Source organism: Patella vulgata, chromosome 7, assembly GCF_932274485.2.
Source record: "Patella vulgata chromosome 7, xgPatVulg1.2, whole genome shotgun sequence".
In the NCBI taxonomy this organism is placed as follows: Eukaryota; Metazoa; Mollusca; class Gastropoda; family Patellidae; genus Patella; species Patella vulgata.
This window is the reverse complement of record NC_065885.2, coordinates 18,943,449-19,015,537: the sequence shown is the minus strand read 5'-3', so window position 1 is coordinate 19,015,537 and position 72,089 is coordinate 18,943,449. Positions and strand designations below refer to the sequence as shown.

The following is a 72,089-nucleotide window of genomic DNA, read 5'->3' as shown; positions in this document are numbered from 1 at the left end:
ACGTACTTGTTCTCAAGTCGTAAAATATGAAGAATTCGGGTGCGTTTGAGATAACGATACAAATACATGTGCCACTACAGTTCCATAGTACATATTCAAGTCACTCGGTTTACATTATAGTCTTAATATTCAGGTCAGTGTTCGATTCCTAAAACCTTTCTGCGAATTTTTCTCATGGGGCCGTCCAGCATATATTTCGGTTTATTTTCATCCAGATAACAAAAGTGAAGCATAAAAACTTAATATAAGTGTCCTCGTTTCAAGTGAACCTTAAGGATAATAAACAAATGTAGATTTTGAGCTATGTCCATTCATTAACCAGACTTAATCACCATTCAACCAACACCACAGACAATTTATTCACCCTCATTACAGTCCTTATTGAATTGGCCCACGTTACGTCAAGCGCCTTAATAAAATTTTGTTCATCAAGAACAATTCTGCCCATTTGCATCCATTAAACATGTAACACATCAAAGCATAAACTGTAAAATTGAATTGAATGGAGTGAAGAGATGATGAATTGTCTCGCTAGTTGATCTTTTCCATCCAACAATATTCTTTCTATAAATAGACAAAAATCAAGTAGATAAGTAACTGGTGAAAGAAGTCGGGTCTTTATAATTACCAATCAGAAGGTCGAAAATCTTCACCGACATTTTTATTTCGGAACTCTTGATGCGAAAACCCGAGGTATATAATTCAAGTATCGAAATCGTTTGTACGAAGTGTGAATAACTGGGTAGTAATTAATTTCTTTAGTAGGATTTCATTATATTACACAAGTAACAAAATATTACGACACTGGATAACTGTTTATTACACAAGTAACAAAATATTACGACACTGGATAACCCGTTTATCCACATAGCTGATAGAATAGATTAGGAAAACAAGTCCATTAAAAAAAGCTAAAATGTCTACAAGAAACAAATGAGAGGGATTACCTTCCGAAACTTTGCAGACCTTTATTTCTTAAAACCTAAAGCTATACGAAAATGAGTATAATATGAGTGCATATAATAAAGTGGATTATATTGAATTTTTAATTTTCTTTATTGCAATTTTTAATCAATGATGTTCGTTTAAATATGCGAACAGTCTAAATTTAACGGTAGCTATTTGCGCCTGGTAGCCCATTCTACAAGTGGGGGGGGGGGGGGGGTGGTTGGCCGAATGGTTAGCGCGAGCGCGTTGAATCATAAGTTCTGTCATTGAGTCAATTGGCCTGGTTTCGATTCCCCGGTTGTACCCGACAAGGAGTGGGTCGCCTGTTAACCTTGTGGGTTTTCTCCGGGTCCTCCGGTTTCCTCCCACTGCTCAAGACCCTATACGCCCGTGCGATTTATTGAAATAAAATTGAACCATATGTTAATTCCGAAATAACCTGTAGGGGTCGAGTGGATGTTAAACCCCATCTCTATCCCTCTGTCTCTGTCTGTCTCAATTCTGCAAGAGTTTTTTTTTTTGTCGTTTGTGATTAGACATTTTTAATTACTTATGCATTGTCTTCTGAGATATATTTTTCTTGGGTCTACAAATGGCGCTTGAGACCATTGTTCCTATAAAATACATGAGTCGTGTAGTGATTTAAATGTTTATTGTGTCTTAAATATTGGGACAGCCCAAGTGTAGCCGTCAACCCTGAACAGAAAGGTAGACAAACAAACGCGATAGAGGCTTCGGATTTTGACTGATTCTTTTCAAATTTCGCGGGAAGCATTTGGGTCATTTCACCTTTTTTTCCATTTTTACCCCCACCCCCCACCGCCTTCGAAAACCTTGTGGCAGCGATATGGGTTGTAGCTTTTACGATTTTTTTTTTAAAATTTGGGTTCATGAGATGATGAACCCTACCTATATTCAGCGTTTTGCGACCATCCGTTCCGGAGTTATTCCCCCTTTGTCAAGGCATAAATTTTAAAGTGCCTAATTCCGCACTTGACAAGTCCATAAACTGGTCTCTCTATTGGTGACTTGATATCGTTTATACCGACCCGCCATTGCATTAATCACTTTATGGAAGAATGTTTCCGAATAACCCGGTGGTGGTATACGTCTAATTTTACTGGTAAAATCAAATAAAAGAAGTAGCAAGAAGCTTATAAAACTCTAACCAGAGGGTGATCAAACGATATAATTGATTAAAGATCGCTGAACGAGAAGATAATTTGTTTGGCATGGTATTGGATTGGAGAGTATTAGAACTAATAAAGGATGAATACAGAGCGACAAATTCTATTCAGGAGAAATCCTTCTTATTGGTTAAACAGGTATCCAATACTATTACCTATAAGGTTAGGCAGCTCACCTACACCCCCTGGGATTCCTTTTACCGCGTGTTTTAGTTCCCGCTCTACAATGCCAATTCGGTTTCTGAAATCCGAAGTTCCAACAATTGCCTAATAGAACTACAAGCAGTGTCGGGCAATATACCCTTTCCAGAACACGTGAGAATTTATATACAACTTAAGTTGTAGATTATGACGGGGGATTTGAGTCAAAAGTCAGTGCTATGTTGTTAGTGCTATTACATGTCCAATGTTGCAAATGTTGAATGTAATGTGTAAATTGGACCAAGTCAAAAGTAAAAAATCCTGTAATACTGACAAATACATCGTGTAAAATGACATCTACTTTTTGTCATTAAACATTTCACAACAAGCCGAAGTCCATCTACCCAGAACTTTCAACACTGAACTCTGACATCTTCTCATTTGACACTCGCCCTATGTATTGTACCCTTCGACATATGTCTTGTGTATCGTAACACAGAACAAGTAATGGAATTAGCCAGTATGCAAATTAGTTCACACGGTACCTATTTTTAATCACGCGAGATCTAAGCTGTATGACTGTCTCTTTTTGGTGCTGTCATATTTTGCATTATAATGCTATCCTGTTTATAAATTATATAATACCCATCCATGGGCCATTGTTCATTCTTCTCCTTTTATTTGTGGAGCTATTATATTTTGTATTATGTATACTTATCATGAAGGGCAGGATGGTTGTTGTGGCAACTTTTTATGTCCTGTCAAGGACTGTCGCACACGTTCACACAAAACCCTGGCGACTTCAGAGTAAAATTATTCGTAGGAAAGTCTATGAATTCTACGAACAATCTCTTGTGTTGTATGTGGAAGCCGAGGTATTTTACTTTTCGTTCTTTACGTAGAAAAAAATCATGAAATCAACACTCGGTTGCAGGTCTGTCTCATGCCGGTGGAAATTCCCAGCTTGAAAATTATGTTTTCTTCACGCGAGATGTCACGTGATTAAAAAATTTGCATACTGGCTAATTTCATGTCGTGAGTTCTGTGTTACGATGTAAATGTGAAATGTTGAACGGTACAATACATAGTGCGCGTGTCATATGAGAAGATGTGAGAGTTCAGTGTTTAAAGATCTGGTAGTTGGAGTTAGGCGTGTTGTGGAAGTTTTGAAATGTCTAATGTGAAAATGTTTAATGACAAAACGTAGATGTCAATTTACACGATGTATTTGTCAGTATTACAATATTTTGTTAAATTTGACGTCCTTCAATTTACACATTACATTCAACATTGTAGATGTAAAAGCACTAACAACATAGCACTGACTTTTGACTCAAATCCCCCGTCATAGTAGATCACTTAAATCTTTTTGTCATTAATTACACCACCTCTGCAGAATATATTGGGTCGTTGTGAATTAAAGTGAAACTGGTTTTATCGTTGATATTCTTTGATATAGGTTTTCAATGTTTAGCTAACGATTACAGCTGTCTCATATTGTTTAAGCTAGTTTCCCGGATACACAGGTCTGGTAATTACTATGACAAATATACGATAGACTCCACTATGATGTAGTTAAATGTAAACAGATTGATAAGCTACCTTGGATATGAATATTCATTTGCTTGCGAAGGAATGGCTCATAAAATTGACCACGATAAATTGACATCGAAAGTGGCCGGGTCTACATAAAAACTAGCAATTATCGTGACAGTTGCTTGAATAATCGACGATAATTCGACAGAAACTTGACTGAAGTGGAACTAAATTACAAAGCGGGATTTTAAGAAAGAAAATGAATGTTGTTTAATGTCTAGTGAACATGGTATTTTTTTACCATAGTAAATAGTGGTGCAAATGTCTAAACCATGAAAAGATGGTTCCACAGCTTTTTAAAAGGATAAAGAAGCAGCGAGGCAATGCCAATGATGAACACTTGAAAAGCATTCGCTTTTTCTACTATTTGAAAAAGTGAAAGTAGCATATTCAGGTGGCCAAGCAGGGATTTCAGAAGAATATTAAAATAGCGTGCGCCTCGCTTAAGTAAATTGATGACCTACCAACTTAAAATTTGAATGGAAGTGATGATGAAGCCATGTCAAATAGGCTTCAAATAAGTGTACATGTCATGAACACTTAAGTTGGAAGTGAAAATAAAGTGTCATTTCTACGTAACTTGGTTAACACTCCAACAACATGTTATCTACACTTCCTGGTCACTTTAACTTACATAAAGTGCTAATAAAGTGTCTGTGTTATAACACTTTTCTTCTCACATCCACGTCAACAGAGTGTATTAAAAATTCATTGTTTTAACACCTCTCAGTTAAGCTTCTTGTACACTTCAATCACTTATATTGTGTTAGTGTTATGGAATGGGATGTTGTTACCACAGGTGTTAAACGTGATGGTCATGTAATGCGGAATGAAAGATTTAAAAAATAATTCACGATGGAAACGTAATTAGTTGCTTTCCAAAACACATGCAATGGTGGATGACACCTCAGTTACATTGTATTGCAAATGTCAATATTCAAACCATGAAGAGTTTCACGTTTTAGATTTAAAGAAGTCGATTTATATCCATATCTATATATTATATCTGACACAAATCCCACACTAAACGAAACATGAAAGCAAAATAACTGTTGACTGTTGGGTTGGTTGTTTTCTTTGTATTATTTAGGGCCCTTCTTTAGAGAATTGGGTTTAAACAAAGTTAGTTTCTGAACAGATCTGGATTGTGATCAATTGCATTTAATCAATGAATTACCAATAATCTTAACCTCAGGGTGGTAAAAATTAAATGGTGTTATGACTGAGAGGTGTGAAAATGTAAGTAAACAAAGGATTATAGACTTTATTATTATTACTGTTTAATGGTTAACTATGTTAATGATTAAACTATATGAGATAAGTTCATTTGTCATCGGTTAAGTAGAATCTTGAATATTATTCACTTATCTTGCATTCAAACTTCACTCATGAATCAATCATATATATGATTAGAAACTCACTATCAATGTATAAGAATATTTATCACTCCAATTACAACATATCTTTAAAAATTGCAAACGCCCACGTTCGAGTACGATTTATTTCTAAGGCAAAAATACAGAAGAGTTGAAAACTGTGAGAATTGAACTGTTGACGGGAGTAAAACGTGCTATTGAATATGCCGAGGCTATGGAACATTTTGTGGGATTATGATTTGTTTTTAATAATTGTTTTTCTATTACATGTAATTATGGTAAATGTATTAAACTATATATATATAAAGTTGTTTTTGTCCAGTTTTGGACCCATTTTCGTCTACTTTAATATTCCAAAGAATTGATCGACACACCCTTTAATATAACAAGTACAGGTGTACTATAGACCAGGAGCCGGTTGCTCAAAACTAAATTATTTTAACAATCAGTTAAACTCTGTTGTTGGAAAGTCAATTTCATTATCCTTTAGCAAAAAGTCATAGATTACCAGAGTAAATGAAATGAAATGGGGTTTAACGTCCTGCTGTTCTGCCTAAACTGGGCTAATGAAGACGGCCATACGCCATACAGTGTGCTATGAGGGAAATTTTGCCCGGGTAGCGGCGAAACGGCCTACTCTTATATCGAATTCCAACTGCCAAGGGATCTTTTACGTGCACGCCAATGTTTACATGGGACCTCGGTCTTTCGTCCCATCCGAACGACAAGGGGAAACCACGCCGGAAAATCTGGATGAACTTTCTCGGCCAATACAGGGATCGAACACCCGACCTCCAGGCTAGCGAGTCAGTGCCTTACCCACCGTGATCCCCGATTACCAGAGTAGGTTTCTACAAAACATTCTAGAGGGTTGGGCAATGGAGGGATATTCCATTTTTCTATAGAAAGAATTCTGTAAACCGAGTCGTAGGCTTTTTTCGAAGAGCTTCACCCATAAGTACAACAAGAACAAGATAAGTGGCGGTTGGTGCTAATTTTCATGTAGTATCATGGTTCATAATTCAAATATAATGCAACAGTGAGAAAGAAAAGAAATCCGCTCAAAGCAATCGCATGCTTCGTAGATATTTTGGTTATGTCTAGTATTATGATCGGGGTGTCATGTCTTATGCTAAACCTTTACAAATTTCTGTTCAACTTTCTATCAAAAATAGCCAATGGCAATGTAGACATATTTAAATCTCTGCGTCTACCTATTGATATCAAGTGAATACCCAGTCCGTTCTCCGTTTTCTGTTAATGTTTTAATTCATTGCCACCCGCAACATGTATTGAACTTATATTGATCACATTTCGTTCTGTAGTAATATGAACAATGATACATATTTAACCCATCAGTCAAGTAGTATGTCATTCGTCATTCATGTGACACCTTGCTATCCGATTCCCTTTTCTGAGTTATGAATATTAGATGAATATTACTCCGAATAAAATCATTTCGGGACTAAAAACAAAAGATTGTTGAATATAAATAATTAGTTTACAAATTTCATTAAGTATAGCTGGGTGAAAGTGCTTAACGCTCTCCATCTATAATTGTCCCGTACACTTTGGTAGGTCAGGGGTTAATAATTTCACAGCGTGCATTTAATATATTCCTCGAAATTGGACACATGGTATATAAAGATGTCGTAGAATACTCATCGCGTTTCTTGGATTTAACAATCTCAAATATATGCTCTTGGCCAGGTCTTTGACAACCACGGTGTGCTGATGTTTTATGATCTAAGCGTAATGTTCTGATTTATCTAAGTCAACCATTAATTCTCTACGGGAGAAACAGTGCTGCTTATTTTCTAAGATTAATTCTAAATGTTGAGAAAGTTCAGCCAGGCATGGACATACTAATGGATATTTGTCAAGGGAATGTTTGATGAGGGATGAGTATTAAATCTAAACCAACATCTTATGTGAATACTTCCTGACAGTTTTGTTTCTTTTCGGTCAAGTTATCTCCAATTATTACTCTTTATGTCTTTCGTAGAGCTACTCACCCGCCTTTTTTTGTATAATTTAGAGACAATGCTTTTTTCATAAGGTGACGGTCAATGTATTTCTATACATCTCGGTGTAGAAGAACCTTCTGGAATTTTCATCCCCTCTTCCTGTTATTTGGGAGAACATGCGATACTGACAAGCCAACTTCATCTTGTAGTTCGAATGGTAAAGGGGTTCCCTGTTGGGATTGATAATGCATCGAAAATACGTTTGGTGGTTGGAGGAGAAGTGGTAGACACCATTGTTAGAGAAACAATATAATTCTTAGCATTGCACGCGTATGACTTAAGTAGTCTGTTGGGTTCACAGCGTGGAGGATCAGGTGGTCCCGAAGCACTGGGGGCTAGATGATCCAGAAAATGATGAGGGTCTCCTGCTGGGCGCGAGAAATCTTTTGAACATCAGCAGCACTTTAGAGTGGATGTAAGTTGGAATAAGTAGTTTATGTAATTATCTATTTTTTGGCAAGTTGAACTCACCACGGCGAATGTTCACGGTCAAATGACAAGTTCCCAAGTTTCCGGGTAGGTTTTATTAGCCTATAACTATCCATCGACCGTTGAAATTTTTACTCATCTATCAACTATTAAAGTCGTAAAACATCTATTGTTAACTATTCTGAATAACAGTAATATTTAGCCTTTTGGTTGTTAGAGCAGTGTTAGAAAATTACGTTCGTTTTGTCTTTTAATTTGCTATATTATTAACTATACCATTAGAAGCGGCATTTTTTTGGTTTATACAGTTAATATCTCCGAAACACTCGGGTTAGGCTAGAATATGGTACTATTGTCATTATTTTCCTTTTACTTTTATGGGGTTCTTATCCAGACTGTCAATTGGCCGGTGATCGGTCGGTAGACTGGTTTAGCGCGATTAATTTTAAACCGAGGGTACGTAAACTATTTTGCGCTAAAAACATGGCCTGATGTATTGTCCCCTTGTTGTTTACCTTTCAGTCTATTATCGTATTTATGTTTAAATGGTTGTAATTTGTTAAATACAACCTAGCTGTTCATTTAGTGACGACAAAATGTGAAAAATAAAGTTAAGGCTTGTTGTATATATAAATATTGTAGTATAATTGTCAATATATTTTGAGATATGTTATGTATTTATGTTGGGGCACCCTAACATTTTTTTATATTTACAAGTTTAGTCTCAAAATGGTCCAAACTAAAAGTATGCATGCATGCACATTGTGTTTAAGTGGCCCCTCTAACTATATCCTTAACAATCTCTAGAGTAGTTGTGAAGATGCATGAGTCAATAAGTCAATAAACTGGCTTAAATCAGAATGACCTTAAGAATTATAGGCCAGTCAGTAATCTTCCGTATATATAAAAAATCATCTTATGGGTTATTGTTGCACAACTGCAGAGTCACATGAGAAACAATGGTTTGCTTGAGAGTCATCAGTCAGCATACCTTAAATTCCACAGTATGGAGACGGTCCTGATTAAATTTTGAATGAGCGAAATTCATGTCTGCGATATCACCTCGGTGGAAGCGGACGTAAAATACAACTAACTCATCATCATCAATTCATTAGAGCTTACCCGGTTTGTCAGAGCAGCCAGTAAAAGCTGAATACACTTTATTGAGAACGAGAAACATTGATGCTAAGCGGTTTTAATAATAAAGTTGTAGAAGCGACCTAATCTGTAGCTATGTTTACGATCACGAAGAAACCATAACAAAGAAGTCCGGTATTACTACACCAATGCTAGTGATGTTAGATCAAAATGCCGCCTTTGACACGATAAATCTTGATATCTTACTACATAGATTCGAAAATACGTATGGAATATACCGTTCTGCTTTGAATTGGCTAAATTCATACATAAGCAATCTAACCCAAACTGTATGTTTAGCATAAGTGTTAACTCATCCACAGCAATTAATCACCGGGATCCCACAGGGATTAGTATTGGGTCCATTTTCGTACCCTTCATACCCCCCCCCCCCCGTTTTCTGTAATTGAAAAATAAGATAATATAAAAATATAAATATGTGTGCGGACGACACACAGCTGTATAATTGTTTCGGAAAAGGTGACTGTGCTACTGTTCTGCATAATCTTAAGGATTGTTGAAATCTGTTAGAAAATGAATGTTAACAAAACAACTGAAAACTTAATGATGCCAAGGCATTGGTGGGAAATGCACGACGAAGACATTCAATGTCTATTAAAATTGAATCTGAGACCGTAGCTGAATAAAAACCAGCTCTGAATATTGGTGTTATATTGGTCAATTCTCTGACTCTATCTGCACATATTAATAGCATAACACATTCGAGCTATCAGCAACTACGCAAGATTGGTCAGATCCGAACTTATCTGACTGAGGATGCCTAATAGTGTCAAAGCTGGACTATGCTAATGCCTTGTTTTATTGTATTTCTGGTTCTCTCCTAAACAAACTCAAAACTGTGCTGGAAAACCAGTGACAAGAAATAAGAAATATGACCACGTGACTTAACTTCTAAGGCGCCTGCATTGGTTGCCAGTTAAACTTTGGGTCATATTTAAATTAATATGATGGCATACAAGGCACTCAATTATCAAGCTCCTGATTATATGAAATCGATAACTTCGATCAACTCCGCTCAATCTGGTTGCAGGAAACATTATGGAATGTGCTACCAGAAACCAAGCCCTAGAAATGTTCGAAACCAAACTAAAAACTCATTTATACAAGCAAGCATATCAGTAATTACATATATATCATGATTTGATATATGTCTGACAATGTGATAGCATGACTGTAAAGGGCTTAGGGCATCTTAGAACGATTAGGCACTATATAAATATCCTATTATTAGTATCATAAAAGGAATAATTCGTTAATGCTTGTCGACTTTCTTTATTGAAACAGGAACTGGTCCCCATTACCTTGTTGTTCGTGGGAGGGTGGGCTTTCATCAAAGACAGCCTAAATTCAAGACGGCTACGATTACCTCATAGTCATTTCCTGGTCCAAAGTACCGTGTCACTTGTTAATTTAATAAGTTGTCAGGTGGCTAGTTCTTTTTCATAGCAAAACTGCAACGATGAATAATATAGGTTAAATACATATATGATACCACCCCTTTGATGCTGGTGTATAATTAATTCAAATAATAGTACGGGTAACGTGTCAATCATACATCTACACATGTAGATGAAATATTTGGACTTGCGTGACGATTTCATTAAAATGTAATTGCGGAATAGTGTATCTATATTTTAAGTTGTTAAATGGCCTCGAGCAAGACATTGCATAATATATTGATACAAGACTTGGTCTGACGCCCCCGTGCTGTGTCAGTATATTACTTACCGTCTCGCTCTTGAAAATTAAACCACACTTGATGAACTTCTCCGTTAGGTTAAATATGTCAAGAACTGTCATCATTGTGTCACCTATTTCTGTCCTGTAAATCAACTAGACACGTATGTTATAACGATGGCGATATAATTAAAAGAAAATGTCTAGCAATAAAAGATATATTATATCTGTGATAATAGATCAGACTACAAGAAATCCCCAAGGGCGTACAGCTTATAAATGACCGTGTAGTCTGTTTGTATTCTACATATGTATTATAAAACTATGTTCTTGAGTCTTTATTGTCAGTGTGGCGACGAAGTCTGTATTCAGATGTACAATTATGTAGTTTCGTTATCTAACAGTTTTTCACTGTATGGTAAAAGAAGTAACTCTTCGTTAGTTTCGTTTGCCTATACATGTAATAGCTGTTTATTCACTGAATGATATTCAATGGAAAAGTACAGCGCATTCCCAGCCAGTAAAATATATTGATATCGGGCTACGTATACCGACAGCAAATGTGGGCTCAAGAACCACACACCTCCATGTTTTGCTTGAGGGAGTTTATGTATTTTTAAATACTTAAAACTAAACAAGTCTATGTTATTGACAGTTTATCAAATAGTATATAATATTCAAATCAAAAAACATTTGTTATCGAGTGCTCTTCAGAAGGTTTGACGTAATATGAATATTTTATCATTTTTTTTATATAAAATATATCTACAAATTCCACTCTAGAATTACTAACAACATTATCTACAAACTCCACTCAGCAATTATTAACAAGTAACAACATATCTACATACACTATCGGGAATAACTAACAACATATCTACAAACATCATTCGGGAATAACTAAAACTAATCTAAAAGTACCAATCGGGAATTACTAACAACATATAAACCCCGTCCGGGAATTAGAGCTAATAACATATCTACAAACGCCATAAGAGACAACCAAAAATAAGATTTTTTTTTTTCTTGGGCCTATGTAAAGGATTCTTTCATTCACTCTCATGATATAAACAAACGATAGCCCCAAAAGATAGAATAAATGACAAGAATCATTAGATTTAGGTGTAATGGTAAACTATAATTTTTAGCATCGTAAAATAATGATTACTTTTCTGACATATTCATAAATTTTATATACTGAAATACTACTTAACTTAATCAAAGTCCGACTTTTCCCCTCGTAAACTAAACATTACATTCTAAATTATTAATGATCTAGCAATAAAAGATATACTTTGATATTCGGAACTCGGTCACTATGTTGTATTAAAAATTGGAAGAAATTTAGCATCGGTTCTTTTAGATTTTATTATACTTGGTTTTCGGGTTTTATCTTCTCGATGTAATACTATATCAGAATATAGTTTCTTTTAAGTCTTATTTATGAAGCACTGAAAAGAAAAAGGGCTATTTAATGACTATTATTTACCCATCTACACCAACCCCTTCATTACATAGTCTGGTGTCTTTCATTTAACATCAATATACACAGTCTACAATCATTATAAGAACAATTTAGCCAATCACGTCATCACAACGATATGTAAATCTCCATGGAATAGAGCGTTACTTCTCCTCAACACTAAAATTAGTTAACGAGGAGACTATCAAAGTCTGGTAAATTATATTAGTCCTATATCTAAATGGGCCGCTGTAGACGTCTAGAATGTCACGGTTTAGAATCCCAGCATGAACTGCAAAGAACCACGGGATATTTTTCAAACGCTCTGACATTTGTCTACCATTTAAACAACGAGAATTGTCACGAAATGACACAAAATAATAAAAGATTTCCTGAAGTACGGGTTTTATAACAGGAACTTTATGAGACAGTGTAACAATCATCTATGTATAAGATGTACAGTTAGGAAATGAACAACTGAACGATTCCTATGTTCTCCACCTCGGGGGACAGGTGGTTTTCCATATTAAAACCGCAAAATTGCAGAATAAAAGGCCAATACCGACTTTCAAATCATACATATTAAATGTCAGACGAAAAAGCATATTGGTCCATTATTTTGTTAAAATCGATCAAGCCTGATGTAACGTATGACCATCAAAATTCCTGTTGATTTTATTATATTTCTTCAATTTAAATATGGAAATTGATTATTATCCTGTTTTCATCAAAATTTATATGATTTTCTGTTTCCCCTCGGTGAACGAATGAAATGGACGGGGGTTGAGCGTTCTAGTTTACGGCACCACACGGGCCAATGAAGGTGGGTGTGAACGACCCACGAATAATGAAGTTCTATCCATAAATTCCCATCTCGAGACATTTTTTATTCAATTTAAATATGGGAAAAGGTTATTCGCATTATGGCGCATTGCGGCATTAAAATACACCTGATGCTAAACGATGCTAAAGCCAAATTAGGATGTCACGCGCCACTCAAATGAACTTTTTTCAAACAATACATGTTGGTTATGAAAGGCAGACGCCGTTTTGGTAATATTGCTCAAATTCACACAATATAAAAAGCATAGCTGGTTTTTATAAGCTGTACACCAAACTCTTTAATAACTACGATCTTGCTGTAGCCATATCTGAATAAGCTACGAGGACGCTTTTACTCGTAAACATGCCCCATTATTTATCCTTAAAGCCATATCAAACTAACTGCACATTACCGCATCTGAAATACATCAACATCTGACATATTATTATGTTATCGCCGTTCAGTTAAATATGCATTATTCAAGAGCTAAATCCGCCTATTACATGTCGTTTTTCTGGCTAGAAATGTTATATAATTTATTATTTAGACATTTGTTCACATGGCAAGCCCATAATCAATTCGCTAAACCATCGGATAATCAATTCGCTAAACAATCCCAACGATCGTCATTATCTACACGTCTATATGATGAGGAACTTGACAAGGAAGTGACTGGCCATTGATGGACATTAATAATACAGATATCCTTGTTATTTCATTCTCGGTGTCTGTAGATAATGGCATGGGTCGCCTTTTTAATGCGACTACGGAATATACATCTATTTGAGTTAACAAACCCGTTTTACTCACCATTGGTGAACTGAACAAGAAATTACACGGTGTGTAGACTGTGTTGAAGAGGGTGCTATCACAATAAATGGATCTCTAATCATCCAGATAATATCACTGAATCTCATCTACATACATACTGAACTTGTGATTACAGACAAGATCTATAAGACGATGGATGTCTCGAAGTCTTGTGTTGAATGACAGGCTGGTTGTTGCATTGACCAATGGTCAACAAAATAACCAAATTACACGGTGTTTATTTCTACTAGAAGTTACTGCCATCACAATAACAAGCTATTTATTCAACAAGATAACCTTATTGAATGGTATCTTGATTAACACTAACCGACGACCTACAGCATTACAGACTTCACTATCATGGGACAACTAAATACCCGGCATTTATACAACCTTGTTATTCACCTCTTTTAATCAGCCCATGCGAGGCCATACAGACACAGGTCATAGTGGGGGTATGGTCTTCGTAATCATGTGGCGTTATAAGAAGATGTGTCAGTCACTGTTTATGAGATCAGTTATTCGCGTCATAGCAATGTTAAGGGTGGAGGGAGAAAGCCCGTGTGGTTATGCAGACGAACCCACTCCTTATCATGTATAAACTTGAGATTGAAACCATGCCGCTTGACCCAATGACAGATCGTATGATTTAATCCTATTCGACCACCAAGCTCCCTTTTATTTAGCAATTACTCTATAAATGAAATTTTATATGATTGGAATAATTTTTGAGCGATAGCAGAATCTGTCTACCTGAACTCTGTCCCATGTGCACTGAGTGGCGGAAATATTCTGGCGTCTAGCCAAATTGTTAGCATGGTCTTATCCATTAACCTGAGAATTGATGTTGTTTTTTTCATGTATAACAAGCATTGCCACAATGTTACATTTTGCATCAAACACGCAATAAAATAATCTGTATGTTCAGTAACAACCTGAAATAGAAAATGATTTGTGGTTGTATAAAACAATATAACCATAGGTGATGAGTCGTAGTGTGTCCAAATAAAGCCATCCAATGATTCATATTCCAAAATATATTTAAGGGGCTAAACATCTATTCTTTTGGAACCTAAAATGGGTCGAAATGCACATATTAATCTATAATGAATGTATTTATAAACTGATTTACATTAAAAAATTTAAAATGTTTATTGTAATTTCTAATCAGTTATATTTGCCGAAATACGCGAGCAGTCCAAACTGAATAACGTTTGCGCCTGGCAAATTTCAATGCAATAGCGATTGCAGGTGGTTAGTCTACGTCGAGAATTGGGTTCGACATTTCAGTTTCGCACCAACTTTTTGGATATGTTTTCCATCAAGACACTACAGAGAAAACGACGTAACCCACTGATGTTTAAATGTTCATCATCTTAAATACTGGATATACGGAACCAATATTTTGTCATCACTGCTTAATACTTTATACATTCTCATAGTAACTTCGTCATCGCCGCTTCTCACCTGGTACATACTCTGTAATTACACCCAGGGCTCACACAGGCTTTCATTTTTTCCCACCAAAATGGATGATAACTTTCATACAAAAAAAAATGTTCATATTTTTTTCCACCAATTGGAATATTTTATCTGCCAAAAATTTGTGAAAAAAAAGACATGTAACAATTTTATTTCTCAGGTAGGCCTTATACTATAAAACAATTACCGGTATATTATACAACAACTTAAAAACACAGTCTTTACATAATACATTTGCTCAGTTTTGAGATGATTTACTAAGATCAGATTTTATTTTTGGTGACTTTAGCTTATTTTCACACCGCATTGCACGATCTATTTTCAGTATTTTAATTTACACGTCAAATCTCATCCAAGGACTGCCAATTTTCTATAAATTTATGTTTATTTGTGTGCACAAATCTTACACCAATAAAATCTTATCATTGGATTGGTATTCACATGATATATAGTAAGGACCTTAACCATCCAGACTATCACTTTATACAGTACTAATTAACTAATATATCCACGTTTATCAATTATACATATTCAGTTCAATGACTTCATGATCCCATTACATGATAGTAAGTACCTTCGCCATCTAGCTTATCTCTTGATACCATACTCAATAATTACCATATCCCCGTTTATCAATTATACATACGCAATTTTCATTAACTTCACCAGCATTACTACACCAGCACCTGATACGATCACGGTATGAACCATTTTTTAAATTCACAAGTTGCTTTCATCGAACTTTTGGATTCATGCTGGCTCCTAAATCGAATTTTTTTTCAACATAAAACCACCACGCGCTATTTCCAAATTTTTAGGGTTTTCAAATTCCTTAATGTCAAAATCAATTTGTAATGAAAACCTATCACATTTGAACGTATGCTGTGCATAATACTTTGATATTGTTGTTATGTGATGTCGGCATGATCGTAAAATTCTCTTTTGGGAGTGGTATGCTTATTTTATGGTTAATGGAGTTCTACTTTTTATAATGCCTAACAAATAATGTCAACCACTCGCATTAACCATGTTGCATTGGCCTTTAATTCAAGTCTCAGTATTAATGTATTAAGATAAGCGGATAGTGTTAGGCAGAATGGGTGAAAATGGCTCCTAGGACTCATAGATCAGCGTTATTAACAGGTTCCTGAAACTAATTCCTATCTTTGATGCGATAATGACAATACTGGGATTTTAAATTATCTTGTATATGCATATGGTTCAGTAAAACTTGCGTGCCGAAACTTAATTATTAGAACCAGAGGATGGATATTTCTCCAATCTCAAGCAATCAATTGTTAGTTATGTTTGTCGGGTTTCTATAATGGAATGACTTGTTATTAAACTGCATTGATTTTTTTTCATATTATTTCCTTATCACTGGAGAGGTGACATGATGTTGACAAAAACGGATACTTGTTGTTAGCGGAATCAGAAATAATGCGGAAATTCAGTGTTACCTATACTTCTTGACAGTCAAAATAGGATACTTTTTGACAAATATGATTAAGAATATATTGCAAATTGTTGCTGAAGTGTAACTTATAGTATTTAAATTTGTCGTTTCGTACTATTGCGATTCACTGCAGAAGTTCCGGAAGGTGTCATTCGACCTCCAAATGTCAACAATTTAGAAAGTTAGCAAAAACCTTATTTGGTGAATATTTAGAGAAGAATAGTTTGTAAGGAGACAATTTAAAATGTATTGTGGCATTATGTAGCATCGATATCGTTTGTGATCGGGATGCAGATCTCTGGAGTTTTTCTTCTTTTTTTTAGAAAGATGGGATGAACTGTTAAAAAAGATGGTACATGTGATTTCGTCGCCAAGAGTTTTTAATTCTATGTATAAATTTTATTTTCATATTTGTAAGTACAGACTGGATTTTTGCATTGAAAATTATATTGTGTTGGAATCAAAAAGTTAAAATTATAAAACTTAGCCTATATTATTAAATTATTATTTAAAACCCGATTTGTTAAGTTTTTCATTTTAAAATTATTATATAATAATTATATTAAATTAAATTCAATTTGCATGTGTAATATCTGTATCATGTAAACTTTTCATTGACATACCCGTACAGTTTTATTGTTATTTGACATAATTGGAGAGGATAATCGATGCAGATTAATGTGGAATTGTGCTTTAATCTTGTGTAATTTGACAGATACGAAAAAAACTAGGATTTCGTCTGAATGTAAAGCAGCATTACAAATTAGATGGCATTCACAATAAAAATAACTTTAAAATGGTTCTTATTGTCAAATTATATGAAAACAAACTCATAAAAAACATTCTTATTCAAATAAAATATGTAATTATGTGTGGATTTAAAATCCCTCCAAAACGATGGAATGGTTATCTACAATAGTAGCTGTCCTTTCTAAAACTATATAACATACCCAAAGTCATGGTCACATACATACCAATCAAAAACATTCCCTATCTAGTCAGTCAGTAAATTTACATTTTTGGCAAAGTGATGAGTGTTGTGCCAGGCAGAATATGCTCACTCTTTCTAGAACCCCATATATCACTATTACACAAACTTTGTTGGCGAGTTTACAAATCTACATCGTACCAAACCATATTGTAGACAGGTATAACATCTGTGAACGGGTGTGATTCATGTATGTAAAACTAATATGTCAACATTTACTTAACTGAAGAACTAGAACATCTGAAACCACTTTCCAATGGAAACTTTGCAACTTATGCTGAATGATTTACACATGATAAATTGAAGCAAGTACCGGTATATTTACGTGTATATCGATGTTAAATTATAGAATTTGTGTATTTGATGGATTTAGAAAATGAACTGAAAAATGCACCGTTATATTTTTTATTTTTCAAAATTGAAGGAATACTTGTCTAATGTCAGGAACTGAAATTTGATTTAGGATTTGTTTACTATGATATAATAACAGGTTGGTATAACATATTGTAACTGATATGGATTATTCCATTTGAGGTACATACCAGTACATTAGGGGAATTGCTTGTTCAGTACAAATAATACATTATGGTATAACTATATATAAGCCTGAGCAGACATACATATAACCCTGTATTATTCAATTTATAATATTACACCCCCCCCCCCCTGCCCCGCCACACCACCCAAAAACAAAAATAGGCTAGTGTTATTATAATATATTAAATAATTTGAAGGCTATTTGTAGCACAGTATGTTAAATGCAGTCACATGCGTAACTTCTTGTACCTCGTACCATAGGAGCGATATAGGAAATTCTGTTCACTGTGGCAATAGTGGTACACCACACATCTGCGTGGTAAGTAGCAGTCTCTATCATTCAAAAAAATATTCTACGATTATTAGCCTGGATGCGTTGTCAACATTTGAGAATAATAGGTCATTGGCTAGATTATCCGGTCTTTTACATTATCATAAACAACGGAATTTAGGTACACGCATTCACACAAAATTATTCCCTTCTATTGGACTATTTTTTTTTACCATAAGGAAAACATTTCTTACAACTACATACTCACAACAAAATAAGAGTGCAAAACATTTTTTCAAAGATGACAAGCAGACATGGTTATTTTATACTATAGTTTTGTGTGACGTATGCATAATTTTGAGACCGACTGCAGTGACTGCACTTATTTTTCTCTCTGGGGGAAATTGTGTTCTTAGACCAACATACTCACAACAGAATAAGAGTAAAACACAACATTTTTTCAAACATGATAAGTTGACAAGGTTATTTTATACTAAAGTTTTGCGTGAGTAGCGTGACATATGCAGTGAGCACTTATTTTGATACCGACTACTCTTATTTCGCGACCGACTGCACTGATTTTGCGACCGACTATTTTTTTTCCTGGGCTCCCCCCCCCCCCCAACACATTTACGCCCCTGCCCTTAAATGATATTCGAATGGGTCTTCTGCTCATTTTGATATTTGATTATACACGTAATCCCACATGCCAAACCTTTTTTATTCCCTAGACGTTAGAATTATCTTTAATTTATTTGGCGCATAACTACCCCAAATGAAGACGAGAACAAATTCCGGAATGTTTTGGAAATGAAATGAAATAGGGTTTAACGTCCTACTGTTCTGCTCGAACTGGGCTAATGAAGACGGGCATACGCCATAGTGTGATATGAGGAAAATTTTGCCCGGACAGCGGCACTGCAGCCTATTCTTATATCGAATTCCAACTATCATTAGTATCAAGGGATCTTTTACGTGCACGCCAATGTGTACATGCAACCTCGGTTTTCCGTCCCATCCGAACGACTAGACAGCTGTACTTGGCAGGCTCTCCGTCCTGCATCACTGACAAAGGAATGTTTTGGATTCCAGCTACCCGCACCCCTGCGAAAGGCAGTAGAAAATATAAGGTCAGGTAAGTGAATTCATGTTGTCCATATATCGTTTTCTTTGATATTTTGTTCCCGGTATTACCCCCTTCTGATTGTATAATTTAAATTTATTTTCATGTTCTCTTTGACGTTACTTACTGATGTATGTTTCCTTTAAGAAGCTAAGTCTCTAACTCAATATCATCCAAAGTCTTCGACATTGAAAACACGAATTATTTGTCAATTTAAGCCAACACTGATGTTGCGTTCTTAACGGGAAAAGATGGGATTCTGATATCCAATATTTAAGACAAAATAAAAAATCTAACCATTGGTACACGAATCGTGTACCATAATGCGTTTCAGTGCCATTTTTAACAAGGGACTCGAAAAACGAGGCTAGACATATTCTACAAGTCATGTCAAACGGTGACCTCATATTCTTATCTGAAGAACATGCGCAATAAATACTATCGGTGTAGACTGGAATAACCAGACGCTAGAGATTGCCATTCGATTGAGACTTCTGGCGTATTTCGCCGAATATAACTGATTAGAAATTACAGAAAAATCAGAATCGATTGGATATAAATTAGTTTATATATATTCAAATTACATTATTATATGCGTTGCGGCTCACTTGTGTCAATTCCAAGGTCCCAAATATTAGCGACTTAGCTCCTTTAACATTTGTAGCTGGTGTTCACACCTCGAGATTGTTTAATTTAATTTTGTTTAATTCGAAGTGGTGGAAAATAATCTCGAATGACCAATATCATCTGTTTCGTTCCATTGCATGATAACAATAACTTGTGGATTTAAATTTTCATGCAGACATGCGATGCAATAACCTTTAGTCCAGTAGAAGCCTGAAGGAGAAAATTATTCATGCGAATTACAAATGAAGTAATTAACTAATACTTCTAAGAAAATCGTTCGATGATTTCGTACTCCAACACTCACCTAAATAGCTACAGGAATGTAACTTTATAATTGAAATTCTCAAACTCAATTCATGCGATGCAGTCACCAGCGATACAGAAAAAAGTCTCAAAAGACAACCATTCAAGCAGAATTCCACCCGTGGATCATTGTTATTTTATAGAAACCCTATCGATCATATGTTGTTCTACGTAACTAAGCATCTAGCTTTTTAACAACTATAATATTATTGTAAGCCTGTAGAAATTATATCGATTACCTTAAACATATTCAATTACAACAATTAAAGAATCTTGATTAGATATTTCGTTCACGTTTATTTGAATGAAACGCACTAAGTAAAGCGGACTAAATGATGCGGCATGGGGTTAGAGGTTTAGTGTCCTTATTCAAATTCAGACGGAATGGGCGTGGTTTCAAAACGGTTTTCAACGCTATACTGGCATGCAATTGCCAGATCTGTTTTAATATAGTACAGACGTGAAAGAACTTATTCAACTCACAGGCGCTATATGATGTATGATAATGATTGTGGCATTCGTGTTCCGATTCAGATCTTCAATATACTGCATAACCATATTGTTCAATCAGTGTCAATTCTAAATCGTGGTTAATGCTACAAGTCAACTATACCATGTTCCAAACAGTCCATGGTGTAAATTTGTGCACTCGTGGGATGTTTTTCTTATGTAAAATCAGCGCGCCCCTGGGTTGAAATGCGTCGTATTCTTAATATCATTGCGAAAAACAGTATGGTTCAAACCATGTTACAGGTCATCTTTTGCGCGTTTATACGCATTTGTGATAAATGGTGGATAAATAATTGTCATACGCGCCATTAACATGTGCACTGCTATGGATATGAGGGCACTATAAATACCCACTGTTATTATTAATACTCCTAGTTCTTAAATGACTAACTGTGCAAATTGGAGCTCGAGATATCAGAATGTGTTTAAATAGAACCAGGATGAATAATAACAGCCTAGGTCTACGAAGAGTACTATACGACTACGCAACAAGCTGCGTATTAGCGACAGAAACTCAAATAATCTTAATCAATTTAATGTTAACATTTGTTAGTTATACCCTTTTAAAAATCAAACCCTATTATAACTTTGGTAACATAAAAGAGAATATTTTACAGTGCCAATTAAGAAGTAACAGTAGTACGCTATAAAGCCAGCTCAAAAAACCAATACTAGTATTGTCTTTGTTCTAATTGCCCGGCTGAAAAATGAGGTTCATTTCATTATTTTTATCTGTTCATATCACAATCAGATTAGACTTCAATTGTTCGAAACTATTACCAAACTACAAATGATCAAACTATTACTTTAGAATTAAATTACAGGGATATGAAAACTTATCATTGGAATCAAATATCAAATTATCTAAAGTATTTCACCATTTCGTCAAAAAATGTCAAAGATTTCAATTTCAAAAACTGTGCAAAATACACTGCTGAACCACACCATATAAATATTATAAATATCAATAAATACCATATTCCTCTTTATTAATGTTGTATCTATTGAAAGAGGTGAAATAGCTCATCTGATCGAACAGTTGATGAAACATCAAGAAGCCACTCTAAGACGAATCGGTATAATTCATCCCGACATGTTCCGAGTAGCTATTCAACAATTTATCATTAGATTGGACAGTGAAGATGGTCGACTGCATGGTTACATACATACAATGATCTCAAGTATAAAATTCATGGAATTTGTCTTTCACTGATAAGTATTATATTCCTTAAAAACCGCATATATTTTATTTCAAATCGATATGGTTATTACCATGTTTACCATGTACGTAATGATATGTATATGAAAATGCAATGTATTTATCCCCGGGGCCGTTTACCTTCAGGTGTGCGCCATTGCACTATGTCGGGTGTGGATAAGCCGTTCATTATTTCTACAAACAAAACCAAATTAATCTAACAGATTATTCCAGTATGTCTTACTGTGTATGTTTCAGTAAGCATTTTGATAGACGAAAAGTGATCTCTGAACAGATCAGCCATTTGTTAATATTAATTGTTCCTCCAACTGTGGTAGAGAAAGTTTAGCCCAATCAAACTATTGGGAAAACAGAGCCGGACACAGAGACAAGAATTAACATTAAAGTCACATAAACAAATCTTTGGTGGCGCGTTTCCATCTTGCTTTCATGAATTACCCCCCATGGCAAACAATTCTAATATCCGCGATGTTAATTTAAACTATTGAAACAATAGATATACAATGAAATATGTAGCTTGGATATTTACTTTGTTCTGAAAATATCATCGTATCCAAATGTTATTTTTATCACACTTTTTAATGAAGCCGAAAACCTTGGGCAGGTGCTAGTCGAGATGTCAGCCTTTACGCAAGGGGTGCCATCTGTATATGGATACAATGGAAAATATGCTTATTTGTTCGGAAGGTGCGCACAATCGAGATCCATTCGTAAACACATTGGCGTGCACTTGAAAATTTTACTACCTTTCATTGCACATGTTACAATAAAGCAGTAAAATAACACCCAATTCCATATGCTGCACAGGACGGTGTGTTTAACAGTAAGGTGCCAAACGTAATTAAGTATAATGCAAGGTGATTAATTTGACCATATTTTCAATAAATTATCACTTTAATTGTTTAGGGTTTTGCTAATTAAATCATATATTATGTAGCGTGTTTAACTGATCAGATATTCAAGCGTTAAAGTATTAAAGGGAAATAAGTCTGTATTTCTTCTTCTACGACATGACTATTCAACTCACAAAAGTCTATTTTGATATTTCATCATTTGAGCTAGTTAAATGTACGTAATAACTTGAGCAAATTAAAGACAATGCTATGCACGTAGTAACAGCCAAAACTAGGGCAGCGGGTGGGGGGCACATTTGTATTGCTTATTTGGTACTTTTCGGAGCGGGGTGGTGTTCCGATCAAAACACATTTTTAGATAGGGAATAAATACCTAGTGAGGCGAGTCTTTTTCGTTCATACAAATCGAGATTTTCACTCCATGGAAACCAATAAAGAATGTGTACGATTCGTAAATTGGAATTTCAAACACCATATCACAGCCATGAAGTGGTAGATTTGTATTAAATTTAGCATGAAGTCTAGTTTTAATTTGCCCGATCGCAACAAATCGAAGCTGCGATGTCTATGTAAGAGACTGGTCAACTTAATTTTACAGACAGATTGATCATTAGGGTCTGTTAATAGTGTCCCCCTGCGTATATATATATATAGACGTGGGCGTAAAATAGTCATTGATAATTGAAATTCAAATACGGGTAAGCTCTTGCACCGCGACGGGATAGTAAGACCCCAAGAATCCGTTGGGGCCGGTTCCGGGGCTCTCCCTCTGGAAATTTTTGAAAAATGAACCCCAAATATGCGATTTGGTGGCATATCTGATTATATATCTCATAAATCGATTAATTTAGGCCAAAACCCTGACCTGCAAGTAATTTACAACCATCAAGCTGTGAAATTATCATATCGTCATATTATTAATTAACGTATTATCATTGTATCGTCAAGGGTCAACAGTCAGGAGAATTTAACTGGTTAAAAAATGGGACTAGTTGAGAAAATTTTGACCATTTGATTAACCATGTTGATTTTTTTTTGGAGTTACGAACCATCGGCAGACGTTTCTGGCGTATCCCCACAAACAGGGTGCAGGTGACTTAATAATTAGTAAATTTGCTGGCCACAGTGTCGGGTGAATCCGATGAAATTTTCGGATGAAATTCGGAATCCCCGTTGCAGGATTCCGAATTCCGGCACACCCGGCCCAGAAAGTCTATTATACCAGCCCATTCCAGACTCCAGTGATGGCGTGGCAGCCCGTTAAAGCCACCGGCCACATACAACATGATCATCATCGCTCCATGGCCGGTCCAATACCCCCCACCCCCATATAATGTTCAGCAGAAAAAGGTTTTTTTAGATGAATTGGACAAAATTATTTTTTTCATTTTTTGTCCGACCGGCCCTTTGGGCCAATCCGCCACTGACTCCACGCCTCCCTACTCTTAAGTAATTTGAATTTTAAACCCACTAACAACTGTTTTGACATGGGTTCCGTTAACACATGCGCATAATACATTTTATTGTGTCGAGTTTATATTACGCGCTTAAATACGGTTTGTGATTTATTTGTCGGTAGAAGACATTAGTCCCTATGCCATACCACAACATTATATATCTAACCCCCATAAAAGATATCTCCTACTTTTACATCAAAGTCCAACATATGTAAACCGAACTCACGGCACACCTTCGACTCCCAAGGCAACCCCCAAACCTAAGCCTTTCGAACATTATTCGGCATGATTCATTTCAGGACAGAAAAACGGTTTGTGACGAACCATGCACAGAGACAGTTTTGCAATGCCAGTGTTTGGTCATATATGCTAGCTATTATACTTTCTGGAGAATATTCAATCTTCCTGAACTGTCTTGAGGAAACACTGAACCACCACAGAAAGACACGAACTGTAGTTAAAGAAGATAATTTAATGTGATTCTGTCGAGTTCAAAAATAGGGACTTAATATGGGTAAAACGAAGACCAAGCATATAATGCCTGGTGCATGTCAATATGAAATCATACAGTTGGGCTCATTAGTCTGGTAAAGTGCCTGATCCAAATTGTGAAGATTCTGCACTGGTTAATACCTCTGACGGATTTTACGCCTAAGAATTCCAAGACATGCTCAATTGGATTCAGGTCAGGGCTTCTGGTTGGCCTCGTGCCGCAAAAAATCAACGTCAGGCGCACGGTGTGGTCTGGCGTTGCCGGCCATAGAGATTGGCATTGTGAGGCGGGTATGATTGTCAACGTGGGGCACTACAACCCTGTCCAGGATATCACCTTGGTACCGTTGGCCATTAAGATTTCGCCTAACTGCAACCAGTGGGTGCTTGCACATGAAAATGAAAGACAATCCTATATCATGATAGCGCCGATGCCGAATGAAACATGCTCATGGAAGCTCCTCTGTGCATATGACATATTCCTACTTCGCTAGACCCGTGTTTTGCCATCTGTCACGGACAGTAGAACGCAACTCTCATCCGACAAGTGAATTTTTCGCCATGACCCAATGATGACGTGATCGGCACCATGCTCTGTCATGAATCCGTGTGTTCTATCAGAACGTTGACGATTTTCGCAATAATCTACAAATAGGCGAGGGATAGTGATCAAACTGCCGTGCAATCTGTCTCATTGAAATGTCAGGCAATAACTTCCCATCATGAGTTGTTTGTGAACACAGCGATTTTAAAACTTTTCTCAATGCAATGGCGGGTTTGGTTTCCAATCATGCTTTCCACGACACAAGGGGGTCATACTTTTCTTGAGCCGTAGGTCAGTGGCAGTTTTCAAAGTTATGTACTTTCGCCTATATTTATTTGGGTAATAAATGTCTTTTGAGCGCATAGATATTCAGGTGTTACTACACTTTATTCTCTGTGTGTGCATCTTCTCTTGTGCTGGGTTCCCACAGTCGTGCGATACGTTATAATAGGATTGTCCCTATTGAGTCCACGTTCGGGTACGTTTCGATACGATCAAAACGATTGCTACGACTGACTTTAATATATGATAGGATCACCACGATTTCAATCGTAGCGCGAATCGTTATAGTGGGAGCCTAGCATTACACATTACGCACGACTTCTCCCATTGTTTTGTAATACATATTTGGTTGATTCAGAAAAGTAGATCATTAATCATTTTATTTCGTAATTCTCATCTCGCAACTGGATACATTTCCACTGATTGTTCATTTGCCAACTTTGATATCAAGTGCAAGCTTTGTATGCCAATAATTTTTTCCGGGAGATATTTTATTTCAATTTCTTCACATGTTATCTTTTTTTATGATTTCACCGATCTATTAACTTTGTGCTTCACACGTGATGATTCATCTATGTAGGGGTGACCTTGTATCGTTTCTAATAATATTCTCTTCAAAAAAAGAAACGCATAGCCTATTTTTCATCATTTTTTTTTATTTGAACGGGATTGTCGTTTCCATCAATCTCACTTGTATTTAATGTCATTATGTAAGGATAAAAGAAATTCATTATTGGTTTTAAATGTAGGGTCACTAATTGTTACTGTTCATACTTTTTTCCGAAATTTGTCTTTACTTGATTGCACCGGGACACATGAGTTTAACAACTTTGCAAACCTTTCCTGTGAAACCAAAATCTATGACCTTAAAAATCCGGGTGTTCTCTGTTTCATAATCAGTTGCAATTGTAGACACTCAACGAGCCAACGCAACAATTCTATCGGTCGCTTACGCGAGAGCTTGTTCATTTTATTCTGATTTTTTAAGTAGATCGAGACATTTCTCATCTAAGCTTCAACTACAGGGATACTTGCGAACTAAACTTATTAAAACCTTTAAAAAGTTTTATGGCCGTCATATTGACTTGATTGGTAAATATAACATGTCTCTCTCGGCTATTATTCTAGATATATTTAATTGACGCGTATACTATCTCCCTGATAATGTCTGTCTACTACATCGTTAACACTGTTCATCACGTGCATTTTGCATACCGATAGTTCATTGGCCAATCACGCTATTTTACCGAGATTTCGCCTAATAGTTTGGATGCAGCTATGGCGGGTGTGGCGCCAGGCAGGGTAAGCTTACTCTTCAAGACACCTGTTACCACTGTTTGTCGTGTATTTTGTACACGGTGAGCAGTCCATTTGCTGATTACACTATTTTGCCTATACCGTTTGTTTTGGGAACACAACCTGTGTAGGCTGTCATTGATAGTCCATTGGCCAATCACGCTATTTTACCAAGATTTCGCCTAATAGTTTGGATGCAGCTATGGCGGGTGTGGCGCCAGGCAGGGTAAGCTTACTCTTCCGGACACCTGTTACCACTGTTTGTCGTGTATTTTGTACACGGTGAACAGTCCATATGCTGATTACACTATTTTGCCTTATTACACTATTTTGCCTATACCGTTTTTTAGGACTTCGAATTTTGTCTTATGGTTTGGATTGTTCGTACTTGGTTTTATTTTATTTTTATTACAAGTAGGTGAATCTGAGATATAGCCAGGCAGCTGAATGTTTCCCAGAGTACCATCTGTCGCCTTTGGGATAGGTACCGACAAGGTTCAACACGTGACCGCCACGCTCAGGCCGAACAAGAGTGACCACACCTCCCCAGGATCTTCACATCCGGTTACGTCATTTGCGGGAACTGTTCACAACAGCGACATCTACTGCAGCAGCAATTCCTGGACGGCGTAGGATCCTAGATCAGTCAGTCCGTAACCGCCTACTTGAAGCCGGATCACGAGTCAGGTGTCCCATTAAAGCTGTTTTGAAATATGCCGACACTGTCAAATCCGACTTCGATGGGTTCAGACACATAGGGTATGGCTACAGCAACGCTGGAGAACAGTTTGGTTCAGTGACAAGCGAGGGTATACAGACGACGAAATGTCACTGTGCGTTTCTTTTTTTTTTCTTTTTTTTGTGAAGAGTATCCATTAGTATTTTAATAGCAAGATTGCAAAACACCGAATCTAAACTTTTCTAGCGCCACCCACCTGCCTTGTCTTTAATATATATGACGTACTCTCGCTTCTGTATATTAAATCAGTATAGTTGGGCATACCCAAAAATTTTTTACACCGCCCTCTGACTGTCTGTCTGCATCTCTCTCTCTTACAGATTTCCTAATCCCAACGATTATATTTCAAAACATAATACACCTTTCAATTTCAGAAACCGTCTTTATATATCGACGACTTCCAAGTACATGTATACAAGTACACTTCTCGGTATAAAGAAAAATAAATGTTCATTATCGGTCATTAACATTGCATTGAATGGAAAATACATATATCAATAGGCCAAATTTACCGCTTCCAATGCATCCAAGCGTAATATTTAATTTATGTCGGCACAAAAAGCAACGAGATTTTATTAAGAGGCCACTCCCGTTAAGCGGTCAGTTGTGAAAATTCCCTTGGGTGGCTGCTTAATGCAGATTCTACTGTAAATAGCATACCCTCCCACGGCATGATGCAACCATCAGAACAATTCGATTCAGTATTCCATATTAACCTAATCTCCTTCACGCCGATTCCCAATAGTAATGGTGAATGGTATTATCATCAGTTGTCCGTGCTTATAATGACGTTTACAGACAAATCATAAACCTTCTATAGCTATGAATACTAAGTATTCATACACATTTTGTAGTGCGAAACGGGACTAAGTATGTCATCTATTAATAGTGCAAATCAGCCGTCCGAAAACTGGCCCCGTAGATTTTACTAGCCGGTTCCGATCGTCTGGAGTAACGCTTCGGCCGCTCACAAGGGGAGTATATTTATTAATTTGGATGGACCAGAACCGATGACTAGCCGCATGCACCTTGAACTGCATGTCAACGATCCCTCGAAAATTGGGATTCGAACAGGAGTATCTTCCAATTGCACAAGTAATTACCATAGAAAATCAGACATATGTTAGTTTCAAAATGACATTGATTAATTATTAAAGAGACGTGAAACCTGATTTGATTCAGATCCCCTAGTGGATACTATGAAATCTTTTTAGTATTTATACCTGGGAAAATGTTAGATCTGAAACAACCCACTTGATGTATTAACATGCTATGTCATGACACAGTTAGCCTGAAGGGCACATTATTACTTCAGCAATATGGATTAACAGATTTATCTCTACTGTGAATGAATTTTAATTAGGACACCCCCAATTCAACTGTATTGTCAACCCGAACGTTATTCTATACAAACTGGTGAAAATGTCAAGATGTACAAATGTATAAAAGACGTAACATTTTAATGTTTCTGTTATTGGTCTAATTAAGCACACAATGGATACACTAAATCTACATTGACCGTAAAATTATTTTACTTTCATTATTCCAGTGGAGTGTACAATCAATAGAAACCTTCAAATGGCCATACATTATAATTACATAATTATTCGGACAATATATATATATATATATTTGGTTAAAATTTGTTTGGTTATGTATAATAATTTAGTATTTGACATTTCATCTAGCTTGTTGTTGCTTAAATCTGCCTTTTTGTTTCTTTAAGGAGATATAATATTATCATAACAGAATGGTTTTACCGTACCAAGTTGTATATAAATAGCCACGTTAACCTTTTGTATCTCAAGAAAAACAGATTCGCGCACATAGGTACTCCACGGACTTATATAAATCGCACTCTTTCATTTGATCCGAACATAGTAAGTACTAAACGCTTTCGATTTGGTGCCATTTGATATCTTGATTATTACACGTAAATGTTTTATTTTTGGGATTTTGTCATATATAATGAGACGTTAAACTTTGGCTGTATTTAATAGAGGGGCGAGGATAGTTTGAAACTAACAGAGGATACCTTTACAATTGTGTAATACCCCAGGTCTATCAAGTACGATATTATACATATGTGGCCTTTCGTTGTCTATACATATAGACTGATATACGGGTTAAATTTAAACTATATCATTAGGATTTTGTGATACGCCTAGTACAAGTTACTAGTTGGTTTTCGTTTCATACATATAGTTTGATATACTAGTACAACGACCAGGCCTCGCATAATTGTTGATCATATTTATGATTAATTTAATAACGAAAATTAGCAATACTGTCAGAAAGAATCAATGCCTGGGGACTCAGGAATCAGACAGGGCGTGCTACATAACATTTGAACTGTAAATTCACGATATTTATCAATACTAGTATGGATAGACCTACATCACTGCGTATGTTGAGGTATTTAATACCAACCCTTTCTAGTGAGATAGTATGGTGGTGATATATAGAATAAGCATGTAGCCACTGAACTGCTACGGTACAGACGGTTTCGTGTGCTGTATGTCTGTATGAATTGTGTCAAAATGGATTATATTACAGGTTGATTGATTGCATTGTAATATTCCATTTAGTTGATCCTACTTCCGTCAATATCACGATGTCAGATTATGTTACCAGTTGAATGAGCTGAGTGCAACATTTTATTTAGTTAATTCTATTAACGTCAAAATGTCTGCGTCAGCGTTAGAACTAAATGCCCGTGGTTTTATCAAGCACCGCCAACCAAACGCTGTTTGTTTTTCTACCAATTCAGAGCCGAAAACAACGAGACATTTCGTAACTCATACAGCACAATGTTCGAAATTTACAAATGCAACATGGATGGAATTTACACAATCGACTTCGTTACATGGATTGCGGTACATCTGGGATTATGAGACATTCACGCTAAGAAGGTAATAGATTTTCTTCTAAATCAGTGTTCGCTATTGTGTTCAAACTGAAAATGCTTCGGAGTTTTGTTTGCTTATTTGTCTTATAGGATAAGGGGGTGGGCCGTCGTTGTGGATACTATTTGAACCAAGCAAAGAACAAAGCTTCAATTTGAGATCACTCTCTCCAAGGCCTATACATCTATAGGGGTAAACAGTAAAATTCAGTAACTACCTTGTTTTTCCTCTAAATTTCATCGTATAATTTTTATGGCCAAATAATATTAAGAAGACCAGTTTACTTAAGTTAGCAACATCCGTCATAAGTTACAGCACGCGCATACGATTTTTGTTCGCAGGAAGGCGATCACCGCGTGCTTGTAGCTTACGACTGATGGAGGAGTTTGAATTATTCGACTTACATCTTTCTGGTCCTCATTTAAGACGTCTTGGGTGTTCACATAGATAACAAACTTTCGTTGCACTTTTTCATCAAATTGTGATTGACTTATTTTCATGTTTTTCTGATTTATGTTTTGTTCTAATGATTATTGTCCCCTTGAAATGAATAGAGTTCTTCTTTGCAATAAGATAAAATACCAAATATTAATTCCAGATAGGATCACAATTAAAGTCTCTACGGCGCTAACGAGATTTTATAACAAAGGAGAATACCCTTAGAAGTTATTATTGAAAATCCTTGACAATCAATAAGGGTCTTCCTTTCAATATAATAGAAAGATTGGATCATAACTAAAATAAATTCCATAACGTTATGTTAATAATTGCAGACTATTACAAACTGGCATGATTCGGGTATGACTATTTAAACACATTGAAAAACAGTAGGAAGAATCATCATTTCAATGCAAAAGACAATCCATGTCCATTTCAAAAAAATACATGTATTATTGTATATAGCCTCAATTACACTATCAAGAAATATGAACGACTACCATTTTTTCCCAGTAAGATAACATCATCAATGTTGATTTAAATTGATAAATAATTGGCGTTTTCAATGTCGAAGACTTTGGATGATATTGGGTTAGGGACTTAGCTACTTTAAGTACATGTCGAAATTTGACATAAAGTAAATAGATGCTTGGTATGAAATAAACCACTTCCGCTTAACCTTTTTGAAAGAACATCTAGCAATATATGCCTTCATTAATGCAAATGTCAATTCAACACTTTATTTTGGATGGATGACATCCAATTACCATGCTTAGTGTTATTAGAAAGCCCGTCAAATTGAATAAACATTACTAAAACATTCTTGTGATTGTTCTCTGTGGAAATAGTCTAAAAGCAAATGTGACAACAATCAATTACCTTGCAGTCAAAATGATAACCGACAAAAACGCAACGTTATTTTGATAATTATAGTCAACTGTAAACAAAGACACGCTCATAAATGGTATGCTTTTTCACAGTTCATAACTTATTGACTGTAAACCATTTTATCAATGAATCCAAAGGAGGTTGTTATAACTACCGTCATGGAGACAACGTATCAATAGCGATAATAAATTTAGTATGCATGTGCAATTAAGGCCAAAATAAATTAAGGTAAAATTGCCGTCGACATTAATTTATCAAGTAAAATTCACATTGGATCTAGTTTTATTTTTTTTGATGGAAGCTAATAGACTAAAATTATATTGGAAAGAACAAAGACCTTCACCTCGTCTTCAAATAGACATTTCCGTCATTATATATTACTATACTGTAATTCGATACCTGAAATGTGACGCATTGCAGGAAAGGTTAATAATCAACTGTTCCACCAATGTATAATATATTAAACAGCAAAAAAATCGTCGCTTTTTCAAATACAACCAAAAATTGATGTAAACTTACTTGAATGTCAAAAAGGTACGTCAACATAAAAATCGATATCCATGCACATTTTAAACTTTACGATTGAACGGGTTTGGGGAGCAGTTTCTTACAATGTAAGATTTTCGCGGCAAATTGGGACATCGTTTTACATGTCTGAAAAATTAAACCGTCATGTACGTTTTATTCGTGCTTTAACAGGCCATTTGACGCCCCAGAATCATTGCAAATCGTTTCAATTGCAGTGTTCGTGCTATTGAATGTTTAAGGGAACATTACGACCCTAATAACAGCACGCAGTGATCGCCCAAGAGTACTTGGCAACGTCAAGATAGGCACATCCATCGCCAGCAGTTACAAAATCGCCTTGAAGCAGCCACACAAACCACACGACAGACCATTTGCATTCATCAGTGCTCACACAGTCCGCCGCCGACTAGTTCGTCATCGCAGAGATCGACTGCAGTGAGCTTTCCAGCGTCACCACTGTAATTTATTCGTTTGAATTATTTTAAAATTAATTTCAGAGCTCAAAGTAAACGTATTTTTTCTCTTAATTCATTGCGAAGATGGTTTTTTTTTGGCTGCTGTTCAGTATATGTTTCCAAATACCCCCAAACGTATTTATTTTGAGCACACCCTGGCTGAAAACAATCAACGTGTCTACAAATAAGGCCAAAGAAGAAATCACAACAGGTTGGATTATGTATATAATAGGTTGTGTAATCGATGTGAGAACAGGCGAAACAGGTATTGCTGCTTGTTAACTAGTATTTGCACCATTATTAATCTATCATTCCTATACAAGCTTCAAAGTATGCTAAAATTTGGTAATCCGACAATCATATCTACGACGCCTTTACACACAGTGCTGGGTTTCAATTACTCAAGGGAGCCTACTTTTTTTTACCTCTTCTTCTAACACAATATTTCATGACAATAACAGGGGGTAGCGGTCTGTGAGATTTGAGTTATACATGATACATTCTGGAAAGCTCGGAAACTTGCTGCCATCCGTCTGGTTCATTTTTGGTACACGGGAAATTACCCAGGGTATGATTCTGTTGTCTTTATGCGACAAAAATTTCGTGCTACTTACTACTTACTGTGACCAATAATGTATTTATTAGAAATATTGTACCGTCAAACTACCCGCATGTGATCTTCCCGACAATGGCCGACATATATTAATCATGCACATACCGTGATAACTGTCACACCTAAATGATACACTGGTATTTGTGACTCATACATACTATATGATTGTTATTCCCTGCTAAACTTTGATATTACTAAATTAGTTTGTACCAGTTCCTATAATTAGCCATATGGTTATATATATAGTTACTAAGTTTAAGTAGTTCTTTGGGGTTTAACAGATATTAAATACCAATGCTATCCTTGTGGTCGAATTCTCTACTCTTACCTTGGAAAGTGTGTACTTGATTTAGATATCAAAAACATCAAATTTTTGTGTCATATACAGACTTAGATTTGGGGTTTTATCAACCTTCCAACATAGGCAACCCAACACATTCGGGAGAAATTATGTGAACCGCCACTAAGGTTTGCGTAAGTTTAATTAAGTCTAACCTGATTGGTTTATAGCCTCAGTGAATGCCACTCTTTGCTTGATGAAGGTGGCGTTTTAACTATAACTCAAAAGTGAATTTTACGTATTCATGTGAAACACATTATTTTATAGGTTAATGTTAGATTATTATCATGTAGGTTAATAAGAATCGTTAATGTCAGAATACAGAATAGTATTATGTAGGTCAATAAGAATTTTAATGTCAAAACATCTCGACCGTTTTCAATAGGAGATGGAATGATAGATAATATTACACATTAAATGTAAAAATAGAATAAAATGAATCAAATACGATATCCTATCCGTTGGTACTGTATTACAAACGTTACAAGTTTGCTGAATTCTAATTCTTCTGGGATTTGGCGAAATTGACAAGTTTAACTTTTCCGAAAAGAAAAGGCTTTAATATACTAAGCAGCAAAATGAACGTCAGGTTGGTATGTTACTCTGAATAGACGCATTGCATAAAACTTGCCAAATGCTTTTATTGTATATTTGTGACCACATCTCCAACTTTACCTGAGCAAAAAGGCTCCTTCCCAAACACAGAATTGAACCCAGGAAATGTTCTCAAAAACGCAACCTGACTTCTGAGATGGTAATGTGTTCTCCATGATTTTCATGTGACTCATGCTGCACGTGCTGTTCACCGGGACCAGCCCTATAAAATGCACCCCCATACCTGGTTGAACCATTCACACTACAACGTCAGAAGCATGCCACCACTCAGGACAGCTCAGAGGAACCAGGCGCTTGGAAGATTCGAAGCTGGCCACACTGTTCAAGCCGTTGCCAGTACTTCCAGGTCAATGTTCGGACCATCTACAGGCTTCAGCAACGCTTTCGGGCCACCAACACGCCGCATGATCGCCACCGAACTGGTAGACCAAGGGTTAACACAAGGCGACAGGACCGCCATGTTGTGCGATAGCACGTGCAGAATCTCTTCACACAGGCATCTGAGACAGCACGCCAGTGGGAACACACGGAAGACCCATCAGTACCGATACCGTGCGCCGACGTCTCACCAGAGAGAACATCCATTGCCGTAGACCGCCATCGACATGAACGTCTACAGTTTGTCCAACAGCACCAGAACTGGCGACACAGACAATGGGCTCGCAGATGAGAGTCGATATTGCGTATCAACTGCAGATGGCAGGACCAGAATATAGCGTCAACGTGGCCAGCGTTATTCTGACCAATGTGTCATGGAACGAGACTCATGGGTAGGTCCAAGCATAATGGTTTGGGGTGTAATCGGCATGAACCAGAGAGTGGGTCCTGTGGTGTGCCAAAATCTTGGTCCAGGGAGAGGAGGTGTCATCACAACAGTGCGCTACATCGATCAACGTTTTCCAGCATGACAACGCTCGTGCCCACACCGCCAGAGTTACTCGGGACTTTCTACAGCAGAACGGTGTCAACGTTATGCACTGGTCAGCCCTTAGTCCGGACTTAAACCCGATTGAACATCGTTGGGATGAAATTCAGAGGAGACTTTAAGTTATTAAAATAACGTCGTACCGAGACCAAACACAGCCGATGGATTGCGTCCGGCTTTTCTGAGAGTGTGGTTCCAGGTGCCAATGGCGTTCATCAATCGTCTGGTCCACTTCATGTACAGACGCTGCGCTGCTGTTATTGACACTCGCGGTGGACACGCCAGATACTGGTGTATAGACTGTGTACAGACTCTAAACCTTCTCGTAATGTCTTGGAATTGTGATGAATTAATCACTAATGTTTCAACATACTGTTCACAAAAAATTGCTTTGATCCATTTAGTAAGTCGTTTTCTAGAATGATTTAATTAAAGTACCGCTCTGATTTTGAAATCGTACTGACGTTTTTTTTTGCTGTTTAGTATATTTTTTAATTTAATATTTATAACCCCCGTTTATAATCTATTCCTCGTGGATTGTGTATTTAAGGAAAAGTATTCCCATTTTCGCACTGTCAAACAATTGTGTACATAAGCCTTTTAGATATCACGGTGACCTATCTAGTTTCAATTTATAACGGTAGAATATATATAAGCTTAATTACACTATGAATGTATGTGTTTATGAATAAATAATCAACTATTTTCTAATCTGATAATGGCTGTTATCAGTTCTAATTATGTATTGTACTGCACTCTGAAGATTGTGTATTTTATAATCCAGTCAATAATGCAGTTTTCGAACCAACGAATAGCAAATATGATATCGCCTTTCAATTATCTTTTGAAAATACAATATGTCACAGTCGAACGGACAGTTGATAAATTGGAATGATACAGGAAATCATTAAGTCTCCAATGCGACTCGTACATTGTTATCTTCATTGCAAAATTTAACCAAGCTATATTTTGATTGTTCGGTTTTTCACGACCATATAATCTAGGTTATTTATATTACCCTTGTTTTTTACCTAATATTAAATTTCTTCTGTTAATTACAGGGGTGTTAAACTAGGTACATAACTTCCTGTTATTTATCTTATCACCAGTTCTCAAATAACAGTTTTTATCAACAGTTTTCAAAGAAAGCTCACTGCTTAAAGGCTCAATACCACTCTTTTTGTAACTGAATAATATGTCCCAATCTTTATTCTGGTCAACAAATTGTACTATTTTAGAATATTTCAATTAATTGATGATACAAATTTCATCTTAACACACCTTATTTAAAAATTTTGAAAAATTCAACATAATGGTTTGAAACGTCTAACGTAAACCTTTTCAAATGAAACTTCGATTTAAAAATATTTTCGAACCCCCCTGGACAAGTAAAATAGGATGTAATGGATAATTTTCACAACAGGTAGGACACTTAAACATCTAGTACTTAGATAGGGATATTATTTATTTTCTGGAGCTTTCAAGCCAGCAAGAGTGTTATTGTCCCTTTAAAGCTAACCACAAGAACGTCTTTTTTATTTTTTTTTATTTTCAGGATTATATGGTTGTTACTGGTGTTGGGTGGTATTGGTTTGATGTCCTTCCAGATAGTAGACAGACTCTTATATTTTATGAGTTTTCCTGTTACAGTCAATCTCCATGTTAACTATAACAAATCTCTTCTCTTCCCGGCTGTCACATTCTGTAATCAAAACGCCTTTAGGTAAGATTCAAAATGCAAAGTACATGTATTGGTATATTTTACCACCCAGGCCTGCTTTCAATACATCTAAACATTGTTTTGTGACATATATTATGTCGGTATCTACAATCATTGCAGATATAGTTTCGGGGCATTTATGTTCTGATATGATATTATACGTGTGGTCGGTATCACCAGCGAGGCAGTGTACGCTATTTCGTGTAAGACACCTGACGCCATTAGCTGATTATGTTGATATATTCGATCTTAGAATTTCAGTTCAAAAGTTTATTTAGGAATCATGTATGCGGTAGCATATTGATAAAACTGTTTGGATGATACCACTCTAATTTTAAAGAGATCCGTCCTGTTCCGAGTTTAGTTGAAAATTAAGAGTATCAGTCCGTATACATTTGTGGTGCTCTTTGGGTTTGTAAAGTAGATATATCTATATATTCTACAGTATAGATATATTTACGTTGGTAGACTTACCCAATATTTTAAGTAAACAAACGTAGCGTTTTGAACTCCATGACCTTATTTTTTACCAATATATACGAGATCTAAACATTTGTGTCTTCGGGTAGATGTGTTCATATTACTTTTTGTAAAATCATCTTATTGTTTCAGATCAAGTGCCTCAGCAGAACACGGTAGATACCAACTGATTAATAACATGTACACCAACATACACAATTTCTCACTGGATGACCTAGATAGATTCAACAGTAGCAATATTCTTCTGGATGATCTGTTCTTAGCATCTGCTCACAAGATCGAAGATATGATAGTTAGGTATGGAATATGCATAATAAATTTATTTATCATAACATTTTCTCCAGTTTTCGCCCATCCGCTAAAGACCCACGTGCGCATAATACTCCCGAAATGACCTGTGTTGTGTTGAGTGGACTCTCGCTACTTGTGGTTCTTTCAATAGAAAGCATATTGTCATTGTGAACTCTCTGTCTCTACTCGATTACAGGTGCAATATTATTTCTTTATTAAAGAATTCCAAGTCCTTTACATCTTGAGTGACGTGTTCTAATTGGAGTATTAAATTGGTTTTGTTTTTTTTTCGGGTTTTTTTCTGTTTAAAAATATATACTGCTATACTGCTATACTGCGAGATGTAAATTAACGAAATAACGAACATTATTTGTGTAATGCATGACTAACTTCATCGCGTATCATTAACGTTTAAATAGGAATTTCCGATCAATTAGCGTGTTGAATTTGTTGAGGAAATATAAATGTCACTGCATTGTTATTACAATTTGCAGTTTTATAAATGTATGTACGTCCTCAAAGTAAAGGGAATAGATCGAATACATTTTATTATATACATTTCGGTGGTCAATTATCGTAACTTTTTCATTTTAAGGTTTTTAATCTCAAATGAAATGAAATGAAATGTACTTTTATGGCACGTCAGCTCCAGTCGGGTTTTCAATCTCAAATGAATAACAATATGCAAAAGAGATTCTACCAATTTTCGTCTGCAACTTTTTCCCTTTAGAAATCCATTAAATAATAAGTTTTGTATTTCAATAATTGGCTTGCGCACAGCTGTCCTGAGAAATGTGGCTGTCGTGAGTACCAATTAAAATGCACATGGTTAGACGCGAAAACGTGCAAGTGTGAGCTCGGACCAATGACACTTGCACAGATAGAGTACACATTTTTGGTCGGATTTCCAGCAATTGTCATCCGAGATTGTAACAAAACATAATGGTGTCGTGAACTAGGCAGTGCATTTTAACCCTTTACAAAACACCAGATACCATTTAAAATCTAAGCGCTATTACAATGTTTAGTTTTGTGGACTTTGACTTGGGTGCTCTTTAGTATCGTTGATGTATATTTTATTTTAGTTTTATTCTAAGGCCTGTCATTGAGTCAGCTCGGGGGGTTTCGATTCCCCGGTTGTACTTGACAAGGAGTAGAGTCGCCTGTCCAACCTCGTGGGGTTTCTCCGGGTCCTTCGGTTTCCTCGCACTGCTAAATACCCCTACACGCAAGCGAATTAATTTGTGTCGAGTGGACGTTAACACCCATCGCTCTCTCTCTCTCTCTCTCTCTCTCTCTCTCTATTATTATTATTATTATTATTATTGTTACTACTACCGCAATAAAACAACTGATATCGATATGTTAGTTGTATGTATACTGTTTAAAACATTAATAATATAATTTATAAAAACTACGCAATATACTATGATGTGGCTAATAATGTTATTTATTATGAGTTCATATAGTTTGCAAAAAGGTTCATTTTTACTTGAAATTGTGTATAATGTTACTCATTCCATAATACCAAATATTAACTCCTATTTAAACAGTGCATATGCCTTGACGTCCGTATTTAAACTTCTTAGCTAACCATAAAACTAAATGTAATGTAACTAAAACTTATTTTCCCAGGTGTAAATGGAGAGGGAGTGATTGCGATGAGACAGATTTTACAAGGAGTATATCCGAACGAGGGGTCTGTTTTACTTTTAATAGTGAAAATAATCAACATTTTAATCAACTTAGTGTGGACTCGGTTGGTAAGACAAATAGATTTACAGAGTGACAGGCATGGTCAAATGAAGAAAAAGAAAATGCGAATCTGATTAGTAAAATACAAAAACTCATAAATATTCAGTTGTTTGCACTTACATATGTTACATGTTCAATATTCACATCAAGATTTGATTAAATGTGTATTTAGTTTATCGTGCCATCTACATAAACTGCATTTTTTATAACGGATATAAATTGTTTTTTCTTTCCTCTCTTTTTTTATGAGGTTCTGACAATGGCTTATCATTAACGCTAAATATAGAAGACTATGAGTATATGCCTGGTCCTAATGATGGTGCTGGAATCAAACTATTGGTACATGACCAGAAACAGTTTCCTAAAGTACATGAGCTTGGAATAGCATTATCTGTTGGGTTACACTCATTTGTTGGTTTACAATTTGTTTCGGTATGCATTGTTGAGATATGTTTAATTGCCCAAATTATTTCATGTTTTCCAAGTTGGCAGATTTCCATCTCCTTGCTTTCTCACTGCCTTGTACCCCGTGTTAAATGTATCAGTCACCATACCATTCTGATACTTTACACTTGTCTGTCGTCTAAATATTCAGCGAAGGCTCTATTTTCCATTCGGAATAACAAATGCTACTACTATATTTCAGATATTGTTTTGAAAGGATAGACACATAATTGAAACTTGTTCAGGGGCTTATGACTAATTTATGCATTGATTCCCATACTTACTTTTGTTCTATTCCAGTGCTTATCCAGTTTCATAGTTTCATTATACATTTGACATATCATCCAGTTTTACAGTCTGATAATATATTTCGCATTTCTTGATTTCCAGTGTATTGACGTAATTGATTTAGGTTTACCTACGTCCAGATTTATAGTCTAATAATAGGTTTTATATCTTACATGATTTTCAGTTTATTGAATTAATATATTTACGGTTTCCCCTGATCAGCGATCACTCTTGTTCATCATACCACCAACCAACCACCCACCCCCACCCACCCACCCCGCATACACGCTTCCGCATACACGCTTTCTCTTTACATTATTATTTATCTATAGCAAAGGTTAATTGTTTTCCCATTAATAGTGTTAATACATTGATATTTATAAATAGTAGGACCCCCCAACACACACACACACACACACACTTTTTTTAGCCTGTAATAGTTTCCGCTGTGTCGGTTTAGATGTAAATGGCCCCTTAATCAAAGGTGTTTTAGTTTTAATTCTGTTTGATTGTTATTTTTGTTGCATATTCTGTATGTATTTGTCTATTACTCACATATCTGTATCATGTGCTTGGTAAATACGAGAGTATCCTCGTCGAAACGTCGCTTAGTATTAAAGTCAGTAATTGTGTATCCATGAAACTTTACCCTGTGTTAATTTAAACCAGTTTACTTTTTTTTTTATAAACAATGAACATTTCTTTTTATTTCAGGTAAGCAATTTGCCCAAGCCTCATGGTCGTTGTAAAACACCTAAATTAAAATATTTTGACTATTATTCTCCAGATAATTGTCAAGTAGACTGTTACACCTCCATAGTTATAAACCACTGTGGCTGTAAACTTCACTTCATGCCCCATACAATTGGTAAATACATACATATATTTTTGTTCGCCGCAGGGGACAGTTAAAATGAGTGTCCGTTACACTTTTGGGGGCGGGGGGCACAGTTACTCTCCCTCTAATTGAGGTAGGATGATCAATCTTGGTGTATGTGTTTATTGGGTGAATCACTTGATGAAGTTCGAAGATAAGCATTTTCTGCTTGGGTTATGTTTTGTGATGCCATAACTTTGGTTCAAGTTAAGTGAGAGTGATAAATATTGTGTATAGTTTTATTATATCAATAGCTTGACCAGGTTCGATAATAAGCAGAGCGATAACAAATTGATGCAGACTTCGGCGCTCGAAAAGTTTTGTCCACTCAAAATAAGAGCAGAGCTAGAACAAATTGCAACAGATGGTTTCTTGGTAGCGTTGTGTTCGTGGAGTGAAAAGCTTGTCGTGTGTCCAGATTCAGAACTTGTCGCCGACTCTAGATGTTGCAAAGTATCATGGTTTCCGTGTGTACTACCAGGTGCATTTGAGAATGGGGAGGGGTGGTGAATCAAGCCCAGAAGAGTGGAGATGGAGACTTGCGAAAGCAAATTAGAACCCAAAATAATTGACTCCGTGCCACCTCCAGAGGCAATCCCGAAAAGCATCAATTGTGGCTGTAACGTAGAATTGTGACTCTTTCCCCGAAACGAAAATCAGAGAGCTTTGGATATGTTGTACAGGATGATCCCAACGGTACCAAGAAACCGTCTGTTGGAATGTGTTCCAGGTTACCCTAAATTTAACGTAGATTGACTGGACTACTTTGATTCTAATTGAGTGAGAGTGGTGAAACTTCGTGTGTGGTTGACTAAATTCGATGATGGGTATTTTCTGCTTAGGTTAAGTCAAAACTTTGGTACACAATAACTCTTCCTTCTACTTGGGGTAGAATGTTTAAACTTGGCGTAGGTTTTATTAGGTGAATTCCTTGACAGTGTTTGATCATGTGCATTTTCCACTAAGGCTAAGCAGCGATAAGCAATTGTCACACGACAACTTTTGTTCTATATGGGTGAGAATCATAAACTCAGAGTATAGATTCATTAAACCGGCACCTTGTGAATTTTCTGCTTAGGATAAATAGCGATATACGATTTAATTGGTCAAGACTTTGGAACGTACCACATCTGCTTTTAATTGCGGTAGAATGTTTATACTTGGTGTTCATTAAGTGAATGTCTTGACTGAGTTCAATGAATAACATTATCCGCTAAAGCTAAGCAATTTCATTCGTCGATGCTTTGGGATAAGACAACTTCGATTCTAACTGATGGAGCGTGATGGAATTTTGTGTATAGTTCCACTAACAGGTGCTTCAAATCCTTACTGTGCAATTAGTATGTGTCATCGGGTACGTGTCCTAATTAATTGTTTATTATTAGACCTACGAGTAACAGCCGACTATCGTTTGCTACTATAATCTAAATATATATTCTCATGTTTTAGGTTCCCCGAACGTGTGTTCGTTAAAGCAATATTACTCATGTTATCTTCCACAAAAAGGTAAGATGTAATCTCAAGTGTTCACTTTAATACTTCTGATTAATGTTGATTCTTAAAACCCAATACGTACTATTTAAATTTAGATACTTGTGATATAACAGTGGTCTGATTCAAATTACCGATTTCCTTGGTGAGAGTGGACCTGTGATTCGCAAGTCATTACCCATATAATATAAAATAGAATTTTCATTTACCAGATGTGAATATCGTTTCGTTGTATTTCGGGTGTTAAGAATTCAAAAGTAAGGAAAATAAACGAATTTATTACCTGATTTTAAATTCATTGAACCACACCTGGATAAAATAGGATAGCGGTCTAATCGAACACAATAGGGATTCAGCAGCCAAGGTGAACATGTAACCGTGCGGTCACTACATCTAGGTGGGGTTTTATCATCTAGTACTCACAACCTTCGCTCCTCAATAGAAGCCATGATAGTCGAGCAGGGAGTCGCCCCCTCGATTAGAATACAAGGGGATCGGATCCAGTATAAAGAGTCGTAAAAAGGCCAGGTCGTCACGTGTCAGGGGTAGCAGCTGCGGTCCACGCCCAGGTCCGCAGATTGACATACAAGCAAAAGAATCGTCGTTCTCCGGGCAAAACTCTCCTACCTTGCATTAAAATAATATATAAAAGTTCAAATACTCACTTAACGATAAAATAATACGAGCGTATAATAAATGTTTAAATATTATATATTTGTCTCCAAATGGCCTACGTGTTGGGTTGATGGAATGTTAAACCCCATTCAACACCAGTTCTGGCTATTTATTTCACGAATTTGTTCATTGACTAAGATTGTAATTTTTGATTTGCAAGAGCCATATCATTGGTGTAAACATCTGTAATTTCATTGTTTTTCCAGATCATTTTATTGATGAAATGCATCAAACTTGCTCCTGTCCAGTTTCTTGTGATTTTAAAATTTACGACCCTGCACTATCGTATTCCTCTTTATCAACCATGGTTCAATCGCGTCTTCTTGACGGGGTTAACATGTCCGCCATGACCCGGAATTATAACCAAGCAAGGGAAATAACTCATCGCCTGCAAAAAGAATATGCAATTCCGTTCAATAAGAAGTTATGGAACGTAAAAATAAAATATGAAATATTAGAAACAGTTGTATTGCAAGATTTGTTAAAGCAGCTGAAGGATCAAAGAAACGCCGCAATAAGTGTTTTTACAGAAATCAGCAAAGTCGGAAATAAAACGAAACATTTATATCATTTTCGTAAATATATGGTGTCCAAAAATTTTGTAAGAGCCGGTTCAGCAATGGAAGAGAGGTCGTTTTTCTCGGTGACAAATGATATGCAACAATTTGTGTTTCATGCGAAAAACTTGGTTAACATTATAGCGTTTGAAAATGCAACAACAAAGGCATCAAGACACTCATTGTTTGTATTCATATCAACGATTTTGCGAGCAAAAATGTTTATGTGCGATAACGCCATAAGTAATTACACGGAGCTCTCTGAGGCTTTTCGAAGGGGAAAGCCCATATTTAATTACGTATATCAGGACAAAGGATGGCGTGAACGGAAGGCCATTATACCAAAGGTGCTTCTCAAAAATGCTTTCAAGTTTTCAAGACTAATACGCAATCGCACGGCACGGATACCTGGTGAACTAAAACAGATCAAAACGTATTTGCAAAAAATGCTAGATATGACATCAGAGGCCTATTATAATTCGACTTTTAATGCTACCAAATTCCATATTGCCACTGTTCAGTATCTTTATTGGTGTCGCCATTTCCTTCAGAGTAAGAGTCACCTTTTAAAAGAAGGCTCTCATTGGCCAATTACTGAAATGACTAAACAACAAAATAAATTAGAATTAATCATGAATCAAATACGCTTTTTGAAAAATAATATTTTGAACGCCTTATCGAGTCTAGAAAATAATCTTGAAAATGTTGAGAATCTGTTTTTAAAGCGGATTAAAGACGGGTTGGATATGTGTGACCATTATTTAAAAGATGGTTCTGTTAGGAAATTAGACATTGCGAAATTGTTCGCCTCGGACACCATAAAAGAGGGTTCCAACTCTTTAACTGTTTTATTTAATGAAGTACGAACTCGGGGTCAGATAATATTCGACTATTGGGGTGATTTGTTAATGAGTTCGGATGCTCTGTGGAAATTAGTGTTATCTGATGTTGATATGGCATCCTATTATAAACATATGAAGATGACAAAGTATTTACAGGATTATGACAATGTATCGGAAAGTCTAACCAAAGAATACGAATCTTATCGAGATTCCCTGGATCTGAGAACAATAGTCCAGCACGTTGATGATGATTTCCTACGAGAATTGAAATCACTGATCGCTGTGTTGGAAGATTTCAATGAATCTGAAAATGTGGATCATAATTTCGTCAGGTAAAGTTTGAGAATATCAATGAAAATGAATTTTTTTTTCAATACCGTTTGTGTCTTCTTTGTTTTTAGGATCAAATTTTTAAAAGGTTGTGGAGAGTGATATGAATAGTGGGGTTTGTTTGTTCAGCGATTCTGCATATTATTGCTCATGTCTGCTTAATTGTCCAAGTAACATTTTAGTTTTATCTTCATAATAATTGTTTATCTTGCAGATGCTTTTGAGGTCAATATGCATTGCTTATCTTATAGCAAGATTTGGGAATTACTTAAGAGTATGCATTGCTTATCTTATAGCAAGATTTGGGAATTACTTAAGAGTATGTGCCCTATGTCACTTGTTTATAGACAATTATAAATAGTGTACCCACAACATTTTTAATAAATTACATGCACTGGCTACCAAACGTCCACAATATAAAAGAAATACTGGTTAATCTTTATTGCAGGTCTAATTTTCTACTGGTAAATCTATATTTCAAGGAGTTAAACTACGAACAGATCACACAACAAAAAGCTTATGATGTCTTCGCCTTATTCTGTAAGTTATCTTGATCAAGTATTATGTTAAAGCCGCAAAAAACTATAGTCGTCTTAAAAAGTATACTGGAGTGAAATCAATCAATCCTAACGTAAGATATAATCATCTAAAGTTCACATTTTACTATTTTTAATGAATACGAAAACATGCATATACTAGAACTACATGTATATACATTACTCTCTTATCGAAAATCGATCATTTTAAACCACTACATCGATGGCCTTAGCGGACAGAATTGAATATGGCTTTGGCCATATTATTGAAGTAATAAGCAATGCTGGCATTTTGTATCTTTTAAATATGATATTTTTAAAATATAAATGTTTATATTTTCAGGTGATATTGGAGGATCTATGGGATTATTTATTGGAGCAAGTGTCATGACTATATTTGAAATAATAGATCTTCTAGTTAATAGTTGCGCTGTAAAATTGTTCACAAGACCAACAGTAACGGAAACTGCTGTATAACAACTCTACCGGGTTGATAAAGCATGTTCGGTGTTAAAAAATGTGGGTTTATGTGATGTGTGATTCTGATTAGTAATAGAACATATTCTACACGATGTAACCAAAATGCATTTTTTTGAAACCAGAAAAGGGGAATATTCTAAAGGAAATTAGAATAGTATAGTGTGTTTATAGTGATTTGATGAGCAAAGCATGTTGTATATTTTCCTTTGAGATGTTCAGAGAATAATAAAAACTAAGTCTTTTTAAGCTGTTGTTATCCCTTTGATAAGGAAACTAAATGCACTTAATATTAGACACTGCCATAATTTGGAACTGACATAATTACAGTAAGGTATTTTGTGCCAGGGTTCGGTACACTCCTTTCACCCTACTAAATAATGTGTACGACTTTTACAAATTGGCCATTAAAACATTAATATTTCATTTATGGCTTGGTAGATAGCCTGGAATCCAATTTTAGTGTTCAGATGTAAGAGTATACTAAAATTTACAATTATGTTTTTCACCATCCGGTTAAATTATACACAAAGGGTTAATGCCGTCTTAGTCTGCTTATCTAATCTTCAACTAATATTTGGAATCGAATATTCTATAAGATAGACAAAAATCGTCTGATCTTTCGATTCTCAAAAATTGTTGGTCCTTGTTTACTTCTGGATCAAACGTAATACTTGGATATTAATCAAATTCATGATATCAATGGACCATTCCGGGTAGGGGTGTGTGTGGGGGGGGGGGGGGCTTATATTTTGTAATCAATATTAGCTCCAGTTCCGGCCTCCTGTTCATTATATTCATTGATATACGAACTAACTTACATAGAGAGAGAGAAATGGCGTTTAACGTCCACTCGACACAAACTAGATCATTTCGTGACTAACATATGGTTCAGTTTTATTTCAATAGTTCGCTTGCACGTAGGGGTCTTTGTGATAGAATACATAACTCTTATTTATTAAAAAGATATTTTAATACTGGATAACATGTTTACAGGTACATATGAACATCATTTGGTTGGGTATGGTAACGTCTAGCTATTGCTGCTTCTCCTCGGCCTCACAGGACCCCTCTCTCCGGGGTCAAGGGCAGGCCCTCTAGGTCTCTCTCTGCGCCTCTTCTGTACTTCTCCCTGCCTGCTTGTAAACCAGGCTTTTTATATCGGCTAGGGCACGCCATAGTTAATACCATTAGTAATCAGAACAATGAGAACTAATTATTAAGATTCACACATCTTATCTCTAGACAATATGTGTTAATGCGTGTTACCTAAATCTTATATCATATTGTACTTGTCTAAAGACAAACCGAGCAAATAAGTTTGACAACCCATTATATCTTACATAATACTATGAAATAACCCTCACACCTGATGCAGATTACATTTTACAATTAATCTGTCACATGTCCAAAATGAGTTACAAATGAAAAATATAAATTAAAATATGAATTCAAAATACAATAATAAAATTTAGATCCCAAATGATATTGTATTACATCTTTAGCAGTGCGAGGAAACAAGGCGACTCTGCCAATATAACCCGGTTTAATTATGACAAAGTATACATTAGTAGCCGGTAGTATATCTGTCTTGCAATTACTATGCCACGTAATTTAGTTAAATAAAGAAACATTAAGTATATTTGAGGATTTATTTGTTTTTATTTGATGAAAACCATAGAATGTTTTAAAATGCGGTTCGGTAGTTCAGTAATACCCCCGCCGCCCGCCCAGCCCACGCAGCCCACGACACGAAACCTCCAAGGTAGAAAATCTTCACAATGTGCAGTTCATAATTATATGTATTGTGCATATGCTAATTTACTCTTTATACTGCTGGAGAAAATTAATTGGAAATACAAATTAGAAGTGCCATAGCGGTCCAAATTTTTACTCAGTAACAAATCTATAGCATTCCAAACAACCTCCACTCTGTTCACTCTGATATTACACATGTGACATCTTTTAATAACAAAAAAATGAAATAAAATTCATTGTTAGTAGTTCCATCTTCCGGTAGATACCATTCTACTAGGATTAATGTCTATAAAATGAGATGATGAGGATGAAAATGATGACGGTGATGATGATCTATGACATTTTTTAGTATGTTACATTTTTCACAGTATTTCAACATTTCAATTTTCACTACGTTAAGTAATTTATTTGGCAGTTTTCAGACACTGTTGAATAATTAAATCCAGAAGTTCGAACACAGTTAAAACACTGGCACCAACAAATAATCCCATAGAGCCACCAAAATCACCTGAAACATATACACATTAAATAATACAGATTTCCTGTTATAACGTTCTTCAAGGTATCAAACCCGTTCGCTTTGGTCAATTGCGTTGGACATTAGAGAGATGCAGATGCACTCCGAGATCGAGAACGAGGTGATTCCCTTTTTGCATACAACGTCATCAGTTCTCGAGGGTTTCCCCTATGGCAGCAGCGAACTCGCTCGTGAAAATGTCTTGGACCCTCTGAAGTCGTAAGTGAATTCCGTGGTGATTTAATTCTATTTAAGACAATCTTTTTCATAATTATCCCGAAATACATCTCTTTCAAAAATACCAGCCTTAGGAACGCATCTGAACCTCTTTATTACTGTCGTTTTACTCGACAAAGGTTTAGCTACTATATCATTTCAATGGAAGACAATGTGGTCAGTGAAAAGAAAACTTATGCTACACTATCTTTTCTCACTTCCCAGCTGCGACGTGACATGCGCTTGGTAGGAAACCAGTTTCCAGAACGAGTTTGGGCTGTCATCTCAATATAGGTGGATAATATAGTGATATGTGGAGGGTGAGAAGACTAACAAAAGAAAGCACTGCGACAAATTATCGTTCATCATATTCATACGCAAATCATTGTAAAAAAAACAACAATAACAACACAAAGGGATGGCGTCCTGTGTAATATAGAACGTAACAGAATTTTTGAATAAAGATTTATATAAAAATAGTGTGGCTTCGCGGGGATGAAATCCAAGTCAAATTGTGTCGTACATTTGCGACTCCATTTAGCTAAGACATTTTTCGTTATATTTTTATATGTAAGTAACTGAGTTGTTGAATATTTGGCCGAGTTGATATTTTTTTTATAGTTTACATTTTATATGTGTTTGAAAGCCATTGTTATCAACAACAGACTAGCACTTACAGAAAAGGGCGAAATTGTCATATGCTATTTGTTGCGTAATTTCTTCATAACTTTTCTCTCTGTAAAATATATCTAACTGCAGAAAATTCTCCCTGAAATAACAATCAAATTCTAATGATGAATCACCCAAATTCCAAACTAAATACCATAACGCAACCCCCGCTGGCTCAAAATTCGTGAATACACATGTCTCTGTTAAGCACCAATTTAATCAAGCAGAAAGACTTAAGTCAGCTTCCAGCAGAGCTAACAATTAAGGGAGGGGTGGGGAATTTACATCTTCTTACAATACAAAATGTAACTCGGGCAAAGGGTAAAGGTTTATTTCTAGTTAGATTGGGTCTGTTGAAATTCAATGAAGAGTAGGCGGAAGCGCCGCTGTCCGGGCTAAATTTTGCCCATAGCCTGTCCTTCAAGTTGGTGTAGACGTTAAACCCCAGTTCATTTCAGTTCGGTCATCCACAGAACAGAACAATAGAGAATGGTAACATCAACTGAATCCTACTTACTTGATAAAATTGGAATCTATTTTGGCTTCATCCATAAACATTTGTAATTCATACATCAAATCCTCTAAACTTTTTAAAAACAGACTTTCAATATTGCCCACAGGTGCGAGTAAGTCGTGCAATATTCTATACCGGGTATAATTTTGTTCTATTTCAAATTTTACATCAGTAAAATTTCTTAGGAAAAGACTCATATTTTTATAATTAAAATAGTCTAACATGTCATCATCATTGATAGCCACGTTCCAAACAGCAGCCGTGGCATCTGCCAGCGATGACCAACCATCATAAACACTTTGCCCACGTGACCTTAAATCTTGGAAGAACATTTTTAAGTTTGATATGCCGTTAAAAATTTTACTAGACGTCATTTCCTTAGCCACCGACATTTTTGTAATGTTTCCATATATAATAAAATCAGACGCACTTTCCAAACCATGCTCTAACTGTTTAATTAGCGATGCCTTTAATTCTTCAAGTGACTTTTTTAAACTGGATAAATGTTGTTTCATTGAATTAACAACTGCCTTGTACTGTCTACTGAGCACAGAAAGGTTGCTGATTCGTTCAGTAATTATTCGCTTTGGATAATCAATTGTTTCAAAATAAAACGTACTTTTACTGTGAAAATATCTCCGGCCCGAATGCAAGAAAAGGACACAGGCTTCATGGAGTTGCGTCTCATTTAATGTTTTATTATGATAAGCCTCTTCTAATATGGCGGATAGATTTTGTAATTTGGATTTAAACAGGAGTACATCATTACCGACTCTTTTTGAATACGTTTCAGCGTAGGCTGAATGGTTTAAAGAATATTCTAGAAGTGGTTTCGGAATTACAAATATGTTATCATTTCGTGACTCGGTTTCAAATTGGTAACGAAAAATCGGGTTCCCCGTGGCATAGGAATTATAAAGATCAGTGTAGTTTGCAAAAGCTCGATCAGCAAGGTCAATTCGTCCATTAAGCTGATTCATTGTCATTATATACAGAGTCTGTCGCGTGCTAAAATTCTGAAACTCTGGATCCATTAGTTGACTAATTTTGGTTTCTATTTGGTAAGAGAACTCCTGGAAACCCAGTGCGAGAAAATTAAACGTTCGCTCCTCCATAGCATCTCGTGCTCGCGCAAAGTTCTTTACCACCATATATTGTTGATATCTGTACAGAAAGTCTTTTATATATAACACATCTCCAGTCTCATTGGATACTGTAGTTAACAATTCCTCCTGCTCTTGTATCGTAGCCTGGATTTCGTCTACCATCACGTGCTTCAACGTTTGTAACTGTAAGCTTACGTCTTGCTCTAGTTTCTGGAATCGCTTAAACTTTAGCTGGTCCATTCTGCTCGTCGTTTCCCGTGCATCATCATAGCGTTCCTGGAGGTTGGAACCACTTGTTGCTGCTAGTAGACGATCCGTTGCATATGTAGAGGTAGCAGCAAAGGATAGAGATGGGTCAAAAATAAGAAAATGACATGGAACTGGACATTCGCATTCTGTATGTATCTTGTTTTTGACTTGACCTTAAAGTAAAAAAGATTATACGGTAATATATTTATGTTCTCGCCATACATCAATGGAAGGTGCGGAAGCAAACAGACCCCAATTTCTGAGAAAGTAAATGACATTAATAGCACAACAAATTTGATTGGTGCTGGTATAAACGTAATGATCAATGTAGATAAACACTGCTATTTCAACGGGCAAAATAGCACCAAATTATCAGGAACACATATTGGATTAAATGTAGCACTTAGCCATGTGACGTAACTCAGAATTGTCAAATTCAATATGTTGTCAGCTTTGACTATTCCGTATTTTTTCCCCTATATATCAAGATTTTTTTATAGTTACCAATTTGTTGTAGGAAACATCCATAATACTGTTGTAATGTACAGATCGGTGGTTCACCTGAAATTGAAAAGGGCGAAATTGATACGATTTATCCATCCGACCGTCCACTCGCGTGATTATTCCGTTATAACCACCCTTTGTAACGATTGATCTGTTACTGTTTAATTTGAGCTCGATACACTAAAGGCTCCCGACAGGAAGTAAAACTGGCGACTGCTATAAATTGTTGACATGTTTTTTTAGTCTAGTAGACAGTTAATAACCCAATCACTATCAGGGTAGTGGACAGAAGTTTAAGACCAAGAAACTTATTCAATAGGAAGCAATCAAACCTCATAGTTATTTTTTGTAGTTTATGCAGAATGTAGAAGCATGCCACCAAGGTGCTAACTATCCAAACACAGTAAAAATATTATTTTCAGAGAAAGGTAATACAATCAGAACCACATCTTACGCTGACTTCGTCTTTTCTTATACATAAGCTAAGTCGTCCGGTCAGTCAACAAGGGTTGTCGCATATTTTGCCTTGGGTGAGTGATGAAAATATGTACAACATACTAAGAAGTGGTTATCAGAAATTATTAGAATAGTTCTGTCACATGCTAACGTTTAGTATACCAAACATGTGATATCATATAATTAGCTGTTCTATTTATCAAAAATCTTTGAAAATCTAGGGCAATACTCCGCCAATATTTATTAGAAACCATTGGAAATCAATATGCTTTGTTGTTCCATGACGTTAAACTTTCGAATAAATTTAAAGTCAGTTGGATGATAAATTTTGTCGTACGAGCATCCACAAGTTGTTTCAAAGTGATCAAGTTCCAGAACTCCAGCAGCAATTATCGGAAATAATTGTTAATCAATGGACTTTTTAGTTTTATGACACCCCGAACACTGTTTGTAAGTCAACCAGATGATAACTTTAGCCTTCCCAGTGTCCACATTTTTTTTTAAAGTGATCAAGGGCCAAAACTCTGACAGTAATTATATGAAATCGTTATATTACTATAGGCTTCTTAATATCATGTCCATACATATCGGATATTAACTTTACCCTGTAGAGCGTTCACATGATATGTCAAAGTGGTCAATGGTCATAACTCTGGTAGTAATCATATAATTAATTTAGACCGTAGAGTGTCCACACACGATACTGGGCGACTGATGGACGGGCGGACGGACGGGTTGACGAGCGGGCGGGCGGTGTGACGACAATATACGACCACATTGATATAGCACATTTAATAATTAATAATCAAGGTAGGTAATAAATAGTCTTATTTACCTTCAATACTAGGCATAAAGTGATGACGACATCCACAAGCTTCATTCATAAATTGCGTCATACACGTCAGTCTACAGGCATCGGGCGAATACCGCCGATAATATGGCGATTTGTTCTCAGCACAGTCACCATGGGGCTTCGGTAAATTGGCTATCTAAAATAACAGAATGTTACATAAGACATAAGAAATTAGAGACAGGTTAATATTGTTTTATTATTCTGTGAGTGGAGCCATACTTAGGTATATCTCCATTGCAAAGATCTATTTATTATCGTTTTATGTGGTTTAGTTAGTCCAATAGATTTCTGAGTCGTGTTGTAAAACTGGAAAAGGTCTTCTTGGATAGCGAAGGTCGCCGCCAGGTCTTGGTGAAACGGGAGCAGGTCTTTTTGAAAAGACATCAACTCAACCTCTTCCCAATGAGTGGCCGTGACGGTCCAGGTCATGCAGGGCCAACCCATTCCATCTAAGATCCAACAAAACCTTGACAAGACCGACTCGACATAATCACGGCATCAACACGGATAAACTCGCTTCAGTCTAAATTGACTGATCATATTTTTCCCCAATACAATTTTTCCAATAGTTTTTTTAAAAGCTAAAGTAAACAGAAATAACCACAACTGAGTATTTTCAACAAATGTGTAGTCAAGATATTTGGCACCAAGAGACGTCAACATAAAATGGATTGTGATATTTATACTATGTAAAACACCGTGTTGATATTAATTGTTCATGTTCCTCACAAAACAGGTTAAACAATCACAACTCTACATCGTGGTTTCACACATTTTTTAGATAACCGCCTGAGTCTTTGGAGATTTGGTTTGTTAGACATACATGAATAGACTTATTATACTAAAACGAACGTCTATTTTTATCTATCGATTCTCGACAGGGAAAGGGAGAAAATGTGTAAACAGACCGACTTTCGTGTTAACTAACGAAAATGAAGGCGCCGTCCTCATTAGCCTGGTTTGTGCAGACAAAAAGACGCTAAACCACATTACATATAAAAATAAAGGGTCAGCGATGTCTGTTGGAGTCAAGTGTCTTTTTTAATCTAACCTGTTCAATCCTTTTATACACTTCTGTTACTATTCGAAATATCACAATATACCATCCAATTTCAGAAAGCTATATTGATCTAAATCAAAGGGCACTGGGTCCTTTAATATTCATGCTCCTGAGCGATGCTCAAACTTTCTACATCAATCATAAATTTTGCCATCTACACAAAAGGCTGAATCACCGACTTTTTTTACGATCCATTGCGCGCTTTTATGGAGGTTGATAATAAATAATTACGTTTGATTTTATTACATGTTCCACTGGGATAAAATCATTTAATTTACTGCATCACAAACTACCGACCGAGTACAATGTCAGATTTAATGAAGTGGGTTTTTTTATGTGCAGATGAGAGATTAATTTAAACCCCCATTGCTAATCTAACTATACGAAACCGAATTTGTTGTAATTGAAATATGAGCTAAAATAACTCAAGCATCAGAGTTTGTTGTGTTTTGGGGTGTTTTGTTGGGCACAATATAAGAGAAATACCTTAAATTTTGAGTTTATTTGTTTGGTTTACAGGGGGTGGGGTATGCGGTGTTTAATTGCAAATAGATCTACAGGTTTTAACAACCGCAATCGTCTGTGAATAAAAATTGGATCTTGTTCGATTAAGCAGTTTCTTAATTAAGTTCGATAGCTGAATGCAACCTTGTCTGAAACTTCATCCATACTTGATTAACCAAGATATTTGAAATGCTAAAGTGTTGAAGATGTATGTCGAATTTGATGAAACATTGTTCATCGCGAACATTTCGAATAATACATACTTACCGATACAAGCTGCAGGCCTATAAAAGCGTGTGCTCCTGTTGGTATTGCCAACCCCAATTCATGTACTTTAGGGAACTCTTTTTGGTCATGGAATAATAATTTAATACCAGCTGCGGTGTGGGGTCCTGGCATGTATTCATACTGTTCTACATTCAAGGTTAGTTTTAAACCATAATCGGAACCTAAAAGACGTTAATATCAAATTAAACATAGCCAAAAGCTCTAAACATTCTATCCCATGCCAGACAACTAAGCTTCGACAGGCTTTTTAATATGACAAAAGAAACTATTCAGCAGTCTAAGTATGTTCGATGTGTATTGTATTGTGTTGTTGTTGTTATTTTTGAATGGTGGTCGTTGGGTGGCAAACTACAGGACAGCGTAACCTCTGGTACGCCACTGAGAAAGGGACCTACATTAATGAAAATAAGGCAGTTGTCATAACCATCTTATGTGCATATAGTGTTATATGACTTCTAAAGTGCGACACACAGAAACGGGTTACAGATATACTGACTTTACGTTATTATATAACGTCACTGGGAATTTTCTCCTTTCATGGTGACTATTTTGGAGAGTTGGAAATTAACATTATTTTAAGTAATCTTAAAATTGTTGTTCCACACCCGTACAAAAGTAAAATAACCGGATCATCTAAAAAAAAACCTGTCTCATTGCTTTTCAAAGCTAAAATTAAAGGGGCAGAAACTAACGAAGGAAGTGTGTAACTCACCTGTAGAAGTGACAGCAAGTGCATTGTGAGATTGGTGATTAAAGCTATAACACACACCGTGATCTGTAAATATCTCCGTAAAATTGTCGGGTCCACATTGCTCATTCTGCCATTCACATCTTTAAAAATGTGGAAATTAAATGAAATGGGGTTTAACGTCCTACTGTTCTGCTCCGAACTGGGCTAATGCAGACGGGCATACGTCATACAGTCTGCTATGAGGGACATTTTACCCGGACAACAGTAAATGATATACATGTATGTTTGTGGCTGCCAGTATCAATAATGTGTCCTTCTAACACTCATTAATTAAATTGAATTCTAAATATTAATGGCGATTGCTGTGTGTTGGGCAGGGCATGCTTACATTTTTTTAAACCCTTAATACAATTTTATCCAAGTGGGATTTAGTCCTTTACTATTGTTCATTATTTTATTACATAGTCCATAGGCTTTTTTGTTTCTTTTTGTGGGTAATTGTGTTCGATCTGAACAGGATCAGGCCATATAATATTTGTATGGGTGTGGTCATTATTACGTGAAGTAAAGAAATAAAATATTTTGGGGACATGAAATGGCAACGTTTGTGTCCAATCTTATCCCAGCGTCGAAAGAAATTTATTCAAAAATTTATCTGTGGAATAAATATTTAGCTTAAAGATGGGTCGAAAAGTCATGGCATATTGTTTTATGTCCTGTATGTTGGAACTAACATAATGCCGCCTACAATCAGATAAAACGATAAATAATTTTTGAGTTTTTAAAAAAAAAAAAAAAGTAGTTGAATATATTTTGTAATCAATAAAGGACATATAATACTTGACATGACTCATATGGAGTGAATGTCATAACCCTGGTTGTTACTACATTCATTATATCGTTCAAACAAATTACCCGCGTATTTATTTCATTTTGTTCTATTAAAAGATCAACATTTTACAATTTGTGAGTATGAAACCATTATTCATAATTGTATATAATTTTACTTGAAATATGTGAAGGTCACATTGTCAAATAAATCACCAAATAGTATCACTATAACATTAATAAAGTAGCAGACAGTTCATATAGATGTTCAGAGAAATAACATCCAACTACCAGTTCTTAAGGTCAGAGTAAATACGAGAAGTCGCATACATAGCTTAAACATACATTATGCAAGAGCTAAATTTGCCTATTGCAAGTCTTTATTTAGGCTTCAGATGTTATAGAAATTATTAATTAGACCTTTATTTACATGGCACGCCCAAAATCAACTATGTAGGCCCTCGGATGGCTTGGATACAGTTTGGATTTAAACAGTCGTCCATTTAAAATTAAATCAAGAAATGGCCGACCAAACTAACGTTTACCTTTAGTCACTGACGTCACTACCGGAAACTGGAGATAAAAGGCCTACCAAGCGAGGGTACCATAGCAATAGACAGATTTAGCTCTTGCATAATATATGTTTAACTAATGTATCTTTTAGTCATAATTTAATAAAATACTAAATGTATAAGTTTATATTAAAGTCTGACAATTGAGAATGTTGCTATCGCTAAAATATTTAATATACTCAGAAAATTGTCTCGACCAAGACAAATCTAGTCAAGTCTATGTTAGTTTGTAATGTTTATGTCGCTCAGAAGCACAAGTTTAAAAGCATTCATCACCATTAGTATTAGGTAAAATCAGGGGTTAAAAGTAGAATATACACAAGTGTAATTAACTATAGCCCACCAATAAGGCGGCAATGTGTAAATCGCTGAGGTACAGCTACTATTTACCACTGACTGACTTTTAAACAAAACACCAAGTTTTGCCATGATTCACACAATTCCCCACAAAAAGAATACCTGTACACCAATTTAAATTAGATTGAAGTCAATTTTATTGTTTTAAATAAAGCACTTCTTCGATTCACAAACTGAATTCAATTACTATACCTTATAATGAGATCTTCTTTGGTATGAGCTGTTTGTTGAAAGAAGTCATCTAGTGTAATATTTGTAGAGTTATAATACTCTAGAGCTTGTGTAGAGAAGTTATTAGATGAAGTAAACATTTGATCTATTAGTTCATATCTATTTAACTTTGTTGCTGCAGTTGACCTGTAATTAAAACATGTTAATGTATATTATTACATCGTCGTTATAACATATATAGTTGATTTGATACCTAGCTATACACTTACATTGGTTCACATAATATAATAATTGATAAAAACTAGTCTCTACCACCCCTGACACTGCCTCCACCCACTTCCTTATTAGAGGCATTATACGGGAGCTGAACTATAATATTCCCAAGCGTTTTTCTGGCATCAAATGTTAAATGGATTGTTATTTAGACAGTTATTCACATGACGAGCAATTAGTTAACTCTGTAGATCATCGAGTGACTTAGATATTGAGGGGACTGTACAATGTCCGCCATATCTACGTTAACCCTCATATGGCATAAGATTGCCGATTAAATGACTGACAACCGAGATATCGATTCTTGTTGTGGCAATGGTACTTGACAATCTAGAATAAAAACATTCAAAACTTTGCCCAGAATAAAGTAATTTGACTTAAATATTCAATACATGTATATTCATATTGACTCGCACAAAGTTGTATAGAAGATATTTTTTAATCTTTCTTCATTTCAAATATGTTATTATTTGACATTAACAAATATTTATCAAATATTTCCATGTCGTCCATAACAATTACTGTGCGTTGTATTATTTATATAATCAGTAGTTATTAATTCTAGGTATTATACTGTTTATATAACACTTTAATACACGACATAAGTATTGATCACATCCTTTATATATTATTAAATTCATTAATGTGAACTATTTAACGCATTAACTAGAAATAGTTGGAAAACATTTTACATTACAAATAATACTACAGGATTAACAACAGACATAGCCATATCAAATAATATTAACATAACAAATAATATTACAGGAATAAAACAGACATAACCATGACAAATAATACTACAGGACAACAGACATGATCATAATAAATAATATTACAGACATTACAAATAATATTACAGACATTACAAATAATATTACAGGAATAAAAACCGACATGACCAAAACAAATGATACTACAAGATGAAAAAAGGGAGAGGGTGTCTGTCCACTTAGCATTAACTGGATAACCTCAGGCGGATGAAATTGGAGTATATGAAAAAAACTCATAGATGAGGTAGATAGGAATGCAAGTGCACTGAAGCATCTTATCACAATTGTTTACATGTGACACAGTTGAAGTTTACATCCGGATTATATGTTTCTGTATCGTTAATTGTGTGTTTATTCAGCATAATCCATGAAACACCAGTACATGTACATATATTAATTAACGTGGATAAGGGGTTTACTGTAAATACAGATTCAATATATTTATATGCATAGTGTGTGCATTCAAATTAATCAATAGCTTTTTTACTGCCTTTGTTTTGATTGTGGTTTTTTCTCTTTATTATTGCATATTATATTCAATAAATTGCATTAAATTTATTAATCGTACCACACGACACGCTTTTAATCAAACCCATTAGCCATGCCTTACATTCCTGAAGTCATATCAGCTATTAACAGCTTAATGAAACATTTAAATGTAAAATCGATTTACCCAACAAACCATACCCAATTAAAACTTATGGCGTTGTTCCGCCAAGTTCCGCTGCAATTAATTAAACCCATTGCGTAATGTGTACTATTATGTATAATTGGATTTCACATAAACTCGACAAGAAAAAAATGTCTGTTTACTTTTATAAATTGCATCTACTTGCATGTATTCAACACCAAAGGAAGGAGGTGTTCAGACCTGAATCTAGTAGCTTTCTGTATTATATTCCCCTTTGACGCTAATGATTATATTAAGATCTTTAGTATATTCGCTAAACCGTACTAAACCGTTTTAAAATATTATGGTGCACCACACGATCGTATTATGGACCAGGGACTGACCTTGTTGTTGGATGAAATTCAAAAATCTAATTCACTAAATCTGTGTAGAATTGTTCAAAGAACATGCATGCCAGTTGTCATGTCGGTCGGACTTTGAATTGACAGAGCCTTAGACTTTTCGATAATTATGCCACGATATTCATGTACTACCCTCACCTATCTCTGCATCACCATCACTAAATAAACATTTTGCATACATCTATTTAATAATACCCTAAAATTATATCGCAATCGTACATAATCCAGCGTCTCGGTTATATGTCAATTCTTTCATCGTTCTCTAGTTGATTGGCATGCCTGGATTATCGCGACTATTTTCTACTAAATCTGAATTCAATGATTGTTTTAGAAACCGTGTAAAAGCAAATGGAAAATACTTTTAATATTCTATTCTTATGGAATGTATGATCTTCCGCAGATCTAAATACATGTACTACTATATCAAAACATGCAGCTCTGGACAACATGGTTAATATATTTTAAAAAGTAAACTTTAAAGGCTTTATATAAAATGATGACTAAAAACTACATTCACAGAACACCATGATGTGGAATTCGAGTTAGAGTGGAAGTTTGTAGTTATATATCAAAGTTCTATTGATTTTTTTACAAAATATCAGATTATTTTTCTTAGCCATGTGTCATTCGTCATTTCAAATATATTGATCAGTTCGATAAAATGAAGTTCAACAGCTGCTGGTTGAGAATTTGGTGCAATTTTAGATAAACATATACTCGTATGTGATAAACTGTTTGCAATGTTAATCAAATAGTTAACGAATGATGCCAATTCAGAACTTCCTTTACAAGAAAATTGCATGTCTTCCAGCTGTATCATTAAACTTGATGAACTGATCTTGAGATAAACAGATAAACATACTAATTCTTATTTTAGAGGAACCTTGGCGTTTCTGTAAGGAATGACACCTGCCAGGAGACTTTAAAAACTTGTAATTCAGTTAACCGGTTTCTTGTCCATGGAACTTAAGTATTTATGTACCTATATGATTCATCTCTCTCCTTATGTATCTAATAGCCCGATCGGGGTTATTATTGGCCCAACCTTAGATTTGGCATTGTATTGGTTAGTTGTTATTAGGCCTATTGAGTACGGTGCTGCATAGCATACATGGCTATCATTTTTCTTGCAAACATCGGACGGTTACGGACATTCTTATAACTAATAAACGTAAATTACCGACCCAAATTGGGTACCGGCCCAGTCGAACGACGACACCAGTCTTTAAAAAGCTCGGATTTTCCTTGGTGGCTTCACTGGATACGAACTTAGTTGGTTACGTGAATCTATGGTAACAAATGGTTTAATCATATGTATATTAATCACAAGTAATATACTATGACATGGTAGGTCCCCATATTATGACCTGAAACCATTCTAGTGACTTCCCATAATGTAAAATATCATCATATTGATGAACCCACCTGAAAGCATTCTGATTACACAGAGTGACAGAAGGGAAGAGCATTGTTTTATTAAAGTTGACATGGACGTTAACTGTAACTGGCCAGGAATAATAGTATATAATTCGATCCACCAGCTGAAAGGCCAGCAATCCACCACAGCCCAACACTAATAAAAACCAACATATCCTGAAATAGACAAACCAATAATTAATTGACTGAATCACTGGGTTGCGGGCTCTGTTGGTGGGGACTTTGTTCCCGTTGTTATCTTAAACATGGCTTCTCAAATCCATACCCAAACCATTTCTCAAGTATTAGCAGTAACGAGTGTCGTGCACGAAGCACGTATACGTACTTTTTCCATAACATATGATATCGCATCGCGTACTAGAAATTATATACATAAAACAATTGTGTTTTATTTAGAGCACTGGGCTAGTGAATCCACTGGTGGGTTTTGTACCCGAGGCTAAAATAAACCCAATAACCCTCGACTTCAAAAGTCCAGGTCCAAACTACCATTCTAGATGATTATATCTGTGTCGTGGTTGTCACGCACAAAGAAGGGTATGATTATTCCTTCTAGAACGTCGGGTACCACTTCTATTACGAAGAGTTCATCACAGCTACTTTAATTATGTTGGTAAACACAGACACAACAAACCCAGATAATATACACGTAAAGAAAAGCAAGTTAATGTACCACAAGAAAACAAAAACCAGCCATCTTAACAACAAACGGGAAATGTGTCTTTGTTTATTAAGAACATGGAAAAACAAGATGGAAATGGTTTTACCTAGGATGTTTGATATAATTAATCTATAATATGTTTCAATTATTCATTTGATATATCAAAGTTGATCAAGAATTGCACTCTGTCGCTATAATCACTATAATCACTGATCCTTAGTAACATCAAAATAAAAGACGAGAATTGTGCTTACATTTATTTATATTATACTATGCTATCAGCATGACGATATTCCAGCATACTCTAAGAGCAGTGGCATCATCTGCAGATATGACCCAATTTAGTTGCCAAGAGATGAATATGTATGGGCAAAGTAAATAGAAATAACAAGACGTTTGAACATGATAATAAAGTCGTTTAAAGGGCATTATTATCTTATTTAAACGACCTTAATTATTTCGTTTTAACGAATTAATTATTCCGCTCATTATTTCGTTTAAACGACGTAATTATGTCTGATCATTTCGAAATGAAATGAAATGGGGTATAACGTCCTACTGTTCTGCTCATGAGCTGCTAATGGAATCAATATGGGGTTATATATCAGGGCCCTGTTTCTCGAAATCTTAACTAAAGATAAAATCCAAATTTTAGTAGTTACTTCAACTTTGATTGGCTAAGCACTAACATCAATCTAATGTTCAATCAAATTACTAAAATTTGGATTTTATCCTAGTTAAAATTTCGTGAAACATGATTTCCACATATGATTATGCCCAGTGCATACATTAGATAGTTGTCATCATTTTAACTTACAATGCAAGTGTGGGTAAAGGTGGAATAAAAGCTGTTGGTTGTTGCGTATATAGCAAATATTAGAGATATGGCGGAAGGACAAAACACTCCTTACACAATGACTATTATGTCGTTTAAACGGGGTAATTACTTGGACTTAATTATGCAGTTTTAACCTGTCAATGTGTTATTGAAACGACTTATTTTTATCTATTTATTTTTCCATTCCAGTTTTTCAATAAACAATTTAGGCATTCTCGTAAATGCGTCAATTGCGAGATATGATCACGAATCAAACAATAACCTGATTTAAAGGAGCTAAATCGCTAATATCTGTGATCTAGAAATTGACACAAATGGGTCGTAACGCATATAATAATGTAATATGAATGTATATAAACTGATTTACATTAAATCGTTTCCGTTTGTAGTCTATAATTTAAAATCAGATATGTTCGGCGAATAGCAATCTCTAGCGTCTGATTATTCCAGTCTACACCGTTAGTATTCATGCTCTCCAGATAAGAATATGTCGTCACCGTTTGATGACTTGTGGAATATGTCTAGCCTTGTTCATTCGAGTCCCTTGTTACAAATGGCGCTAAAACGCATTATGATACACGATTCGTGTATCAATTTTGAAATGTTTATTTTGTCTTTAAATATATCAATGTTGATTTAAATTGACAGATAATTTGTGTTTTCAATGTCGAAGACTTTGGATGATATTGAGTTAGAGACTTAGCTACTTTAAATACAGATATATTATTTCTTTTCGTTTATTTATACTTTCGATGGCCTCCACAGATCTATTGAAAACGGAGAGAGAGAGAGAGAGAGAGAAATGGGGTTTAACGTCCACTCGACACAAACTAGGTCATTTCGGGACTAACATATGGTTCAATTTTATTTACATAAATCGCTTGCGCGTAGGGGTCTTTAGCAGTGGGAGGAAACCGGAGGACCCGGAGAAAACCCACGAGGTTGACTATTGAAAACGGAACGAAATAGGATATGTTTTCATCAGATTGATACAACAGTGAAGTTGGGCAAATATTCCATGAAGGTAATTTAGAAGCATTGTAAAATTATCATAACACTTTGTTAGAATTCTACTATCGCGTTGGGAATTGATTCTTGACATTTTAGATAATTTCTGTAACGTCTAGTATGACAATTCAGACGATCGTAACGTGTTTAAAAGGATATATTACACACTTTAAGTGTTTATTTAGTGTAATGTCCATTGGTTAAATGTCGTCTGTAGAATGGAAGAGGGGCTATTATACTAAATCATTAGCTGATAAGCTATTTTATCATTGTTCGTGTTTAGATTTCGGAATTGAATATATAAAATGCAAAGCTAGATGTATATGAATTCTGGACTTAAAGGGGCTATACCTCTCTATATATCATCGATTAAATATATATGTGCTCTAAAGATTACGCGAAGTCGCTTTGTTTACTAATTTTAGGAAGTTATCTGGCTATACAAAATGTTCACTTGATTTATCTAAAGACGTAACATTATCAACATAGACAGAGAGGGAGAGAAATGGGGTTTAACGTCCACTCGACACAAACTAGGTCATTTTGGGACTAACATATGGTTTAATTTTATTTTAATAATTCGCTTGCGCGTAGGGGTCTTTAGCAGTGAGAGGAAACCGGAGGACCCGGAGAAAACCCACGAGGTTGGACAGGCGACCCTACTCCTTGTCACGTACAACCGGATGAACATAGACAGATTGTCATTCAACAATAATAAACAACATAATAATCTAATGAATTTCAATCGGTTAATTTTAGCCGAATTAGCCACACTGCAGTAATTATCGGAACTCGGATGATGCCTGTAGTCCTCAGAGGGTGATGACAATATAGAGCACATTTCCATGAAATCCTATTTCGGGGTTCAAGGTGGCTAAGTGGGTAAGACGGGCTCGCTAGCCTGGAGGTCGGGTGTTCGATCCCTGCATTGGCCAAGAAAGTTCATCCAGATTTTCCGGCGTGGTTCTCCCTTGTCAGTGTTGGAGGGCCTGACAAGGACAGCTGTCTACTCGTCCGGATGAGATCTCGTGTACACATTGGCGTGCACGTAAAAGATCCCTTGATAGTTGGAATTCGATGTAAGAGTAGGCCGTATTGCCGCTGTCCGGGCAAAATTCCCCTCATAGCACACTGTATGGCGTATGCCCGTCTCCATTAGCCCCGTTCGGAGCAGAACAGTCGAACGTTATACCCCATTTCATTTCATTTCGAAATCCTATTTCATAATAACTTGCTTGTGCGTATGAGTCTTTATCATTGGAATGAAACCTGGGGACCAGGAGAAACCCAACCGGGTTGGACATATAACGTACATGTGTGTGATTATGGCAGACTTTGTGACCTTAAGCGCACGCCATACAGTGTGCTATGAGGGAAATTTTGCCCGGGCAGTGGCGCTACGGCCTACTCTTATATCGAATTCCAACTGCCAAGGGATCTTTTACGTGCACGCCAATGTGTACCTCGGTTTTTCGTCCCATCCGAACGACTAGGCAGCTGTCCTTGTCAGGCCCTCCGTCCCGAATCACTGAAAAGGGGAAACCACGCTGGAAAATCTGGATGAACTTTCTCGGCCAATGCAGGGATCGAACACCCGACCTCCAGGCTAGCGAGCCAGCGTCCTACCCACTTTCACAATAATACCATTTAATGAAACGTTTATGACTTTGACAAGTCCCATAAGATACAAGCGTCAATAATAAAATGTCAAGGTGGATGTAATCTACCATGCTTTTAGTACAACTATAATAGTGTATATAATAATAAATACATAAGTATTAATATATATGTATAACTATGATCACCTGTAGCATTCGCAATTAAAAGCTGATGATATATGGAGAAAGCGTATCATTAATAATTAATGGCCGATTATTGTGAAGTTCTGACACTTGAATACGGTATTTTTTTATTTATATTTAATAATTAATGAATAATGAATATTGGCTTTAAAGAGAATGGTCATAAGGTAGAATCCCGGCGCAGGTACATGTGAAGGTAAGTGAAGTTATGTGAAGCTACGTGCATAATGAAGTTGTGTGAAGCTACTAGCATCATGAAGTTATGTGAAGACGCAATCGCAAGAAATCATTGGAAACAAAATACCCCGTAAACAGCTGTGTGATAATTTAAAGCGAGAATTTCATATTTTCTAAGAAAGTCAAAACATAATTATTTCTTTGTCTTTCTTTTGCTCAATTGGTTGTCAACTCACTATTATACGATCATAGGCATTATTTCCCACACTTAAAAATCATTGACGCCGAAAATAATAACACAATTACCTCCCTTGTTTTCTATCCCCCCCCCCCTGGAATAGCTATCATCAAACGTTTGAATTTGAAGTTGAAAATGATATTTTTGCCAATTTCTCAACTGACAATAGTGAATTATAGGATTAATAGGATTATTCTTTAACAAGGTAGGACTGTTTATAGATACCATCTATTTTAAGGCTTTATTTTAATACATTTTAAAAATATAACTTAAAAATATGAAATTGTAGCTTTAACGTTAATCCAGAAATTAACACAACAATTTATGTTGCATGAATCTCTTTATAAAACATAACATAGAACACGCCCTTTCCTCGGCCCTTGTTCTAGAGGGAAAACACCTTTCGTTTTTTTATTGAATAGCATGTTAAACATACATTATGCAAGAGCTAAATCTGCCTATTGTAGGTCTTTATTTAAGCCTGAAGTAACTATTAATTAGACATTTATTAACAAAACAAGACCATAATCGACTCTCGATGGCATCGGATACTCGAGATTTTAACTACATTAAAATGGTTCGCCATTTAAAAATTTAATTTAAATTAGGGAAAGCGAGGCTAAGACCCGATTATACCAGTGCCCTGGTTACCGCTGTGCACACATCTTGGCTGAGAATGAAGTAATTTGAAAGAAATTTTCAATATTTTCTTTTTTTATCATCTATTTTGAATTATTATAGCAAGAATGACAAACTCTTTATGAAACTCTTAACTAATGTATCTGTACAATAAACAACTATTAAATATACCGAACGACAAAAGAAAAGCCCTACTAAGTGATCGTTCACTTAATACAGATATAATACAGGTATATTGTTTGTAAGCTAAAATCTAAAACCTGGACTAATGGACATTCTCTGTAGCGCGTACATATATAGCTATATATTGCAAGGATATTCCTCAAAGATATTCTGAGCGATTTGGATTAGTGTGCTGTGGGTGAATGTTTATGTCGGTCATTCGAGGACTAGTATTTAAAGACGACCACGGCCAATCCCATCTTAATGAAAAAAAACTGTAATAAGATGGTGATGAGCAATGATGTCTTTAATGTTTCGGTCATTATCAACGGACAACGTGCCCTGACTAGCGTGCTCATAGGACTGACTGATCCTGATGATGCAGTGAAAGCCTTGTCATCGTTATAAAAATGCAGTCGACCTTTTACACCCTTCAGCATAAACATCATTAAAGATTCTGCATTAAATCTGTTCTGTTGGAGTTCTTTAAGTTTAATTAATATTTTCACAGAATGGAGTTTATAATTTAGAAGACATTTCTTTTGTTGTTTGGTGTACATGATAATGAAATAAAATCATATTTACCTTCTTATTGGAAATGAATGATCCAGCCAGATATAGCGTAATCCATGAAAGGTCGTTGTTTGTGTAAATTCAATCCAAGCACTCTTCCAAGTTGATTTATTTTTAGTTGGTATTGGGTCTCCGAAGGGGTCATTAGTATTAAAATCAGTATCCGTCTTCATACCGTTAGCTTCACATCTACAGGTAGAATGGGATAAATCACTTAATGGATAGGATTCCATGACAAACCACCTTCACGTTTTATTATTAATAATTGCTTGTTAATCAATAAGGTTAATGATTTTCAGTTCAACATGTATCATGCATTATCTATCACAAAACAAAGGAATTCCCACACGTGTATAATTGCAATTTTCCCCAATCTATTGGCTTGAATGCGAGATAGATATCTATCAAGGAGCACCGGCTTCTGAAATAAAAGTTCAAATTATCGCAAGAATTATTATAAGCAAATACTACACAGTTCTCTAAAACTTCCAATACTAGTTTGTTCTTTTATTTCAAAAGTTTACATTGGTCAAAATTTCTATTATTCTCATCTTCTCGTGATCTTCGTTTGTTTCTTTGTCACAAAATAGTCTTTGGTGATATTTAATGCAGTCACATGTCATCAACTGATTAACTACGTATTGTGTCTTGTACCATGCGCATTGCTAATCTGGGTGGTGCTAGTAAAATGATTATGTAATTTCCGGCATATATTATCAGATATCTTTTTAGATAAATATCCTTCCTTATGGTATCTTGTTTTAGAATAAACGAAACATATTTTTAAGCAAACAATATGGAATAATATAAAATTACACTGATAGCGTCAAAATTTGGAAAACGTTATAAATATATTTTTGTTATAACTGTGAAAAGACTTCCTTCTAAATAAATCGCTGAACTGAAAAAAAAAGAATAATAATCTATCAGTACCAATTGCTTCAAGAACACTTATGGCGAAAGGGCATTATAACTAAATAGTCTGTAAATCGTGCGAACTTCCGGTTATTCCTTCTACATGTATCCTGGTATTGTTCCAATGCTAACTAAACGAAATCCTTTAATTTAGATTAATACAAAAAATGCCAGAAACGCGGGTAGTGAAAAATCATGGGTCTTGCAAATTAATTCGAATTAGGGTTCAATCCTGGTATTGTTAAACTGGCAACTAAAAGAGATATTATTCTCTACCACGTGTTTCTCTAAAACATTAATCTGTTACTCTAGATTAAGAAAAGAAAATGCACGAAAGTTAATAAAACGCAGACACGCGTCAAAACACTCAGAATATTACGAAATACAAATGTCAAAGATAATTAACAGCTGTTAGTAACGTGCGCCTAGCTAGCAGATACGAAACTAGCAGTACAGACCTACAAAATGGAGTAAACCGTCTAAATTAACGTTGCTGTTAGTAACGTATACCAATCAGATACGAAACCAGCAGTTTTCGATATTTCTAGGGCTACAGTTTTCGATATTTCTAGCGCTACAGTTTTCGAAATTTTTAGCACTATAAACTTGTAAAATGGAGTACACCGTTTGAATTGATAATGGTTTTGTTTTTAAATGACTATATGCTTAATTATCCAAATTTGGCACCAATATATCCCATTACTATGTTTACTTACCAGAACGAAGATACAACCGTTTTCGCTAAAAAATATTTTATCCCAACAAGCAAACATATTTGCCTGAATTGTCTGTGTTAATATAGAAAACTCAATACTGTACCATTAAGTTAGTCAATCAACTTGTTACGGAATATAAATACATACTTATGTATTCAATCAGTATTTGTCCACTTAATGTTCAATATTGTTACAAATTGCTTAAACACAAATCACCGACAAACAGATAAACACATTACCATAAAATAATTAACCATTAAACCTTTGCCATCGACCTAAGATATCCAGCTAACAGCGATCTATGCTGGCGTCCGAACGAAACCGTTCACATCAAGAATTTGGGATGTACCAAAGTTGATGCAAGATGGTAATATATTTATAGACATACAAAATAAAACATGTTTAAAGTCACTGCATATATTGATTGTATTTAAAAGATAAATTTAAATATTAATTTCTTGGTATAGTTTCTTTGGGACTTCAGTACATCTAACTTGATTTACCAGGGTGTAGTATATAGTTAGATTGTATAGTTACCTAAATAATCATCATTTCCTAAAACGCAAACATTTAACTACAGCTTTCATAAATACATCTAAATATAACTTCAGTTTAATATATGAGCACCACAAGTCTATCGGTCTTTTACTCTCAAATACAGTCCAATGTGTACACAGATATGTCAGAAGGTGCTATAAATAAGTTACACTTTAGAATTTCTTTAAACATGATTGTACCAGTACACTTTCCAAATGATAAAACTAAAAACTTAACAGATGCAACCTTATATCCACCTTACATAATATGCCATAACCTACCTCAATACCTTTAAATCGCACAATATCTTCGAAATAAGTGCTGTTAGACCATATATTACAAATTGGTTTTTTTCCTTAGTTATCACGCTTTACACATCAAACTTAATATACTTCACTTCATAAATACAACACCAGCGCAATAGCTATACTGATTACAGTTGTCTATAATATACTAGTTCTGAATGCCATTTGATAATCGCGGTTCGTCATGCTTACATTAGCCATTATTAAACTGGTAAACTTTTATTTATCACTGCATCGGAACAACAAAGAATAGACTATCAATACCATACAGTAGTATACCCACTTGTGCAAGATAAGAACCAAAGTAATTTGATTGACTGCGGTGGCTGATCTAATGGCCTACTATGTTAAAGGTGCTAAATCTGTTTGATATAGTTCAAAACAAAGTTGGCATCTGTTGTTTTATTTTGGTCACTGATGGTAAAGGTTATAAACGATTTTAATTGTTCCAAATAAAATTTAAAATTATTTCGACAGAATAAACGGAAACAAACAGACTTGTTTACTACCTTTAGTTAAAGTTTGGGCTACTTGTGTCGATAGACGAACACACAACTGGTTATATCTCAACATTGCCTTTATCTGCAAACGTAAAATTTTAACAAGGACAGATTAGCATTCTGTCAAACAAATCAAGACATAAAATCCAATTCAAAGAGGGCTAGTCATTTTATAGTAGTCTTTTGACATTTGTGAATACTGGGCAGGAACGAATGTAGCCAGAACAATTTACGATAAAGAGACCTAAACGTTAATTAGAAATGACAGCTGGACTAATTAATTTATCAAGTTGAAATTACCTGGGAGCATTATCGAAAATGTATTGAACATATATGTTCGTAATGGTGATGTCTACAATTAGGGATACACATTAAATAGCTAGTTCGAATGAATTCCTTTGACCGTATTTTAGCTCGCTGTGGAGCTATTGCGATAGGTCTGTTCCGTGTTGAAGCAGCCTAGCTTTGGCCGATAATGAAAGACTGATTGTCACACCGTTGCTTGGGGTGGGGTGGTATTGTGGCCACCACAGGTATTTTAAACTCAAACATTGGGTCGTTTTGTAATGACAAGATATTTAAAGCATCTTAGCTTTTTTTTAAAAATGTAATAAAAGATTTTGATTTTCCAAACGTTCTATTGGGAGGTATGACGACCACCATATGTATATCAACCTTAATCCATGTGTCATAAAACAGTACATAGAAGACTATGGTTTCAACCAATTATATTGATCAGCTCGTGGCAGTGTAAAAGATGTTCTGGTGAATATATTAACAAGCCAATATAGTACCTTGAATCATCCTATGAAAATGAAACTCGGGTAGTGTGAATAGATATTTTCAGCGTCGGACTATATAACCTTTTCGTAAATATCAATATTCCACTTTGCGTTAATTCTTAACTACATTTAATTGGTTAAATGTTCAAGTAACTGATGTTACAGATACCACAAATGTGTGGAAACACGATTTCATAATGTAGAAAATTAGATAAACTTTATGTACATCACGTAGAAGTATCATATAATATACTGATCAGTTTGATTATATTTTCTAGACTTGGCGCTGCAGAGTGAGACTGTGACATTATAGTCAATTAGGAACTAACTTTGGCCTCCACGTTGTGTATAAAAGATCAAGGATCAATTGACTTTAGAACACTTTGTTGGTTAGCTATGTTTTTATATCTTTATAACATCCATAATGCAAAGGTTACATACAGAAAACTCACACACAGCTATGGCATTAAATATAAGCTAAATCTAAGTTCTCTATCCCTTAGGGCGTGTTCTGTGACGAGGGTCATTCCGGCCTCTAAGCCAAGGAGGTTGTGGGTATGATGTTTCCCTAGGAACTCAGAACGATATCTCTCCTAGGATCTCTAAATGATGTCTTCATCCTAGCCTCTAACTCTAAGCCGTGGAGGCTGTGGGTATGATGTTCCCCTAGGAACTCTGAATGATGTCTGAAGGGAAATTTAACCTCGGTCTTTCTTATATACAGAGTATAGATACGCCAGCTATTAGGGCGGGGCAATTACCATTTTTGGGTAAGTGTTTCATATGGACGCCGTTTTACGTCAACGTTATTCTATTTAATTGGACTAATATGTGCACGAGATGACTGGACGATAGTACCCTACTTTCAGCAATTGATGCTGACAGGAACTGTCTGTGAGTTACTCTAAGAAGGTTGAGTCTACTACTTAGCCCATTTCTCGCTGTCACCTATTTGTTTAACCACTTCAATATATTAAACAGAGCACCTTTCATAGCACTAAAATAAACCCTATAGTATTACAAAACAAGTCGTATTTAGTTATATATATAACTCCTAAACCGCGTGTTAACCACTTTAAGTGACATTGCCCCATTGGGTAACTTTTGATTATTCTACTAACAA

The 72,089-nt window shown here is 35.6% G+C and overlaps 2 protein-coding genes across 3 annotated transcripts; one reads left to right on the top strand and one right to left on the bottom strand.

Annotated features, from left to right (window-relative positions):
• The first annotated feature begins 30,141 nt into the window (after positions 1-30,141).
• Positions 30,142-46,530, top strand: LOC126828235 (uncharacterized). Its single transcript, XM_050557893.2, has 10 exons — positions 30,142-30,726; positions 37,078-37,245; positions 37,855-38,019; positions 39,649-39,776; positions 40,019-40,200; positions 41,215-41,368; positions 42,827-42,883; positions 43,750-45,274; positions 45,721-45,812; positions 46,152-46,530. Exons 1-10 carry the CDS (start codon positions 30,500-30,502, stop codon positions 46,283-46,285), a joined length of 2,832 nt encoding a protein of 943 aa, XP_050413850.2. The 5' UTR covers positions 30,142-30,499; the 3' UTR covers positions 46,286-46,530.
• A 1,504-nt stretch (positions 46,531-48,034) lies between these two features.
• On the bottom strand, positions 48,035-69,785 carry LOC126828236 (uncharacterized). 2 transcript variants are annotated; one of them, XM_050557898.2, is made up of 11 exons: positions 69,661-69,785; positions 67,224-67,400; positions 61,102-61,269; positions 57,620-57,784; positions 55,692-55,810; positions 54,959-55,140; positions 53,110-53,263; positions 51,819-51,875; positions 49,963-51,487; positions 49,454-49,545; positions 48,035-48,551 (listed from the first exon to the last, which is right to left on the bottom strand). In XM_050557898.2, exons 2-11 carry the CDS (start codon positions 67,382-67,384, stop codon positions 48,448-48,450), a joined length of 2,727 nt encoding a protein of 908 aa, XP_050413855.1. In that variant the 5' UTR covers positions 67,385-67,400; positions 69,661-69,785; the 3' UTR covers positions 48,035-48,447. The 2 variants fall into 2 exon arrangements, with proteins under 2 accessions (XP_050413855.1, XP_050413854.1); XM_050557897.2 differs by lacking the exon at positions 69,661-69,785 and having other exon boundaries at positions 67,224-67,604.
• Positions 69,786-72,089: the final 2,304 nt, after the last annotated feature.

Coding starts and splice junctions, on each gene's coding strand:
- LOC126828236 (XM_050557897.2), bottom strand. CDS start 67,444: ATGGAATCCTATCCATTAAGTGATTTATCCCATTCTACCTGTAGATGT. Junction 61,270..67,223: donor CATTCATTTCCAATAAGAAG/GTAAATATGATT, acceptor TGTCTATTTCAG/GATATGTTGGTTTTTATTAG. Junction 55,811..57,619: donor AAAGAAGATCTCATTATAAG/GTATAGTAATTG, acceptor ACATTTTTAAAG/ATGTGAATGGCAGAATGAGC.
- LOC126828235 (XM_050557893.2), top strand. CDS start 30,500: ATGTCTGCGTCAGCGTTAGAACTAAATGCCCGTGGTTTTATCAAGCAC. Junction 39,777..40,018: donor ACTTAGTGTGGACTCGGTTG/GTAAGACAAATA, acceptor TTTTTTTATGAG/GTTCTGACAATGGCTTATCA. Junction 40,201..41,214: donor TTGGTTTACAATTTGTTTCG/GTATGCATTGTT, acceptor TTTTTATTTCAG/GTAAGCAATTTGCCCAAGCC.